This window comes from Bos grunniens, chromosome 5, assembly GCF_055505025.1.
Source record: "Bos grunniens cultivar Pamir isolate PY7600 chromosome 5, Bosgru_T2T1.0, whole genome shotgun sequence".
NCBI classification, from domain to species: Eukaryota; Metazoa; Chordata; class Mammalia; order Artiodactyla; family Bovidae; genus Bos; species Bos grunniens.
Window position 1 is genome coordinate 103,726,963 of NC_141169.1, and position 63,328 is coordinate 103,790,290.

At 42.3% G+C, this 63,328-nt stretch overlaps 1 protein-coding gene across 1 annotated transcript; it reads right to left on the reverse strand.

The window, feature by feature from the left end:
• Positions 1–1,778: 1,778 nt before the first annotated feature.
• Positions 1,779–52,178, reverse strand: LOC147372837 (antigen WC1.1-like). The gene is given in 20 exon segments (XM_086402119.1): positions 1,779–2,353; positions 3,805–3,948; positions 4,454–4,501; positions 4,771–4,863; positions 5,253–5,390; positions 5,947–5,979; positions 6,236–6,530; positions 6,532–6,551; positions 6,632–6,673; positions 7,018–7,332; positions 11,555–11,869; positions 11,968–12,060; positions 17,039–17,356; positions 17,448–17,685; positions 17,687–17,757; positions 21,319–21,633; positions 36,057–36,371; positions 37,859–38,173; positions 38,251–38,343; positions 52,056–52,178. Coding segments are annotated over 20 exon segments (3,420 nt in total). The 5' UTR covers positions 52,129–52,178; the 3' UTR covers positions 1,779–2,207.
• Positions 52,179–63,328: the final 11,150 nt, after the last annotated feature.

The following is a 63,328-nucleotide window of genomic DNA, read 5'->3' on the forward strand; positions in this document are numbered from 1 at the left end:
CTTTGCCAACAAAGGTCCGTCTAGTCAAGACTATGGTTTTTCCAGTAGACATGTATGGATGTGAGAGTTGGACTATAAAGAAAGCTGAGCGCCAATGTATTAATACTTTTGAAGTGTGGTGTTGGAGAAGACTCTTGAGAGTCCCACAGCAAGGAGATTCAACCAGTCCATCCTAAAGAAAATCAGTCCTGAATGTTCTTTGGAAGGACTGATGCTAAAGCTGAAATTCCAATACTTTGGCCACCTGATGGGAAGAACTGACTCGTTGGAAAAGACCCTGATGCTGGGAAAGATTGAAGGTGGGAGGAAAAGGGGACGACAGAGGATGAGGTGGTTGGATGGCATCACTGACTCAATGAACATGAGTTTGAGTAAGCTCTGGGAGTTGGTGATAAACAGGGAAACCCGGCATGCTGCAGTCCATGGGGTCACAAAGAGTCGGACACGACTGAGAGACTGAACTGAACTGAACTTCTTTTAAGAATTCAATCATATCAGATCGCTCCATCCACATCTTTGAAACATAAATAGACAAACGTACTTGATCTTCCCATCTATATCCCTTTTTCTAGATCCCCTCTGCCTAGGTCTCCACTTTCTTGCCCTCTTGTCCCACGTGAATACAGGGTGTGGGTGAGCGACAATTTGCCATCCATCAATTAGGGAGAGAGATGAGCTGATATAATTCACTCAGAAGGATAGATAATTGGACAGACAAGAAATGGTAATGTCCTGAAGAAAAAATACAAAGGTATGGAAAGAATGGATTCATAAGGATTTGATAACCGACTAGACACAGGAGAGAGCAAGGAGGAGTCTATATCTGCTTGAGAAATAAACAGATAAAGTAACCTAGGGAATGAGAGATGAAAAAGGAAGAGGTAGTTAGGTAGAGTTAGAGTTTTAATTGGCCCGTGAACACTTAGGCAGGTTAAGGAAAACTGTATCCCTTTTCTCCAAAGAGCAAACTCCAACTTTGAAACTCACATCCAAGTCTGGTGACCAAGAACAGGTTAAAACAGGTGATGTGACATCTCAAGGAGAACATACAGGAATGTTCAGGATTGGGTTTTTTTCATGAGTTTGTGAAATAAAAATATCTCCTGCCATATCAATAAACAAGAAATGTCACAGACATCAATGATTTCTGGTCTCCAGTTGTGAATGAGGGCTCCCAAAACTGATCCAGGGGATGCTGCCACCCCTCCATGGTGATTGCTGAGGAGCTGGGGAAAGCAAGAAGCAGCCATCTGCCACTCCTTAAGGGGAGCAAGGATTGGCCCCAGATAGCTGAGCTGCATATGGAAGGATTGAATCAAGTGAGTCCAGAGGCTTGCATCTTCCCAGAAACAGAACGCTAAATTCCTTAACTTGGTACCTGATCTTTGATGTTCAGACTGCCTCTCCCTTTGTTGCAAACTTGTATATAACCTGACTTCCCTTCCTGCCTGCTTGGAGCAGTTTTCTCAGAGCTACCGAGATGCTGTCTCCAGGGCTTAGACTCCTAAGCATTCCCACCAAATAAAATAACTCTATAAGGTTCTGACTACATTTTCTGGTTGGCAAATTCATCTTGCTAGGAAGGAGAGTGTGAATGTGGACCAAGTTTAGATGCTTTTTCTAGGTAAGAGTGACCTGGAACATTTGTGATCCCAGGCAAAGTCTCATTAGCCTTTGAAGAAGGTGAGAAAACATGGCAGTGCACTCATCGTGTATTTCCTTTGAGGAAAATGGTGTTTGAGGACCAACCATCTAAAAGCATTTGATATGGAACTTGGTAATTATTAACAAGCAAAAGAAAAAGTTACTTTAATCAGAATATTTCATTTTGAGCAATTTCCATATAACACCATCACAGGTCAGCCTCTATTGAAATACAGGCAATTAGAATATCTGACGGAGAAGGTAATGGCAGCCCACTCCAGTACTCTTGCCTGGAAAATCTCATGGATGGAGGAGCCCAGTAGGCTGCAGTCCATGGGGTCACAAAGAGTCGGACACGACTGAGTGACTCCCCTTTCACTTTTCACTTTCATGCATTGGAGAAGGAAATGGCAACCCACTCCAGTGTTCTTGCCTGGAGAATCCCAGGGACAGGGGAGCCTGGTGGACTGCCGTCTATGGGGTCACACAGAGTCGGACATGACTGAAGTGACTTAGAAGCAGCAGCAGAACATCTGAGGCATCATCTTGTATTTAATACAACATCACAGGAAAGCCACTGTGGATGTTCCCGGGACACTGAGTTCAACATCATCGTACCCAGGGTCCCCTTTCTCCCCCTGGAGTAGGCAGGGGCTCTGTTCTCCTTTCCCAGGATCAGCTTCCTTTCTAGAGACATTTAGAGAAGAACCTGAAAGAGCAAAGAGAAGCATAAATAGAACGGAGACAAAGGAACTGGACAGTGTGTTGGAAGCCTGTTAAACAAGTGATGATGACAAAGCATCCCTGGGACCTAGGTGTGGGCAGGAGGCTCAGACTATTTCACACCAGTTACAGTGCGGATGGATCCAGGCTGTCCTCTCAGATCCGGTCCATGTGGTCTCTGGGGCCTCATTTCGTATGGAAATTCTGCATCACAGGAGACCTGTGCTCACACAGGAGCTCTGGGAAGATCTGCTTCCAGGCTACACACTAGCAAGGAGATGCCCAGGAACAGTAAGAGCATAACAACAAATTTAAATGTTCTCCTCTCACAGCTGACAGATGTGAAATCACAGTGAGAGGGAGAGTGGACACAGGGAAAATCTGAGTTCCTCACTCATAAACCAACTCTGCTCTTAGTAGCCTTGATGCATGTTCCCAAATGTCCACAAAGAGAATCACGGGAGCATCCACAGATGGCCCCTCCCAGGGACCACACAGGCCCTCAGATGGATAAATACTCTTTTCCAGAGAAAGAGTGTTTTCTCTTGACAACTGAAATATCTGGAGGAAATTAGACCTTAGCTGACCATCAGCTCCGAGTCAATGATCCACCAACATGGCTTAATGTTAAGGCCACCATATACCATAGACTTTGTACATGTCATTGCAACCTTATACACAGACCTCATCTTAAATTATCAGATGACTCACAAATTTCAATACTGCAATACATTTTTAAAATTTCTGTCTTTCATGTTCAGGGCAGCACAGAGATGTTATCAAAACACTTGTCTATTTTTGGATTTGGTAAATATGCTCAATTAATCTGTAAGCTATCTATTTCTTTTGACTACTACACAATGTTTGTGGGATTTTAGTTCCTTGACCAGGGATTGAACCCAGGCCCTAGCAGTGAAAGTGCAGAGTCCTAACCACTGGATTACCAGAAAAGCCCCTAATCTATAAATTTTAATGTAGTTATATCACAAATAAAATGAAAATTTATGTTGCACTATGGGGACATAAATGCCAAAAGTAGAGTGATTTCTCACCCCCCCCCCCCCAAGGAGTCTGACAGCATTAAAGATGGCATATGGTTGAGAAGTGAAGTGCTAGTTACTCAGTTGTGTCTGACTCTTTGCAACGCTATGAACTTTAGCCCACCAGGCTCCTCTGTCCCTTGGATTCTCCAGGCAAGAATACTGGAGTGAGTAGACATTCCCTTCTTCAGGGGCTCTTCCTGACCCAGTGATCAAACCCAGGTCTCCTGCAATGCAGTTAGATTCTTTACCATCTGAGCCATCAGGGTGGCTCATCAAATGCATGAGATATCCATATTTTGAAACTGCAGAGAGGCTGGGCATTGAGGAGCTCAAATTCACCTTTTCCAGGACAAAGACCGAAGATTTCAGGGGATCAGATAATCTCCCCACTCACCTGTCTGAGACCTCATCCCATCTTCCTTCTCTGGGAGCACTTCCTCCTCACTCCCCTGAGAGTCACGAGGAGCCCCAGTCACTGATACCTCTCCACCATCATCGTAATCCTCACCAAGGGCAACAGTCCTCTGATCTGGCGCTTCTGAGGGCAGAGCAAGGGTCAGATGAAACCACAGTAAGGGGGTTGGTCTGAGAAATACCTAAGATCCTTCTGACCCAGAGTTTCTGAGCTGCTAGAGGCACCAGTCACTCCTTGTTTTAAAAGATTTTTTTCTCTAAGACCATGTTTCATTTTGATGTGTCCATAAACCAAAACATGATTTTACATATCTTAATATTTCCTGTTTGAAAAATATATATTCCAAAATAACTGTCTTACCATTGAGCATTACTCAATTATTTTAACAAATTGTGCTTTACAGAAATTACTTTTAAAATCAGTGTGTGCCTGTTGTGATTCTGGACACAGAGAGCCCCACCCCAATGTGAGACATCACAGAACAGTCAGAGAAAGGGAAGGACGGACCCCATCTGGACATAATGGATGCCTCTGGTCCATCAAATGAAGACTGCTCCCCTTGCATCTCGTCTCTATGAGGGAAACTCTCCTTCCCAAAGCCCAGCTGAGGTAGGTCTACCTCTATTACCTGGAGCAGATATGGAGTCATTGTTGTCCTCACCATCTGACAGGAGGCCTAAAGTGGAGACAAACATCACACAACACACAGAATGACCCTCCCCACACTCACGGGACCTGTGTTAAGACTGGGAAGGGGCAGACCTGGATCCTGCAGTGTAGATGGGGGCTGGGGCCTCATGAGGCTCTGAGAGGCCACCCTGCCACTTTGGAGAGCTGCCTCTATAAGCCTGAGGCACACGTGGGGTCTGTGGACACTGAGAAGATGTTCACAGCCAGTGGGAGGTGACAACCAGAGGTCCCAGGAAGGCAGGCAGAGACACCCACCTGAGCTGCCCAGAAGAACCTCCTTCTGAGTCACAATGTAATCAAGCTTCTCATACACAGCTTCAGCAAGAGCATCTTCATAGCTGGATAAGGCTGAGAGATCCCCTAGCAGGTCAGAGATGCCACCCCAGACACCCCGATCCAGCAGACCCACCTTCATCTCCCCTATGCTCACACAGAGGCTGCCTCGACCTCAGCATCATCTCTTACCCCATGCACCGTGTTGGCACCTTCTCTCCTCATCTGACCTGAATCCACAGCTCAGCCCTGACTCTTTCTGGTCTCACAGGAGAGGCCATGACATATGAGAGTTCACACCCCAGCCCTAAGAACCTCTGTATGTTCAGCCTTAGAGCTCAGCACAGAGCACGTGGAGCTCTACAGACTCAAAACAGAGACTGGCCCAGGTTCCCCTCCTCACACCTGCCACATCTTCTGCCTGCATACACTCTCTCTGGTCCCCAGTTCCCCCTGCAGCCCACCTCTGCACTCTGCTCTCCATCTGAGCAGCTGAGTCACCAGGATGATGAGGACCAGGAAGAGAAGAAAACCCAGGATGAGGCAGAGGACCACAGGCAGGGAGAAGATGCCAGGGAGAGGATTTGAGGTTGGTCTGGCCCCTAAGGAAAGCAAGGCAACAGAGTGTGAAGAAGGTCCTGGGCACAGAGAAACCCCCTGTACCAGTATTTCTGGGGGCTCTGGATGATGGTGTCCTAGCCTCAGACACAAATATACTAATAGTGACTGGGCTCCTCCAGGTCTCATCCAGAGACAAATCAACTCCACTCCAGCCAGTGTGGCCCTGAGGCAAAGCCGGGGATTGTCAGGGAGCTGCCCTGCCGAGACAGCCTGAGGACCCAGCTCATCCCTTCTCCTTGGGCATCAAACAGTCCTGAGACCCGCACCTCACTGATGAGGAGCAACACTCAGGGGCAGGTAGGAGAATGGGAGAACTTTAGAATTTGCAACACCAGAACTAGACTCTCTTGGATCCTGGGCCTGAGAAACATGTGGCCCTGGGAACCAAGGCAGGGGCGTTCCCCATCATAATGCCCCAGCTCCTTCCCAACAGCCAGGACTCCTCAGGCTCTTTCATCTCCTGAGTTGTCAGAGAGCCCATAGAACAGGTTACCAGAATCTTAGTATTCTCCCCTGCCCATGGATGGACCACAGTACCTGCTGTAGTAGGGGGCAATGCTGTCCTTGCACCTAAAGAGAAAAACAGGAGATTGGGTAAAGGGAATTGGCCAGATCACAGGGTAACCCATTTTTCCCTCCTGAGCCCTGAAATCACCACCTCAATCTCCATGACATCAGTGCCCAGTCCTCCCAGCTTCACTGCGCTAGATCAGAGCCCCAGCACCCAGACACTCTCTGAACACAAACTCCCCACCACCCCCAGTCCAGCCCACTGTCCCCGTGCTGCCCCAGCTCACCCAGGGTGGACCCTGAGCCCCTCACTCACCAGAGCACCTCACACCAGCATCCTCCTCGTGCTTGCGGTCGCTCTGCCCCCAGGGCTCTGCAGCACAGTCCCACAGGGAAGACTCCCGGCCCCCACACCGTACCTCATTCAGCCAGATGCTCCCATTTCCAGGGCCAACTGCTGCAGACCGCATGGCTTCCAGGGCCTGGCCACAGCCCAGCTGCTGACACACCACCTCAGCCTCTGCCAGGCTCCAGGAGTCATCGCACACGGTGCCCCAGGAGCTGCTGTGCCAGACCTCCACCCGCCCTGAGCACTTGCTGTCTCTCCCGCCCGAGCCGGAGCTTCTCTCTGTCTGAAAAGGCAGCAGCCCCTCCTGTGACTGCCCCGGTGGGAGGGAGCCCCTGGAAGCCACAGGGGAGGGGGCTGACATACCTTTGCAGGGGGCAGCAGTTGGACAGCTCTTGGGTCTTCTTCCTGCACACAATGGGGAAACAGTGGATCAGGGACAGCTGGGGGTGGTCCTGTCTCCACATAAGATTATCTAAGGTCTGACTCAGTGCAAATGACATGTGAAAACACAGGCTCATTATCTCCTGGTCTGAGACATTCAGTGCATGTGATCATCAGCTGAAATAAGTGTAACTGTTCATCATTTATTGGTCTCCACACCCCACAACAAATACAAACACATACACAGACACGGGCACATAGACATTTTGTAGACTCAACTTAAAATCATCACTTAGATTGGAAAGCATAAATCACTCTAACAACATCCTTCCAGGTTGAGACAGACACAGAAAGAGACAGTAAATCACCTGCACACGAGATATAGGCTTCCTCCTTTGGAGAGCAGGAACTGTATTTCCAAGGGTCAGAAGGACACTGCCAGAGAGAGGTGTCAGTTTTCTGACACTGGATTCCATCTACCCACCAGGGCCTAGAACCTTCTCTAAGAGCAACAAAAGTGTTGAGGGTTCCACTGTCCCCACAGCCAAGCTGTCTGCAGATCACGGACACGGTGATGTCATCTATGGGGTTACGGCAGACACCGCCCCAGGTCCCGTGGTAGAAAACATCCAGCCACCTAGCACACTGCTGGTCCTCGCTCACCATCCGGAGGGCCAGGAACTCTAAGACTGAAAGAGAGGAGACAGGACACAGTGAGCACTCCGCTTAGGGCTCTGGGTCTTCCTCTCTCCCAGAAACTGTGACCATACATCCCTGACCCAACTGCAGAGATGCCCACTAGTTGACAAGACTATTAAGAGAATAACAGGCAGGAAGGCTAGGGGTTTCCAAATGGAGGAAATAGCCTGCAAGTGTTAGACATTTTTATCTCTCTTAAGCAGCAGGAGGAAACAAACTAGTGATATTTTTTCCTTCTCTATACAAATTTAAATGGAGATTTCTCTTAAAATAATGTGTTGCCATAATGTCACCTGGTTTCGCCTGAAGGTAACTATTCGCAAACCTAGAGATAACCAATGCCTTTTTCTTATGGAAATGTTTGTCTTAAGCTTGCAGATGACACCACCCTTATGGCAGAAAGTGAAGAGGAACTAAAAAGCCTCTTGATGAAAGTGAAAGTGGAGAGTGAAAAAGTTGGCTTAAAGTTCAACATACAGAAAACGAAGATCATGGTATCCAGTCCCATTCACTTCAAGGGAAATAGATGGGGAAACAGTGGAAACAGTGTCAGACTTTATTTTTCTGGGCTCCAAAATCACTGCAGATGGTGACTGCAGCCATGAAATTAAAAGACGCTTACTCCTTGGAAGAAAAGTTATGACCAACCTAGATAGCATATTCAAAAGCAGAGACATTACTTTGCCAACACAGGTCCGTCTAGTCAAGGCTATGGTTTTTCCTGTGGTCATGTATGGATGTGAGAGTTGGACTGTGAAGAAGGCTGAGCACCGAAGAATTGGTGCTTTTGAACTGTGGTGTTGGAGAAGACTCTTGAGAGTCCCTTGGACTGCAAGGAGATCCAACCAGTCCATTCTGAAGGAGATCAGCCCTGGGATTTCTTTGGAAGGAATGATGCTACAGCTGAAACTCCAGTACTTTGGCCACCTCATGTGAAGAGTTGACTCATTGGAAAAGACTCTGATGCTGGGAGGGAATGGGGGCAGGAGGAGAAGGGGATGACAGAGGATGAGATGGCTGGATGGCATCACTGACTAGATGGACGTGAGTCTGAGTGAACTCTGGGAGTTGGTGATGGACAGGGAGGCTTGGCATGCTCCGATTCATGGGGTCACAAACAGTCAGACACGACTGAGTGACTGAACTGAACTGATGCTAATATACTATGCATTTACCCCAAGCTCCGTCTTCAAGGTTCCCAAGGTTCCCATTTACCCCAAGGTTCCGCCTCTTGGCTCAGAACCTACTTGACAAACCAGTATGTTATACTCAGATATTGTTCCCCTAATCTATGTAAATGAAACTATTTGTATGGTGGTCTGCCCTTCTTCAAGATTCAAGTTAATCATTTAATGGCCCAGGATAAACCATTTGGTGCCAAGATTATCCCAAAATGCATCTTATGGGTGACGGGCCTGGTGCCAATCTGAATTTTAAGCCATTCCTTTCTCTCATTAACAGACTGCTAGTCACTATATAACATCCAGCTGAAGACTAGCAGGGGGGTACTCTTTCTGCCCCCTTCAGATGCCTATGTCAGAAGCTTTCTCTATCTCCTTTATACTTTAATAAAACTTTATTATACAAAAGCTCTGAGCGATCAAGCCTCGTCTCTGGCCCCGGGTTGAATTCTTCTCCTCCAGGGGCCAAGAATCCCGACGTCTTTGCGTGATTCAACAACAACCTTTCACTATCATTGCCTCACTTCTACCTAATTATATCCATTTGTGTCTGTCTTTCTATTTCTACCACGATGGTGTAGTGGATACAAACAGAGAAAGACCTATCAGGCCACCTGCGGGATGGAGAACTGACTCCTGCTTCCTGAAAAAAATCCTAAAACGGTTTGTAGATGGAATGTGATGTGGGTATTTGGGGAGGGAAGCAAAATAACGGAGCCACAAATGTCCACATACAAATCCTTAGTACCTGTGAATATGTACCTGACGTGGCAAAAGGAACTTTACAGATGTAACAAACTTAAGGACCTTGGGATGTTTCAGATCAGATCAGTTAGCAACTGATGTCAAAGCCTCTTGATGAAAGTGAAAGTGGAGAGTGAAAAAGTTGGCTTAAAGTCAACATTCAGAAAATGAAGATCATGGCATCTGGTCCCATCACTTCATGGAAAATAGATGGGGAAACAGTGGAAACAGTGTCAGACTTTATTTTTCTGGGCTCCAAAACCACTGCAGATGGTGACTGCAGCCATGAAATTAAAAGACGCTTACTCCTTGGAAGGAAAGTTATGACCAACCTAGATAGCATATTGAAAAGCAGAGACATTACTTTGCCAACAAAGGTCCATCTAGTCAAGGCTATGGTTTTTCCTGTGGTCATGTATGGATGTGAGAGTTGGACTGTGAAGAAGGCTGAGCACCGAGGAATTGATGCTTTTGAACTGTGGTGTTGGAGAAGACTCTTGAGAGTCCCTTGGACTGCAAGGAGATCCAACCAGTCCATTCTGAAGGAGACCAGCCCTGGGATTTCTTTGGAAGGAATGATGCTACAGCTGAAACTCCAGTACTTTGGCCACATCATGCGAAGAGTTGACTCATTGGAAAAGACTCTGATGCTGGGAGGGAATGGAGGCAGAAGGAGAAGGGCATGACAGAGGATGAGATGGCTGGATAGCATCACTGACTCCATGGACGTGAGTCTCAGTGAACTCTGGGAGTTGGTGATGGACAGGAAGGCCTGTCGTGCTGCGATTCACGGGATCGCAAAGTGTTGGACACTACTGAGCAACTGATATGATCTGATCTGAGTTAAATTCACCCATTTCAGTCCATTTCAGTTCAGCTGATTCCTAGAATGTCGACATTCACTCTTGCCATCTCTTGTTTGACCACTTTCAATTTGCCTTGATTCATGGACTTGACATTTCAGGTTCCTATGCAATATTGCTCTTTACAGCATCGGACCTTGCTTCTATCACCAGTCACATCCACAGCTGGGTATTCTTTTTGCTTTGGCTCCATCCCTTCATTCTTTCTGGAGTTATTTCTCCACTGATCTCCAGTAGCATATTGGGCACTTACTGACCTGGGGAGTTTCTCTTTCAGTATCCTATCATTTTACCTTTTCATAGACCACAGTTTAAACACCTCCTTAGCCACACTATCCTTTGAAATGGACAACCTGGCCGGTTTGGAATTTTTGGCGTGAGCTGGGTCCGCGCGCGTTCACGGGCCGTTCCCCCTCGAGAGTCCCCCCGCCCGGGTGTGGGGAGCAGTGGGCCGAAGACCGCAGCCCGCCTGACCGCCCCGAGGTCTCCCGCGCCTTCCGCTGACCCGGAATCTGGGACTTTGCTGAGCTGCGCCCCGCCCACCCGCCTCAGGGTTTCCCCACGCCCACGGAGGTGAATCAGCTTCGGCCCTGCCCTGGAGGAACTCACAGTCTAGTGCGGTAGACGGTGGTCAGCAGATGGCATCCTACCCACTGAGAGGGTGCTCGAGGTGCCGCGGCCTCCATGCCTAAAGCGGAGTGTGTATGTGGTGTCAATGCGGCTGTCTTCTGCAGCCTCTTTGGGGCCACAGGACCAAGCGCCATTTGAGTGACTCACCATACTCTGCCTCCCGGGGTGCCTGTGCTGGACATGCTCATGCCCGCCGAGGGCACCCCGCCAAAAAAATTTAAAAAATTAAAAAAAAAAAATGAAATGGACAACCTTTCCCAGTTCCAGTCAGAGGGAAATGTAAATGAGGAAGAATGGGCAGAAGAGGCGCTGTTGCTGAAGAAGAAAGACTCAAGCCAAGGAATTAGACCACACAGAAACCAGGAAAGGCTGGGAAAGGGGTCCTCCAGGAAGAACACAGCCCTGTGGACACTGGGATGTTGGCCCACGGAGACCCTCAACAGACTCCTAGCATACAGAACTGAACAGAGTAAGTCTGTGCTTTCATTACATCATCCACAGGATCTCCAGACTGTACTACCACAGGGAACTGAAGAGAGAGCCCTGCTTTCACATGGAAACTGTCAGAAACGGCTCTGCCAGGAAACACTACTGAGAAAAAAGGACCACAGTCTCAGCTGCTGCAGGAGGAAGTGAAAGCACTTCATCTTCTCGTCTGCTGGAAAGACAGGCCCCATGGGAGGAAGCCTCCTTCTCTAGTCCTTTCAGCATCTCTCCTTCAGGGCTCCGATCCTCGTCCTCCAGAGCTCCACCCCTTCCCCAAACTGTGGACAGTGTGGAGTGCTGACCTGAGCAGATGAGTCCCGCGTCCTCCTTGTGTCTGCAGTCATGCTGCCCCCAGCCCCGGGAAGAACACCTTCACACGTGGGACTCCTTTCCTGTGCAGTTCAGGTCGTCCAGCCAGATGGGCCCTGATCCCGCCCCAAAGTGAGCAGAACTCGTGGCATTGAGGATTTGTCCACAGCCCAGCTGCCTGCACACCACGTGGGCATAATCCAGGTCCCAGCCATCATCACAGATGGTGCCCCAGGAGCCCTGGTCAAGGATCTCCACTCTCCCAGCACAGTGACCACCCCCGTCAACCAGGCGGAGCTGTCTGCTGTCTGAGGAGAGAGAAATGGGACAATGGAGTGGTGACGGGTGGTGAGGGGGGAGAGGGGACAATGGGTAAGAAGGGTCTTCTGTCCTGTGGGACCCTCACCTGAGCAGTAGGGGGCGCTCTCCTCTGAGGCTTCAGAGCCTGCTGGTTCGGACACACATTCATTGCACTGGGGAAGCACCTGGGTCTGGTTTCCTGCAGAAACACCAATGATCAGAGGGCTGGGAGGGTTAACGTAAAGAAAACTAAATTAAGGTTAAAAAATGACCTAGCAGTGGAGCCTGAAATGAAAGCTGTGGCATATTAGTAAAGGTATCATAACTTTAGTATCCACTTTCTCTATGGAGAATTCTGCTTCTGACAGTGCCATAATTTGGGTTTAAGCCAAGTGTTGCACTAAGAATGAGTTGAATAAGGTATGTTACTCCTAAATCTATCCCTAAGTAGAAGAAGCAAAACAAAATCCTTTCTGAAGAATTTCTACAATTTTTCATCTTCAGTGTCTATCATTTAAACAAACACTTATACAAAAGAGATTTCTTGGAAACTCAAGAGGCAAAAGGAAACATTGGAAAGAATATCCCAGGGTATCCAGCTATTAGAGTTACCAGACAGAGAATTTATTTGATTTTTTTAATTTATTATTTTTATTACTGGAAGATAATTGCTTTACAACGTTGTGTTAGTTTCTGCTGTACAACAATGTGAGTCAGACAAAAGTATACATATATACCCTCCCTCTCAAGCCTCCCTCCCTCCCCATCCACCATCTCACCCTTTTAGGTCATCACAGAGCATCTATCTGAGCTCCCTGTGCTATACAGCAGCTTCCTGTTACCATCTGTTTCACATGTGACAGTGTATACATGTCAGTGCTACTCTCTCAATTCATCCTGCCCTATCCTAACCACCGCAGTGTGTTCCCATCTGTTCTCTAGGTCTTCATCTCTATTTTTGCCCTGAAAATAGGTTCACCTGTACCCTTTTCCTAGATTCCATTGACAGAGAATTTAAACAGCCATGATTAAAATGCTCATAAAATTAACTCACAAGATATGTATCTTGGAAAGGAAATGATTACAAAAACTCTAGAGAAAAAAACTTAATAGCTGGAATTAAGAACTAGAGAACGAGTGTATCTCAGTGGTAGATCAGCATAAGGTAGAAAGAGTACAATGGAAGATCAGAGGACAAATATTCCTCTATTTAGAAATGCTGGTCACACGGTAAGTGTCCCAGTTATCATGCTGTAAAACAAATTCCCCCCAAAACTTAGCAACTAAAGCAAAACATATATACTTCAGTTTGCTTATGATTCCCTGGGTGTAATCTGAGAAAGACTCAACTTGGCAGTTCTGTCTTGGGGTTTTTCATGTGGTTGCACTTAGATGTCATCTGGAGCTGAAGTTTTCTGAGACTTGACTGAACTGTGGTTAATAACTGTGGAAATTCCCTGAAGTATTTTAGAGATAAAGGGACATCACGTCTGCAACCTAATTCAGAAAGAGTTTACATATTTAGGGACAAATGGAATAGGAGGGGGACAGACAGAAAAAGAGAGGGAGACAAACAGAGAGAGAAAGATTAAAGCAAAATAGGACTTCCAATTCAAGATGGCAGAGTAGAAAGAGTGAATATGAAATAGAAAAAGTGAAACATACTAGATAAAAGTAAAAGACCATGTTTCACTTTTTCTATTTCATATTCAGTGCTCCCATTTCATTTAGTTTATGTTCTCCAATTTCTCCATCTCTTCTTTTTTTTTTTTTTTGATGTTCTTTCTCAAGCCTTTATCAAGTGTAGTAGAAAAGCTTTTGTACACATATATAGTTATGTATAATATGTATATTTTAGAAAACATAAATTTTTGCCTAACTAAAAAGTTTATGACATTTTTATTCCACTTGTTTGACTTAGTATGAATAGAATGCTAGATTTCTGATTTAAAAATAGATATGCAACAAGTAACAGTGGTTTACTGTACAGCATAGGGAACTATAAGCAATATCTTTTAATAACCTATGATGGAAAATAATTTCAAAAATAATAATGTGTATTTGTGTAACTGAATCACTTTGCTGCGCACCTGAAACATTGTAAGTCAACTACACTTCAATAAAAAATATGTATTTAAAATATATGTATTTTTTAAAAAGATTAAAGCAAAATACGAACATTGGGAAATCAGGTAAAGGTCATCTGGGAATTTTTATATTATTTCTACAGCTTTTCTTTAAGTCTCAAAAAAAATATTAAAAGGTGAAACAAGTCCAAAAAATTCATTCTTAGGACACTTTTACACACAAAAAAATATGAATAGCATCAAAAACAAAATGCCTAAGAGGAAACCTAGTAGAAGATGGGCAAAACCTCTGAGAGAAATTCAAGACCTAACTGAATGGAGGAATATATGATGTCAATGAATTGGGAGACTCAAAATTGTTAATCATCCTCAAATTTATACATAGATTCAATCTAGTCACAATCAAAATACATTTAGGCTTTTTTTTTGGGGGGGGGTGGAGGTGAAAAGTGACAAGCTGATTCCAAAACTTATACAAAATCCAAAAGGCCTAGAAAGACCAACACAGTTGGCAAGAAAAGAAACAGCATTAGAGGAGTTAATAAAAAGTAACACTCATAAATTAAAATCATTCAGACAGTGTAAAGATACAATACTTAAGAAATACAGTATTGGTGCCAGGACAGACAAATAATACAATGGAACAGAGTAGACTGTCATAAAGGACAGACACATATGCCCTTCTGCTTATGACAAAGGTGACACTGCAATGGGGAAAGAGCCTGTTCAGTAAAGGATTCTGAGTCAGTTGGATGTCCATATGAATCCTGGAGAAGGAAATGGCAACCTGACCCTTGTCTTACACAGATATCAATCCCAGAAGAAATGTACAATTATATGCAAGAGAAAGTAATTAAATTGCTATAATATTTCACCATGAAATATCTACCTTTTGAGACACAGATGCAAGAACAGACATTTGGACTCACTGGGAGGAGTTGTTGTTGTTGTTCAGTCTCTCAGTCATGTCTGATTCTTTGCAACTTCACGGACTGCAGCACACCAGTCTTCCCTGTGGTTCACCATCTCCCAGAGCTTGTTCAAACTCATGTCCACTGAGTCAGGGATGCTATCCAATCATCTAAACCTCTATCGTCCCCTTCTCCTCCTGCTTTCAATCTTTCCCAGCATAAAGGTCTTTTCTTTTTTTTTTTTTCTCTAATTTTATTTTATTTTTAAACTTTACATAATTGTATTAGTTTTGCCAAATATCAAAATGAATCCGCCACAGGTATACATGTGTTCCCCATCCCGAACCCTCCTCCCTCCTCCCTCCCCATACCATCCCTCTGGGCCGTCCCAGTTCTAATGAGCCAGCTCTTTGAATCAGGTGGCCAAAGTATAGGAGCTTTAGCTTTAGCATCCGTCCTTCTAATGAATATTCAGGACTGATTTCCTTTAGGATTGATGGGTTTGATCTCCTTGCGGTCCAGGGGACTCTCAAGAGACTTCTCCAACACCAGAGCTCAAAAGCATCAATTCTTCAGCATTCAGCCTTCTTTATGGTTCAACTCTCACATCCATACATGACTACTGGAAAAACCATGGCTTTGACTATATGGACCTTCGTTGACAAAGTAATGTCTCTCTGCTTTATAATATGCTGTCTAGGTTGGTCGTAGCTTTTCCTTCAAGGAGCAAGTGTCCTTTAATTTCGTGGCTACAGTCATCATCTGCAGTGGTTTTGGAGCCCAAGAAAATAAAGTCTGCCGCGGGTTCCATTGTTTCCCCATCTATTTGCCATGAAGTGATGGGACCAGATGCCATAATCTTCATTTTTTGAATGTTGAGTTGTAAGCCAGCTTTTTCACTCTCCTCTGTCACCTTCATCAGGAGGCTCTTTAGTTCCTCTTCACATTCTGCCATAAATGTGGTGTCATCTGCACATCTGAGGTTATTGATATTTCTCCTGGAAACCTTGATTCCAGCTTGTGCTTCACCCAGCCTGTCATTTCTCATGCTGTACTCTGCATATAAGTTAAATAAGCAGGGTGACAATACATGGCCTTGGCGCACTCCTTTCCCAATTTGGAACCAGTCCATTTTTCCATATCCTGTGGTCACTGCTGAGTTTTCCATATTTTTTGGCATATTGAGTGCAGCATTTTCACAGCATCATGTTTTAGGATTTGAAATAGCTCAGCTAGAATTCCATCTAGCTCTGTTGGTAGTGATGCTTTCTAAAGCCCATTTGACTTTGTACTCCAAGATGTCTGGCTCAAGGTGAGTGATTATCTGAGTTATTAAGATTATCTGGGTCATTAAGATTTTTTGTGTAGCTCTTCTGTGTATTCTTGCCACCTCTTCTTAATATCCTCTGGTCTGTCAGGTCCATATTGTTTCTGTCCTATATTGTGCCCACCTTTGCATGAAATGTTCCCTTGGTATCTCTAATTTTCTAGAAGAGATCTCTAGTTTTCCCCATTCTATTGTTTTCCTCAATTTCTTTGCATTCTTCACTTAGGATGGCTTTCTTATCTCTCCTGGATATACCTTGGACCTCTGAGTTCATATGGGTATATCTTTCCTTTTCTCCTTTGCTTTTCACTTCTATTCTTTTCTCAGCTATTTGTAAGGCCTCCTCAGACAGCCATTTTGCCTTTTTGCATTTCTTTTTCTTGAGGATGGTTTTGATCACCACCTCCTGTACAACGTCATGAACCTCTGTCCATAGTCCTTCAGGCAGTCTATCAGATCTAATCTCTTGAATCTATTTGTTGATGGGGGGATGATTTGAGAGAATACCATTGAAACATATACATTACCATATGCAAAATAGATAGACAAGAGTTTGGTGTATAATGCAGGGCTCCCAAATCTGGTGATCTGTGACAATCTGGAGGGATGGGGTGGGGAGGAAGATGGGAGGAGGGGACAGGATGGAGGGGACAAATGGATGCCTATGGCCGATCCATACTGATGTATGGTGAAAACCATCACAATAATATAAAGTAGTTATCCTCCAATTAAAATAAATAAATTTTAAAAAGAGAAATTACCTTTTAAAGCCAGTTCTCCCTACTCTCTGCTCTTGGGGACATTTCATTCTAGGAGCATCCCAAGTACCAGTAGCCTTTCCCTCTCTCTTACCTGAGCAGATCACAGAGGCTGTGTTGGCACAGGAACAGTCAGGACCACCCAGAGCAGTCACAGGGCAACTCCACAGGAAGGACTCAGCCCCTGAGCAGTGAAATCGGGCTGTTGATATCCGATCACCTCCTTCCACCAAGTGTGGTCCTCCGGGGGTGGAGATGGCAACTCCACAGCCGAGCTGACGACAGACAACATTGGCATTGGCCAGACTTCAGTGGGAGGCACAGAGCGCTCTCCATCGTCCAGAAATCTTCACCTCCACCTGCCCCTCACACTGAGAGGAGCCGTTTGTCATGAGCTGGACTTCTGAGTATGCTGGATACGAGACAACAGAATTTCAGAAATATCTCATGATTTCTCACCTGAACAGAGTGTGCAGGAAGGTTAGTCCTGACCTGCATCTCACCTGAACAGACGAACTGAACAGCTCCACTGTGGTGACAAGTGCCCGCTGGACAGGGCACTCTGGGGCAGGACCAGAGCTTAGGCTCCTCCCCCTCACACCTGAACTCTTCAGCCCAGACCCGGCCATCTGACTCTCTGAAGAGCTCATGTCCCAGGACTGACACAGCTTTGCCACACCCCAGCTCTGCACAGATGACTTGGGCAGTGGGGAGTGTGAAGTTTCCATCAGACACTGGGATCCCAGTCTTCTCCAGAATAAACTTCTACTCGCCCTGAGCAGGGTCCATCCTCTCCAACCAAACACACAAATCCTGAGAGAAACAAATAAATAAACCCACTGCATGTTCATGATCCTGGCTTGGCAACTGGAAACATGTCACAGGCAATGGTGTGAAAGCTTTTATTTTCCAGGACTGAGGCATGAATAGAAAATTTGACAGTCTCAGAATTGCATTTTCATGGGCAAGTTTCAGAAAAGAAATCCAGAAGGATTTGCAGAGTCAGTTTGGAATGGCTGAATTCCGAAAACCTATATTTGATGTTGGTTAGGATGTGAATTCCTCATTTAAGGGTCTGGAAACTATAGGGCCCAAGGAAAGTGCACTGCAATGGGCATCAGACTTGGGTGCAGAACTGAACTAACCCAGAGTGAAATAGGTCCTTGGGATTCAACAGTTTAGAGAACTGAGATCCAGACAAGGTTAGAAGGCCATCCTGACATTTCTAGGGCTAGAAGTCCTGCCGGATTTTTCTCAGGAGTCAATACTCAAGTCACTGATACAAGGGAAATCAACTGAGAGATCTGAGTGCAGGTCAATCTATAAACAGACTTATGACTCATGGAAGGAAAGCTAGATATTATAACAAGTCTACTTCTTATGATTCCCATATGTTTCTCATAATCTCTGATGGTGAGAAATTCCAAGAATTTCTTATCCAACTTGAATTGTGAAAAGAAATTGTCCACAGATGAGTTTGAATATGAAGAAAGGTCAGATCGTAGGAGAAAGGGTTGGTCCTAGCCATCTTTCAAGAAAGCCTAGGATTTACCAATGAACCCAGGAGAGAATGAGTTCTCAGTGGGACTATCTATACAAGATGACTAACTGTGTTGATAGTTCATATTACTGGTTTTCTTCCAACACATGAGAATCTTAGCAAATGCTATGGAGTGAAGGTAATTTAATGTTTTTAAATTCTATCTATATGCTAAATGGTGCTTCCCAGGTGGCACTAGTGGTAAAGAACCCCCCTGCCAATGCACAAGTTCAATCCCTGGGAGGAGGGCATAGCACCAGTATTCTGTCCTGGAGAATCCCATGGATGAGGGAGCCTGAAGGGCTACAGTTCATAGTCACAAACAGTCAGACATGACTGAAGAGACCTAGCATGCACTCATATGCTAACTGCAAACTACTTTCCTATTTCTTGAGAAATAGTCATCATGCTGTAAAAAAAAAAAAAAAAAAGGAGAGGGAGAATAAGAGAAGACAGAGCAAACAGCCATATATAATTTACAGATTTCTACATTACAAAAGCCTCGATATGGATGAAAGAAAGATTTGGGGAAAATATTTGTCCAGCAAGTTTTTAACACACTTTACCCCTTCCATTTGCTCCTTCCATCTATGACTTAACCCTGTTTCCCTTTCCCATTTCTCCCACTGCAGACAAGAGAAAACAATCCTAAGAGCTACAAATGGATGGAAAAGAGACTCTGAAAGGGAAGAACTTCTGTAGGAGTGGAGTGTGGGTGGGATGAGGGGTAGGTTAAACTGGGAGTGGATGGAGTATGAAACTGAAAGAGGGAGACTAAGGGAAAGACTCACAACATGATTTGACCTTCAGGGACCACATTTTGGATAGAGGAAAGGTAACCTAATGAAAAAAATAAAACTTCTTATCATAAAGAACAATTTTTAAATACATTTGCCTGATTTCTGACTGTGCTTATAATTATTTATGTACACAGTGGAATTCTTTTTGGTAAAGGACTCTGATTTCATAAGTATGAGAACATTGAAGGTTCAGAAAGAATATTTCAACAGAATAAAAATCTACTATAGAGAACAGGAGAGAACAGAAAAGACACTATAGAAATTAATGAATCGAAGGACCAGCTTGACCACTTATCCAAGAGGCAATGGTGAGAGCCAGGATGATCTGTTAGCCTTTGTTACTTACCCACTTTCAACTCCCCAGCCCAGGTTAGGACATCTGGTGTGGTCTGGCTGGGAGTTTGGTCATAGGATACACATTCTAATTAAAACATTTTTACTTAACAGGTTGTTAGTTTCTATATCAATCCCATGAGATTACAAATTTTAAAAGAACAAGAAAGAAATATTTCTTGTATGCTATTTCATATACCAAGATACATGCTAAACACTCAAATATATGCTGAATAATCAATAAAGTCTTATACACATCACCACAGATACTTCTGAGACATATTATTATTTCTTTATTTTCTACTTGATTTTAAATTTTATATGAAAGGATATGTGTGTGAAAATTGTAAGAAAATTTGTGCAATAGGAGGCTGGTGTGAGTGGATAAAGGTATTAAATATAATAAAAATACATCCTTGTCTGGTCTCTTGTTGTACAGACCTCCTGTATCCTTAGGCACACGTAGCATCCTCCACACCACACCTGGACCCACAGTGATGCTCAGAGAAATCTATATGGCCTTTGACATCTCCCATTGCCCTTCTTTTTCCTCTTAGCTACTATAAGTCTCCTCCACCTTCTTCAAAAATTACAGGTGTCCTCTTACTCCTATTCCTATCAAACAAGCCCCCAAACACAATTCTCTTATATCATTGAAGACATCAGGTATAAAATATGATTTACTACCACAAAACATAGGAATTCATATTTTATTGCCTGTATCTTTGACTTGTCAGTGTGTGGCTAAGTGTTCCTCCAAAATTTTGGTTAATACAGAGGCTTTAAAGAAAAAAAAAAGAACAGACAATCCTTTCTAGTAACAATGAAAGGAGAACCCAGACTCAGAACATTTCATCCACAACTCTATTGTCCTACCAGTCAAAGAGCTATGAATATTCAAATCTAAAATTTCAAAGGGGACTTGCAATTTGGCACAAATCCATAAGTTCCTCTCCGATTTGTTTGATGATGTCCCCCGTGCCTCCACTCCTACTAACCTAGCACAAAAATGTGTCTCGCACTATATATATACAGAAAGGACTCCGTCCTGGAAGGTACAGCCTCATTCTAGCCCTTTCCTCCCATGGGCTCACTGTGCAAAGCAGGTGCATGTGGTGATTTGCAAATGTTTCACTCTTCCAAAAGTAAATTGTATAAAAACGAGTATCAATTTTCATTGGGATATAGATTAAGCTATATCAGGTAAGATCACTGGAGAAGAAATAGCAGAGACTTGTAAGAGGAAAGTAGCAATAAATGAAGCCCATCAAGAAATCAGTCCTGAATATTCATTGGAAGGACTGATGCTAAAGCTGAAACTCCAATACTTTGGCTACCTGATGGGAAGAACTGACTCCTTTGAAAAGACCCTGATTCTAGGCAAGATTAAAGATGGGAGAAGAAGGGGAAGACAGAGGATGAGATGGTTGGATGGCATCACCGACTCAATAGACATGAGTTTGAGTAAGCTTTGGCAGTTGGTGATGGATAGGGAAGCCTAGCATGCTGCAGTCCATGGGGTAGCAAAGAGTCGGACACCACTGAGTGACTGAGCTGAACTGATCACTCACAGATACTTTATGCATTCAAGGAGGATATCTCAGACGTCTCTAGCTTACACATCTATTGCCCTGGTGATTAGACACCAGCTTCCTTGGAGCTTTCTGTTCTTTCAGTCAGTGGGCAATTCACTGATCATACCTGAGCAGATAACTCCTGCATCCTCCTCATGACCACAGTTGTGCCGCCCCCGGCCCTGGGAAGGGCACTGCCACACGTGGGACTCCATTCTTTCACAATACACATGATCCAGCCAGATGGGTATTGATCCCGCCCCAAAGGGAGCAGACTCCACGGCACTGAGGACTTCTCCACAGCCCAGCTGCCTGCACACCACACGGGCATCATCCAGGTCCCAGCTGTCATCACAGATGGTGCCTCAGGAACTCTGGTGAAGGATCTCCACTCTCCTGGTGCAGGGCCCGCCCCCGTCCACCAGGCAGAGCTGTCTGCTGTCTGAGGAGACAGAAATGGGGCAATGGGGTGCTGACCAGGAGATGAGAAAGATCTTCTGTCCTGTGGGACCCTCACCCGAGCAGTTAGGGGCACTCTCTTCAGAAGCTGATGCTGTGGAGCCATTGCCCTGTGGAACATTTGGATCTGGTTTCTTATGGAAGTGATAAGAGTATAACAAGGATGAAAATGGACAAAAACAGGAAATATTACTACTAGGTAGTCTGAGACAGATGGTGTTACAAGGTCCTATCAGAGTTAACATTCTGATTTGTAGAGCTCTGCACAGAATCTGAGAAACATTTACAGGAAATGTTGGTCTCTCTACCCTGAGGGGTTAAATGAGTTCAGAGTCACAGGATTAGGCTGGTAGCTGTATGTATTCTTTATAAGCTACACACTCTTGGTCATTGACTTTAGAGTCAGGCAGTGGCCTCATCAGAAGCCTCGGGGAGCAGCCATCAATCCTCTATCATTAAAATCATTCTCCTTGGTATAGTCATGAGAACTGAAAAACAAATGGTCTGTGAGACACCATGGTTTACCCCAGAATAGTTCACTTATGATTCTAAGCTTCAAACTCCAGAGCTGGATACTTAGTTTCAAAAAAATATAATCTCTTTGAGTAGATTAAACAACCCTGCGTGAGAGATTATGTCAGAAGATATTGACTGACATTGGCCAGATTCCACTGGGAATCACAGAATGTAGCTTCTTCTCCCAAATGAATATAATCTCTCCTTGGACATTGTGTCAGGAATTGCTATTATCTAAAATTTGGAGTTATTTGTTTTCTAGGGTAAAATATGTATTTCTAACTCTCAGAGCAAAAATATGTTATATTCCTGCTTTGAAAGACTTTGAACAAACAATATTGACAGACACACTGCATTATTCTCTCCTTTGATACATAACCAGTCATGGAAAGAAAGGTTAAATGATGTCTATCACTGTCGTAGTTTAAGTAAGTGAAAAGTAGAGAATAAAACCTCAAATTCTCTACTTCCATGAAGAATGGAAGAGAAAGCAGGCCAATGGTCTTGTTAGACACAACTTTAAATGGTGGAAATTTTCTTTAAGTAAAGGTATCACTGGAAAAGACTCTGATGCTGGGAGGGATTGGGGGCAGGAGGAGAAGAGGATGAGAGGATGAGATGGCTGGATGGCATCACCAACCCGATGTACGTGAGTTTGAATGAACTCCAGGAGTTGGTGATGGACAGGGAGGCCTGGAGTGCTGCAATTCATGCAGTCGCAAAGAGTCAGACATGACTGAACGACTGAACTGAACTGAAAAGTATCAGAAATTTGTGGACACAACATGGACTAAATATGTTAAAATTCTCAAGAGTGGAGATCATGTAATACATTTCAATGTTAGCCAAGGATCTACAGCTTCTTTTTCTCTGGAGGAATTTCCCAACTTGGTGCCTGGATTAATGGCTCAGAATTTGGGCTCAGAGAAACACAGGACTCCTATTTGGACAGAGAAGCCAGCATAATTTGGGGTTACCTCGTGGTGAGACAGAATTGGAGACCTGAAAGCCTTTCTCACACAACAGATTTTTTTCCTTGAATACGTGCTCATTATACAAGTCATGAAGCTGGCAGGAAGCCAAAGATCTATGTCAAAAGTCTTGGAGAGCAGAGTAGATATTCCCTCACTCTCTTGGGTGCTGAGCTACCAAAATATCTCAACCAAAATCTTTGAAAGCCCATGCCACATGGACAGAGAGATAAGAGGTGGATTGAGTGCTACCAAAACCGCAACCTAGACTTGTTACAGCTCAGTTCTCAGTTGTATTTATATATTTGAGTGATCTTCAACCCTTCTCTTACTTGCTTAACAAAACAGAATATGAATCCTCTCAAGGGTTAGAAAATGTATCTGGAGGATCATTTTTTCAATGCCGAGGACATGGGATGACATGACATATTAACAAAGTGAAATAAAAGAAAATAAGAGAAGGCAGAGACTCACATGATAGAGGTGCTAGAGTTAGCAGATATAGATTTTAACTAAGATCAATATATCGAGGAAAAAAGAGGAAATGAGAGAATAAATAGTGAAAAGATGAAAAACATTAACAACTTATTATAACTATAAAAATCAAGGAACAGTTACCAACTGAAAATAAAATGTCTAGAGAGTTGAATTAGTAAGTTTAGAAGAATTTTAGATAGAAATCAACACAGAATTACTGACTTAGAGGAGTCCTAGAGATGAGAGATGAGAAGAAGGAGGAGTGGGATAGGAGGAGAAGAGAAGCTAAGACAGAGAGACAGAGCAGCAGAAGTTAATACTTGAAGATATAATAACTGAGAATTTTTTTTAAAATGGATGGATGGGCATGAAAACTCCCACACCTAGTAAAGCTGCTGAAAATCAAAGGAAAAAGGAAAATTTGGAATAATAACAGATCTGTTTAATACAAAAGAAGGGGGAAAAGAGAGGAAAAAAGAACATAATGCATGTGGGTCAATTAAAAGGAAATGACAGATACTAGCCCAACAATACCAATAACTGCACTTACAGTAAATTGATTACTGCTGTTGTTAAGTCACTTCAGTCGTGTCCAACTCTGTGTGACCCCATAGACAGCAGCCCACCAGGCTCCCCCATCCCTGGGATTTTCCAGGCAAGAGTACTGGAGTGGTAAATTGATTAGATACTTCAAATTAATGCCCATCTTGATAAAACCACAAAATCCATGTAAATGCTACCATGAAGATATTCAGCTTATATATGAGGGTAAAGAAAGGTTGAAAGTAAAATGATGGGGAAAATGTACATACTGTGTGAATCCTAACTGTAAGAAAACTGGAATAGCTATATAAATGTCACAGAAAGTAGACTTCAAAGCAAGATGTGCTAATTGAGTTAAAGAGGGTATTTTCATGATTATAACAGGATACACCCTTAATGAAGATATTATAGATATTAAAATCCAAGAAAATGTCAAAACATTGCTTTGAAATATAGAATAATACTTGACAGAATGAAGAACAGAAATGGACAAAATCATAATCAAAATGTGGGGACTTTAACATGCATTTTGCAATAGCATGCAGACCAAGTATACAAAACAGAATGAAGAACATAGCAGATGTAAACAACAGTTAGCTAAATAACATATATAGAGCAATACACCCAACAATGAAAGAATTTGTTATTTACATTATTGTAAATTCACTGGAAAATTTCATTCTTAAATGATCATCAGTTCAGCTCAGTTCAGTCGCTCAGTCGTGTCTGACTGCAACTCCATGGACTGCAGCACGCCAGGCCTCCCTGTCCATCACCAACTCCCAGAGTTTACTTAAACTCATGTCCATCGAGTCAGTGATGCCATCCAACCATTTCATCCTCTGTTGTCCCCTTCTCCTCCCACCTTCAACCTTTCCCAGCATCAGAGTCTTTTCAAATGAGTCACTTCTTCCCATCAGGTGGCCAAAGTATTGGAAATTCAGCTTCAGCATCAGTCCTTCCAATGAATATTCAGGACCGATTTCCTTTAGAATGGACTGGTTGGATCTCCTTGCTGTCCAAGGGACTCTCAAGAATGAAACGAGTCACCAGTCTAGGTTCGATGCATGGTACTGGATGCTTGGGGCTGGTGCACTGGGATGACCCAGAGGGATGGTATGGGGAGGGAGGAGGGAGGAGGGTTCAGGATGGGGAACACATGTATACCTGTGGCGGATTCATTTCAATATTTGGCAAAACCAATACAATATTGTAAAGTTTAAAAATAAAATAAAATTTAAAAAAATTAAAAAATTAAGAATTAAAAAAAAAGAGTCTTCTCCAACACTACAGTTCAAAAGCATCAATTCTTTGTTGCTCAGCTTTCTTTATAATCCAACTCTCACATCCATACATGACTACTGGCAAAACCATAGCCTTGACTAGATAGACCTTTGTTGACAAAGTAATGTCTCTGCTTTTTAATATGATGTCTTGGTTGTTCATAGCTTTTCTTCCAAGAAGTAAGCATCTTTTAATTTCAAGGCTACAGTCACCATCTGCAGTGATTTTGGAGCCCCCCAAAATAAAGTCTGTCGCTGTTTCCACTGTTTCCCTATCTATTTTCCATGAAGTGATGTGACCGGATGTCATGATCTTAGTTTTCTGAATGTTGAGCTTTTTCACTCTCCTCCTTCACTTTCATCAAGAAGCTCTTTAGTTCTTCACTTTCTGCCATAAGGGTGGTGTCATCTGCATATCTGAGGTTATTGCTATTTCTCCCAGCAATCTTGATTCCAGCTTGCGCTTCATCCAGCCCAGAATTTCTCATGATGTACTCTGCATAGAAGTTAAATAAGCAGGGTGACAATATACAGCCTTGACTTACTCCTTTCCCTATTTGGAACTAGTCTGTTGTTCCATGTCCAGTTCTAACTACTGCTTCCTGACCTGCATACAGATTTCTCAAGAAGTAGCTCAGGTGGCCTGGTATTCCCATCTCTTGAAGAATTTTCCAGTTTGTTGTGATCCACATAGTCAAAGACTTTGGCATAGTCAACAAAGCAGAAGTAGATGTTTTGATGATCACGTGATAGAACAAAAACCTTCAGAGAACTGAATTTATACAGAATATTTACTTTGACCAGAGTGAAATTAAGTTAAGTATTAATAAGAAAATATACTTAGCCATTCCTACTGAGAAAATTAAGAAATATTCTTCCAAAGAATTCCTGGGTCTGGAAATAACTTTCAAACTTGAAAATATTGTGAAATAATGGTAACAAAGATATGCTGTAACTAAATTCTTCCAATGCAACTAAAGTACTGTCTAAGGGAAATTTATACCCTAGATTTAGAAAAGAGGGGAGACAGAAAATGTAAAAATGTAAGCTTTCATTTAAGAAGCTAGGATATGAGAAATAAAGCCTAAAGAATGTATAAGATTGGAATTAATAAAGAAAAAAATAAAGTTAATCTAAAAAAGAAAGTAAGCGTAAGACAAAGACAACAGAGGAAAGCCGTTCAAACATGGCTCACTGAAAACTGATCAACACTGCGCAATACTAATCAAGAGCAGAGAGAAAAAACTTAATACCAGAATGAAAAGGCAAACCACTATAAATTATACAGATTTTTTGGTCATAGTTTTGAGGTGCAATATACACATTTAATGTGGATAAATATCCAGAAGAGTTCCAGTTTCTCCACAACCTTGTCAACATTTGTCTTTTTTTAAATTAGAGCGATTTTGACAGGTGTAAGATGACATCTCATTGTGGTTTTCATTTACATTTATCTGATGATTAGAGATGTCAGTATATTTTCATATACCTGTTAGCTATTCATATGTCTTCTTTGGAGAAATGGCTAGTCCCTGACTAATTTTTTTAATCAGTTTATTAGAGGTTTTGCTGCTGTTGCTTTTGTTTTGCTCTTGAGCTGTAGGGTTCTTATATATTTTGCAAATTAATCCCTTATATGATTTGCTATAAGGTGCCTTTTCACTCTACTGTTGTTTCTTTTACTGTCGTGCTGGTGTTCAGTCATTCAGTCATGTCCAACTCATTGTGACCTCACGGAGTATAGCCTGCCAGGCTCCTCTGTCCATAAGATTTCCCAGGCAAGAATACTGGAGTGAGTTGCCATTTCCTTCTCCAGGGGATCTTCCTGACCCAGGGGTTGAATCCATGTCTTGTGTGTCTCCTCCACTGGCAGGTGAACTCTTTACCACTGAGCCATCTGGGATAATCTCACTTGTCTATTTTTACCTATTCTTTTGGTGTCATACCCGTGAGATCATGAAATAATATATTTTTATTTTGAAATTATAAGTAAAAATACCACATATCTAAAGTGTAATTCCTAACTGGTGACAGTATTACACTCATACACAGCAAAATAAATTTATATGCAGTAAGGTTTTAAATATTATTTAGTGGAATTATAAAATCATTTGTAGAAAATAAACTTGATTAAAAGTTCTTTTGAGATGAAGAATGGCATTTGAAACATTGCAGTAAAGGCATAGTCAAAAAACTAAAACGTTACAAATTTGATCACATAACCTCCCATATACATATACAAACCTAAAATCATACACAAAAGATGGGGAAATATTTCCAAATAATGTAAGAAAAATGGTAAATTATGTTAGTTTATAGAGTTCCTAAAAATAAATAAGAAAATTTGTAAAATATTCTAGAGAAAAAATTAAAGATAGAGAAAGATATCTGAAACACCTATAAATATTTACTTATTAATCACCCTCCACATTCAATAACAAATATAAACACAGGCGTCTACAAAGGCACACACACACACTAACACACCCCTGAATGAAGGAAAGACCTTGCATACTTTAATTCCCCTGTGTTTATTCTATTAGGACAGTGCTTACACATTGTATGCACTCATTCAACAAGTATGGATGGAGAACATTTTCTAAATACCATGATAGTGAAGTGAAGTTGTGAAGTTGCTCAGTTGTGTCCGACTCTTTGCGACTCCGTGGACTGTAGTCTACTAGGCTCCTCTGTCCATGGGATTTCCAGCCAATAGTCCTGGAGTGGGTTGCCATTTCCTTCTCCAGGGGATCTTCCCAACCCAGGGCTCGAACCTGGGTCTCCCGCGTTGTAGACAGATGCTTTACCATCTGAACCACCAGGGAAGCTGGACAAATACCATGATAAGTGCTTGTTAAATATTTATTAAATAAATGAGCAGATGAATAAAATTCAGTGAAATATATTTTCTTTAAATCAATGCTAATCAACAAATAGTGAAGCAAATATAAATTAATGATAATGGTTTATGAAAATAAAGTGTATTAAAGAAAATTAGTCCATAAACAGAATAAATTTATATTTAAAATTTCACTTACATAATTTTTAATATAAATTTATTTATTTTAATTGGAGGCTAATTACTTTACAATATTGTTTTGGTTTTGCCATACATCAACATGAATCTGCCACGGGTTTCAGTGGAAAATTGTTAAATAGATTCTAAACTACTCTCATCTATTATTCAATATGACATACGCACAAGAGAATATTTCTGTAGTAAGAAGAAACTCTGTAAGGGAATATACAGATTTACCAAGTAGACTTCAGAAAAAGATAGACAAATAGCTACTGAGTAAAGCAAAACCCTCCTTGCTATTCTTTGGACCTCTGCATTCAAATGGGTATACCTTTCCTTTTCTCCTTTGCTTTTTGCTTCTCTTCACAACTATTTGTAAGGCCTCCTTGACAGTCATTTTGCTTTTTTGCATTTGTTTTTCTTGGGGATGGTCTTGCTCCCTGTCTCCTATACAATGTCATGAACCTCCGTCCATAGTCCATCCGGCACTCTCTCTATCAGATTTAGTCCCTTAAATCTTTTTGTCACTTCTGCTGTATAATCGTAAGGGAATTTATTTAGGTCATACCTGAATGGTCTAGTGGTTTTCCCTACTTTCTTCAACTTAAGTCTGAATTTGGCAATAATGAGTTCATGATCTGAGCCACAATCAGCTCCTGGTCTTGTTTTTGCTGATGGTATAGAGCTTCTCCATCTCTGGCTGCAAAGAATATATAATGAATCTGATTTTGGTGTTGACCATCTGGTGATGTCCATGTGTAGAGTCCTCTCTTGTGTTGCTGGAAGAGGGTGTTTGCTATGACCAGTGCATTCTCTTAGCAAAACTCTGTTAGCCTTTGCCCGGCCTTCATTCCTTACTCCAAGGCCAAATTTGCCTGTTACTCCAGGTGTTTCTTGACTTCCTACTTTTGCACTCCAGTCCCCTATAATGAAAGGGACATCTTTTGGGGGTGTTAGTGCTAGAAGGTCTTGTAGGGCTTCATAGAAGCTTTCATAGAAGCTTCATAGCTTCAACTTCAGCTTCTTCAGCATTACTGGTTCGGGCATGCTGCTACTTCTGCTAAGTTGCTTCAGTCGTGTCCGAGTCTGTGTGACCTCATAGACGGCAGCCCACCAGGCTCCCCTGTCCCTGGGATTCTCCAGGCAAGAATACTGGAGTGGGTTGCCATTTTCTTCTCCAATGCATGAAAGTGAAAACTGAAAGTGAAGTCACTCAGTCGTCTCCATCTCCCAGAGACCCCATGGACTGCAGCCTACCAGGCTCCTCCGTCCATGGGATTTTCCAGACAAGAGTACTGGAGTGGGTTGCCATTGCATAGACTTGGAATACTGTGATATTGAATGGTTTGCCTTGGAAATGAACAGAGATCATTCTGTCATTTTTGAGACTGCATCCAAGTACTGCATTTTGGACTCATTTGTTTGCTATGATGGCTACTTCATTTTTTCTAAGGGATTCTTGCCCACAGTAGTAGATACAATGGTCATTTGAGTTAAATTCACCCATTCCAGTCCATTTTAGTTCGCTGATCCCTAAATTGTCTATGTTCACTTTTGCCATCTCCTGTTTGACCACTTGCAATTTGCCTTGATTCATGGACCTAACATTCCAGGTTCCTATGCAATATTGTTCTTCATAGCTTTGGACTTTGCTTCTATCCCCAGTCACATCCACAGCTGAGTGTTGTCTTTGCTTTGACTCTGTCTCTTCATTCGTTCTGGAGTTATTGCTCCAATGATCTCTGGTAGCAATTTGAGCACCTATCAAATTGGGGAGTTCATCTTCCAGTGTCCTATCTTTTTGCCTTTTCATACTGTTCATGGGGTTCTCAAGGCAGGAATACTTAAGTGGTTTGCCATTCTCTTCTCCAGTGGGCCACATTTTGTCAAGACTTTGCACCATGACCCATCCATCTTGGGTGGCCATATTGGCATGGCTCATAGTTTCACTGAGTTAGGCAAAGCATGGTCCATATGATCAGATTGGTCAGTTTTCTGTAATTGTGGTTTTCAGTTTGTCTGCCCTCTGATGGAGGAGGATAAGAGGCTTATGGAAGTTCCCTGAAGGGAGAAAATAGCAAGGAAAGATAAGAAAGCCTTCCTCAGTGACCAGTGCAAAGAAATAGAGGAAACCAATAGAATGCAAAAGACTAGAGATCGCTTCAAGAAAATTAGAAATACCAAGGGAATATTTAATGCAAAGATGGGCTCAATAAAGGACAAAAATGGTATGGACCTAACAGAAGCAGAAGATATTAAGAAGAGGTGGCAAGAATACACAGAAGAAATATACAAAAAAAGATCTTCATGACCCAGATAATCATGATAGTATGATCACTCACCTAAAGCCAAACATCCTGGAATGTGAAGTCAAGTGGGCCTTAGGAAGCATCACTACGAACAAAGCTAGTGGAGGTGATGGAATTCCAGTTGAGCTATTCCAAATCCTAAAAGATGATGCTGTGAAAGTGCTACACTCAATATGCCAGCAAATTTGAAAACTCAGCAGTGGCCACAGGACTGGAAAGGGTCAGTTTTCATTCCAATCCCAAAGAAAGGCAATGTCTAAAAATGTTTAAACTACCACACAATTGCACTCATCTCACGCACTAGCAAAGTAATGCTGAAAATTCTCCAAGCTAAGCTTCGACAGTACATGAACCATGAACTTCCAGATGTTCAAGCGGGTTTTAGAAAAGGCAGAGGAACCAGAGATCAAATTGCCAACATACGTTGGATCATCGAAAAAGCAAGAGAGTTCCAGAAAAACATCTGTTTCTGTTTCATTAACTATGCCAAAGCCTTTGTATGGATCACAACAAACTGTGGAAAATACTGAAAGAGATGGGAATACAAGACCACCTGACCTGCCTCTTGAGAAACCTATATGCAGCTCAGGAAGCATCAGTTAGAACTGGACATGGAACAACAGACTGGTTCCTAATAGGGAAAGAAATACATCAAGGCTGTATACTGTCACCCTGCTTATTTAACTTCTATGCAGAGTACATCATGAGAAACACTGGGCTGGATGAAGCACAAGCTGAAATCAAGATTGCCAGGAGAAATAGCAATAACCTCAGATATGCAGATGACACCACACTTATGGCATAAAGTGAAGAAGAACTAAAAAGCCTCTTGATGAAAGTGAAAGAGGAGAGTGAAAAAGTTGGCTTAAAGCTCAACATTCAGAAAACGAAGATCATGGCATCTGGTCCCATCACTTCATGGCAAGTAAATGGAAAACAATGGAAACAGTGACAGACTTTATTTGGGGGGGAGGGCTCCAAAATCACTGCAGATGGTGACTGCAGCCATGAAATTAAAAGATGCTTACTCCTTGGAAGGAAAGTTATGACCAACCTAGACAGCATATTACAAAGCAGAGACAGTACTTTGCCAACAAAGGTCCGTCTAATCAAGGCTATGGTTTTTCCAGTAGTCATGTATGGATGTGAGAGTTGGACTATAAAGAAAGCTGAGCACCAAAGAATTGATGCTTTAGAACTGTAGTATTGGAGAAGGCTCTTGAGAGTCCCTTGGACTGCAAGGAGTTCAAACCAATCCATCCTAAAGGAAATCAGTCCTGAATATTCATTGGAAGGACTGATGCTGAAGCTCAAACTCCAATACTTTGGTTACCTGATGCGAAGAACTGACTCATTGGTAAAGACCCTGATGTTGGGAAAGATTGAAAGGGGGAGGATAAGGGGACGACAGAGGATGAGATGATTGAATGGCATCACTGACTCAAGGGACATGAGTTTGAGCAAACCCCAGGAGTTGGTGATGGACAGGGAGGCCTGGTGTGCTGCAGTCCATGGGGTTACAAGGAGTTGGACATGACTGAGCGACTAAACTGAACTGAAAGTAAAACTGTCTGCAATAGACTCAAATAGATATACTGAGAAAGCTAAGTAATCAGAGGAAACAGAAATTACAAACAAAACACCAAGAAAAAGGCACAAAAGCCTGAAACTGAAAGAAATATACATAAGTGTAAAATCTACCTGTTAAAAAATATCAGAATTAATGTATTCTTTCCACATCATCCTATCAAGCCTCCTACCCAATCTATACAGACATCCTCTGAGAAAGTGATGGCAGGATTTCTGCGAGGTGGTTACTCACTTTCAGGGTCAGAGACTTAACCACCTCCCACTTTCTGGTGCTTTACTGTAGGAAAAATATCATCAATAAAAGATTTAACAGTTTAATGCTTCTTTAGCCTTCAAGTGGAAAAGACAAAGAGATGAGGCAAGAGAGGCAAGGGGTGGTGAATGTATGTTTTTGAAATATCTATCACCACATTCTCTCAGGCAACACCCAGCATATCATTCAAGATATATCTGAATGGGTGTGTGTATTTGTGTATGTAGGAAAGAGAGAGAGAGAGAGAAGTTTTGCAGGGAATAAGCACTTTGGTTTGAATATCTGTCACCCCCCAACATTTATTTACTTCATTCAGCACTTGCTGTTGAAATCCCAATTCCCAGTGTAATGGTGTTAAGTGGTAGAACCTTCTCAGACTCTTCAAAAAGCAGAAGAAAAGAACACTGCCAAACTCATTTTATGAGGCCAACAAGGTTCTGATATCAAAACCAGACAAGAAATATCTCTGATAAACAGAGGGACAAAAATCCTCAACAAAGTATTAAAAAACATAATTCAGTCATGCATCCAAAGGATCATGCATGATGATCAAGTGAGATTTGTTCCAAAGGATGCAAGGATGGTTCAATATTCACAGATTAATCAATGTGATACACCAAGTAAACAAAATGAAAATGAAAATCATATCCTCTCGGTAGATGTAGAAAAAACATTTGAAAACATTAACATCCATTTCTGATTTTAAAAACCTCTATAAAGTAGATATAGAGGGATTATATCTCAATATAATAAAGACCATATGACAAACTCACAGCTAACCTCCTACTCAACAGCAAAAAGCTGAATATTTTTTTTCTGAGATCAGATGCAAGACAAAGATGCCTAATCACCACTTTTATTCAACATAGTTTTGGTATTCCTAGCCAAAACAATCCGGCAAGGAAAAAAAATAAGGACACACAAATCTGAAAGGAAAAGGCAAAACTGATGCTATTTGGAGATTTCATAATATTATATATAGAAAACCCTAAAGTCCCCACCAAAATCTGTTAGAACTAATACACTCAGTGAAGTCGCAAGATACAAACTTTATATACAAAAATCAGTTGCATTTTGACACAAATTGCCATAAGGAAAAGTTAAGAAAACGATTCTATTTACAGTTGAACAAAAAACTGATAAATTATTAGGAACAAATTTAACCAAAGAGGTGATAGTCCTGTACAATGAAACTCTAAGACACTGATGAAAGATAGTGGATTTTGTTATCAAAATTCCAAAGGAAATTTTCACAGACATGGAACAAACAATCTAAATTTTGTATGGAACCACAAAGGACCCTGAATAGCCAAAGCAATCTTGAGAAAGAAGAACAATATTGGAGGTGCCATGTTTCCTGATTTAAAACTATATTTCAAAGCTGTATTAAGCAAAACAGTATAGTGTTGGTATAAAAATGGGTGCAGAAATCAACAGAATAGAATAGAGAGCCCAGAAATAAACCCAAATACATACAGTTAATTAATTTTTGACAGAGGAACTAGGAATATGCAATGCCGAAAGGACATTCTCTTCAATAAATGGTGTTGGGAAAACTGGACAGCTACATGCAAAAAATAAAACTGGACCACTCTCTCGTAGTATTCACAGAAATTAATTCAAAATGGATAAAAGACTTAATCATAAGTCCTGCAGCCATAAAAATCCTGGAAGAAAAAGTTATAGACATCAGTTTTGGTGGTGGCTTTTTGGATTAGGCAACAAGAGCAAAACTAACTAAGTGGGATGACATACAACTAAAAAACTTCTGCACAACAAAGGATACCATCAGCAAAATGAGGAACTTAGAGGGCAGTCCAGTGGTCAGGACTCAGTGCTTTCACTGCCACGGCCCAGATGAAATCTCTGTTTGGGGAGCTAAGATCCAGTAGGGCATGCAGGTTGGTAAATATATAAATAAAGGGCAAAGATATCATGCTGAAAAATATTTTTTTAAAAAATGGAAAAACAATCTTTAGTATCAGAGAAAATATATGCAAAATGTATTTCTGATATGGGTTAATATGTGGAATACATAAGAACTCATATAACTCAATAGCAAAAGAATACAGTCTCATTTAAAAATGGGCAGAGGACCTGAATAGACATTTTTTCAAAGAAAACATACAGTTGTTCATGAAAAGGTACATGAAAAGATATACAACATTACTAATCATCAGGAAAATGCAAATCAAAACCACAATGAGATATCACCTCAGAGTTGTTTTTATCAAAAAGACAAGAAATAACGAGAATTTTTGAGACTGTGGCGAGAAGAGAAAGCTTGTGCACAGTTGGGGGGAAGATAAGTTGGTGCAGCCACCACGGAAAACAATATTAAGGTTCCTCAATAGAAACTCAGACCTAAAAATAAAACTGCCATGTGAGGTAGTAATTTCACTTTGGGGTATTTACCAGAAGAAAATAAAAACACTAACTTAAAAAGATATGTGCAACCCAATGTTCATTGCAGAATTATTTAAAATAGCCAAACAACATTAAGCCTTTTTTGATGGATGAATGGATAAATAAAATTTGCTATGTACATATATCCAGCCATAAAAAAGAAGAAAATCTTGCCATTTGCAACATGGGTGGAACTTGAGGGCCTTATACTAAATGAACTAAGTCAGATAGAGAAAGAAAAATACCATTTAATCTTATTTACATGTGCATTATTAAAAAAAAAAAAAAAACAGAAAAATGAGTTCAGAGATGCAAAGAACAGTTTGGTGGTTTCCAGAGGGTCAATGTGGTCAAAATGGGATGGGTGAAGGTAGCCAAAAGATACAAACTTCCAGGTCTAAAATTAACGTCATGAGGATGTAATGTACAGCATGGTGGCTACAGTTAACCCTGTATTTTATACTTGAGAGTAGGTAGGAAAATACATCTTAAAGTTTTCATCATAAGAAAAAAAATTGTAACTACATGTTGTGATGAATATTACTATACATGTGTTGATTATTTACCAATATGTACAAATACGTAAATACTATGTTGTACACTTAGGACTAGTACAATGTTACAAGAATTACATGTCAAAAATTTTAACAATCAAGGTTGGAATATGTGAATTAAACTAGTTCCATCCTTACCTGATTTAGGTTTCTCTGGTGGCTCAAACGGTAAAGAATCTGACTGCAATGTGGAAAACCGATTTTGATACCTCAGGTCAGGATGATCCCCTGGAGAAGGGAATGGCAACCCATTCCAGTATTCTTGCCTGGAGAATTCCATGGACAGAGGAACTTGGCAGGCTATACAGTCCACGGAGTCACAAAGGGTCAGACACAACTGAGTGACTAACATTTTTACTCAATGTCATCTTTGTGGACCTAAATTAAACTTAGATTACTAAAATATCACTTAGATTTTAAAATATCAAATCTCACTGCATCCTACAGGGATTGGGACAGACACACAGAAACATGTAGTGAGTCACCTGCACACGAAATATAGGCTTCCTCCTTTGGAGAGCATGAAGTGTAATTCCAAGGGTCAGAAGGACACTGCCAGAGAGAGGTGTCAGTTTTCTGACAGCGGATTCCATCCACCCATCGGGGTCTAGAACCTTCTCTGAGACCAACAGAAGAGTTGAGGGTTCCAGTGTCCCCACAGCCAAGCTGTCTGCAGATCATGGACACAGTGATGTCTTCCATGGGGCTGCAGCAGACACTGCCCCAGGTCCCGTTGTAGAAAACTTCCAGCCACCCAGCACACTGATGGTCCTCACTCACCATCCTGAGGCCTAGGAACTCTAAGGTTGAAAGGAGAGGAGACAGGACACAGTAAAAACTTTGCTGGATGTTCTAGGTTTTCCTTTCTTCTAGAAATAGTGAACATTCATCTCTGACCTTGTTCAAGAGATACCCACTAGATGACAAGACTAACATCGCCTCCCTTTTAACTGACTTTGTCCATTTGTGTCTGTCTTTCTATTTCTACCACAATGGTGTAGTGGAAATGAACTGAGAGGAAGACCAAACTTTGTGGGTGCTAGTGAGGGAAGGAAGCTAAATCCTGCTTCTTTACAAAATCTTTAGAGTATATCAAAGTGATGTGATGTAGATACTGGGGAGATAGGCAGAATAATTAACCCCAGAATGTCCACATCCCAACCTCTGCAACTTGTGAATCTGTTACCATATCTGACAAGAGGGATTTACAAATGTGATTAAGGTAAGGACCGTGGGATGGTGTGTTTAAGCTAGAATATTGTATTAACAATGTGAGCTGAGTCTAACCACATCCTTAGACCCACTGTCTTTAAAAGTAGAATACTTTTCTTAGCTCTGGTTAGAGAGAGGGATGTGACTCTGGATAATGGTTGAAGACAGGCAGCATTGCTGATCTGAAAATGGATGAAGGGGGCTATGAACCAAAGAATGTAGGCAGTTTCTAGAAGCTTGAAAAGACAAGAAACAGATTCATCCCTAAAGCCGCAAAAGTGATGCAGCACTGCTAAAGCCTTGATCCCAGCCCAGTGAGATCCATGCTGGACATCTAAGCTACAGATCAGATCAGATCAGTCTCTCAGTTGTGTCTGACTCTTTGCGACCCCATGAATGGCAGCACACCAGGCTTCCCTGTCCATCACCAACTCCCGGAGTTCACTCAGACTCACATCCATCGAGTCAGTGATGCCATCCAGCCATCTCATCCTCTGTCGTCCCCTTCTCCTCCTGCCCCCAATCCCTCCCAGCATCAGTCTTTTCCAATGAGTCAACTCTTCGCATGAGGTGGCCAAAGTACCGGAGTTTCAGCTTTAGCATCATTCCTTCCAAAGAAATCCCAGGGCTGATCTCCTTCAGAATGGACTGGTTGGATCTCCTTGCAGTCCAAGGGACTCTCAAGAGTCTTCTCCAACACCACAGTTCAAAAGCAGAAGTAAGGCAATAAACACATACTGTTTTAAACCACTAGTTGGTATGTTGTTACCTAAGCAAATGAAAACTAGTACTGTGGGTTTAAATTTTTTGTATGTAACTGGAGAGAGAGCCCTGCTTTCAAGAAAACCTGTGAGAAAAGGCTCTGCCAGGAAACACTGCTGAAAAGAAAGGACCAGAATCTCAGCTGCTGCAGAAGGAAGTGAAAGCACCTCATCTTCATATCTTCTGGAAAGACAGGCTCCATGGAAGGAAGCCTCCTTCTCTGGTCCTTTCAGCATCTCTCCCTCAGGACTCAGACCCCCTTCCTCCAGGGCCCCACCCCTCTCCCAGCCTGTGGACAGTGTGCAGCGCAGACCTGAGCAGATGACCCCGGCGTCCTGCTTGTGTCTGCAGTTGTGCTGCCCCCAGCCCCGGGAAGAGCACCTCCACACGTGGGACTCCTTTCCTATGCAGTTCAGGTCGTCCAGCCAGATGGGCCCTGATCCTGCCCCAGAGTGAGCAGACCCTGTGGCATTGAGGGTTTCTCCACAGCCCAGCTACCTGCACACCACGCGGGCATCGGCCAGGTCCCAGCCATCATCACAGATGGTGCCCCAGGAGCCCTGGTCAAGAATTTCCACTCTCCCGGCGCAGAGAACTCCTCCGTCCACCAGGCGGAGCTGTCTGCTGTCTGAGGAAGGAGAAATGGGACAATCGGGCGGTGACCCCAGGGGTTGAGAAGGGTCTTCTGTCCTGTGGGACCCTTACCTGGGCAGTAGGGGACGCTCTCCTCTGAGGCCGTAGAGCCTGCTGGTTCAGATACGGAGTCGTTGCACTTCGGCAGCACCTGGGTGTGATTTCCTGCAGAAACAGCAATGATCAGAAGTCTGGAAGGGTTGAATAATAAGAAACTGTTAAAGGAAATAATGACCTAGTGATGGAGCCTAAGATGAAAGTTGTGACCCAGTAATAAAGTTATCATAATCTTAGTGTTCACCTTCTCCAAGGAGAGTTCTGCTTCTGACAGTACCACAATTTCTGTTTTAACCCAAGTGTTGCTGTAAGAATGAGTTAAGTAAGATGTTTTGTCGCTAAATCTATCCCTGAGCTGTGCTTAGTCACTCAGTCTTGTCTGACTCTTTGCAACCCTATGGACTGTAGCCCTCCAGGCCCCTCTGTCCATGCTGATTCTCCAGGCAAGAATACTGGAGTGGGTTGCCACACCCTCCTCTAGGGGATCTTCCAAACCCAGGGATGTAACCCACGTCTCCAGCTTTGATGCTTTACCATCTAATCCACCAGGAAGCCCAAATCTACACCCAAGTAGAAGCAAAACAAAATTCTTTCTGAAGGAGTTCTACAATTTCTTCAATATCTATCTTTAAAACAAACACATATAAAATAGATCTCATGAAAAACAGAAAGGAAAAAGGAGATACTGGAAAGAATTTCCCAGGGTTTTCAGCTGCTAGAGTTATCTGACAGAGAATTTAAATAGCCATGATTAAAGTGCTTGTGGAATTAAGCACTTTTTGTGGAGAAACGCTGGGCTGGAAAATGCACAAGCTGGAATCAAGATTGCCAGGAGAAATGTCAATCACCTCAGATATGCAGATGACACCACCCTTATGGCAGAAAGTGAAGAGGAACTAAAAAGCCTCTTGATGAAAGTGAAAGAGGAGAGTGAAAAAGATGGCTTAAAGCTCAACATTCAGGAACTAAGATCATGGCATCTGGTCCCATCATTTCATGGGAAATAGATGGGGAAACAGTGGAAACAGTGTCAGACTTTATTTTGGGGGGCTCCAAAATCACTGCAGGTGGTGACTGCAGCCATGAAATTAAAAGACACTTACTCCTTGGAAGGAAAGTTATGACCAACCTAGATAGCATATTGAAAAGCAGAGACATTACTTTGTCAACAAAGGTCCATCTAGTCAAGGCTATGGTTTTTTCTGTGGTCATGTATGGATGTGAGAGTTGGACTGTGAAGAAAGCTGAGTGCCAAAGAATTGATGCTTTTGAACTGTGGTGTTGAAGAGGACTCTTGAGAGTTCCTTGGACTGCAAGGAGATCTAACCAGACCATTCTAAAGGAGATCAGCCCTGGGTGTTCTTTGGAAGGAATGATGCTAAAGCTGAAACTCCAGTACTTTGGCCACCTCATGCGAAGAGTTGACTCATTGGAAAAGACTCTGATTCTGGGAGTGATTGGGGGCAGGAAGAAAAGGGGATGACAGAGGATGAGATGGTTGGATGGCATCACCCACTTGATGGACGTGAGTTTGAGTGAACTCCGGGACATGGTGATGGACAGGGAGGCCTGGCGTGCTGTGATTCATGGGGTCACAAAGAGTTGGACACGACTGAGCAACTGAACTGAACTGACCTGAACCTAGCTTACTTTTACTAAAATGGACAATAACAGCAGAACACTGACAAATAGAAAAACACTGACAAATAGAAAAACACTGAGATAAAGATTAGATATATAAAATTGATAAACACCTATACTAACATCTAAATCCCCAAGAACAAAAAGAGATGCCAGGGTAGAGTAGATTGAAACTTTTAATTTATCGAAAGGAAAAAAAAAAATTGCCAATCTAAAATTCTACACTCAAAACCAGTCTCTCAAGGAATAAAGACCTCAAATGTGCCATTACCAAAATGCTGATGTAGGAAACAGCAGCCTCCATCCTCTTTTAAAAAAAGACCAAAAGGTAGACAGTGATCAGTAATAAAAACAGCTCCAGAAAGATCTGGAGTACTCTAAGAAGTTTGACCATGCCAAGACACTGTCATTTTGGTGGCATCATTCCATCCTTCAAACCAGCATCACTCAGAGTTTCTCTCACCAGGAGAGTAAGAGCAGACTGAGTAACCAGTGTCCCTAGCCTTTGGGGGCACCATATGAAAGTCCTGCTTCAGGTTCACTTCACGCAGACCTGCAAAGCTGAGCCAGTCTTATAGAGATGGCTAGGCATAAGAAAGAAGAGCAAAGGACCAATAGCAACCACATGGCAGGAGAAATCACAGTCCACAGTGACCTGCTCTGCAGACAGATGCAGCAGATTTTACCCCTGAAAGAATTAATAACAGCACAGATGATTGTTTCCAGTAGTCAGTTATGTATGGATGTGAGAGTTGGACCATAAATAAGGCTGAGCACCGAAGAATGGATGCTTTTGAACTGTGGTGCTAGAGAAGACTCTTGAGAGTTCTTTGGACAGCAAGGAGATCAAACCAGTCAATCCTAAAGGGAATCAACCCTGAATATTGATTGAAAGACGGATGCTGAGGCTGAAGGTCCAATACTTTGGCCACCTGGTGCAAAGAGCTGACTCGTTGGAAAAGACCCTGATGCTGGGGAAGACTGAAGGACAAGGAGAAGAGCAGCACAGGATCAGATGGTCAGATAGCATCACCAACTCAATGGACATGAGTTTGAGCAATAAACCATTGTTGGTCTCAGTCTTTGCTGCCTTCCTAGGCCTTCTCACAACCTGAGCACCTGCAACCATCATCTCCCCCCACAGAGGCACCTGCAACAGGCCCTTAAAGCCTAATGTGTGCACACCATTGGCTCTGGCCACCACCACTGCTGGTCATGATTTCTAGGCTTTGGAGCCAGAGGCACTATTGAGGATACCAACAACCATTCCAGTGATGGCAAGCCCCCTGCAACACTTGCAAAACACCACACAGTTGTCAATGCTGTGGACATCAGCAGCCTGAGCCAAACGGATCTCATGTCCTCTCAGACCCAGTGCCACCTTATGCCTCTGCTTTTGGCACCCTGCTGAACATTCCAGTGTTCCCCTACCCAGAGGTGAAAGGCTTTCCCTACTGAAATCATAATATAGACTCTGGTACAGATGACTGCTTTTTTAAATGTGCAGACATCTACAAGAGAATAAGACATCAAAAAGAATCAGAGAAGCAAAATCCCACCAAAGGAATACAGTAAACCTCCTGGGAAACTTATTCTGGGATGGTGGAGGAATAGGACAGGGACACCACTTTCTCCCCCACAAATTCATCAAAAGAACATTTAAACACCGAGTAAATTTCACAAAACAACTTCTGAATGCTGGCAGGGGACATCAGGCATTCAGAAAAGCAGCCTATTGTCTTCATAAGGAGATTTTGAATTTTTGCTTTTTGGTATTTATTATCAATTTTGTACCTATATTTAATAATTTTTGTGACTTTTTTTTTCTCTTTCTTTTTCTTCTTTTCTTTAACATTGTATTTTTGAAATTCCAAACTCTACTCTAGATTTTTAAATTTTGCTTTTTGGTATATTTTATCAATTTTGTACTTTTAATAACCCAATCTTCAGTACCCATTTTTACTTGGGAGAAAGATTACTGGCTTGACTGCTCTCTCCCCTTTGGACTCTCCTTTTTCTCCACCAGGTCGCCTGTGTCTCTTCCCCAACCCCTCTCTGCTCTGCCCAACTCTGTGAATTTCTGTGTGTTCCAGAAGGTGGAGAACACAGGGAACTGACTACTGGCTGGATCTGTCTCTCTCCTTTTCATTCCCCCCTTTTATCTTCCTGGACACCTCTGTCTCCTTCCTCCCTCTTCTCTTCTCTGTATAACTCCGTGAACGTCTCTGAGCAGTCCAGTTGTGGAGTGCACATAAGGAAGTGATTACTGGCTAGCCTGCTCTCTCCTCTATTGATTCCACCTCATCTCATTTGGGTCACCTCTAACTCCCTCCTCCCTCTTCTCTTCTCCATGTAACTCTCTGGGTGTCCCTCACTGTGGATAAACTTTTCATCTTTAACCTAGATGTTTTATCAGTGGTGTCGTATAGAAGGAGAAGTTTTGAGACTACTGGAAAAAAAGACTGAAAACCGGAAGCAGGAGGCTTAAGTCCAAATCCTGACTCCAGGGAACTCCTGACTCCAGGGAACATTAATTGATGGGAGCTCATCAAACACCTCCATACCTACACTGAAACCAAGCACCACACAAGGGCCAACAAGCTCCAGAGCAAGACATACCACGCAAATTCTCCAGCAACACAAAAACATAGCCCTGAGCTCCAATATACAGGCTGCCCAAAGATACTACAAAACCATAGACATCTCATAACTCATTACTGGACACTTCATTGCACTCCAGAGAGAAGAAATCCAGCTCCATCCACTAGAACACCGACACAAGCTTCCCTAACCAAGAAACCTTGACAAGCCACCTGTACAAACCCACACACAGCGAGGAAACTCCACAATAAAGAGAACTCCACAAACTGACTGAATACAGAAAAGACACCCCAAACTCAGCAATACAAACAAGATGAAGAGACAGAGGAATACCCAGCAGGTAAAGGAACAGGATAAATGCCTACCAAACCAAACAAAAGAGGAAGAGCTAGGGAATCTACCTGATAAAGAATTCCGAATAATGATAGTGAAAATGATCCAAAATCTCGAAAGCAAAATGAAATCACAGATAAATAGCCTGGAGACAAGGATTGAGAAGATGCAAGAAAGGTTTAATAGGACCTAGAAGAAATAAAAAAGAGTCAATATATAATGAATAATGCAATAAATGAGATCAAAAACACTCTGGAGGCAACAAATAGTAGAATAACAGAGGCAGAAGATAGAATTAGTGAATTAGAAGATAGAATGGTAGAAATAAATGAATCAGAGAGGAAAAAAGAAAAACGAATTAAAAGAAACGAGGACAATCTCAGACACTTCCAGGACAATATTAAATGCTACAACATTCGAATCATATGCGTCCCAGAAGAAGAAGACAAAAAGAAAGACCATGAGAAAATACTTGAGGAGATAATAGTTGAAAACTTCCCTAAAATGGGGAAGGAAATTATCACCCAAGTCCAAGAAACCCAGAGAGTCCCAAATAGGATAAACCCAAGGTGAAACACCCCAAGATACATATTAATCAAGTTAACAAAGATCAAATATTAAAAGCAGCAAGGGAAACACAACAAATAACACATAAGGGAATTTCCATAAGGATAACAGCTGATCTTTCAATAGAAACTCTTCAAGCCAGGAGGGAATGGCAAGACATACTTAAATCGATGAAAGAAAATAACCTACAGCCCAGATTACTGTACCCAGCAAGGATCTCATTCAAATATGAAGGAGAAATCAAAAGCTTTTCAGTCAAGCAAAAGCTGAGAGAATTCAGCACCACCAAACCAGCTCTCCAACAAATACTAAAGGATATTCTCTAGACAGGAAACACAAAGAGGGTGTATAAATTCGAACCCAAAACAATAAAGTAAATGGCAATGGGATCATACTTATCAATAATTACCTTAAACGTAAATGGGTTGAATGCCCCAAACAAAAGACAAAGACTGGTTGAATGGATACAAAAACAAGACCCCTATATTTGTTGTCTACAAGAGACCCACCTCAAAACGGGACACATACAGACTGAAAGTGAAGGGCTGGAAAAAGATTTTCCATGAAAATAGAGACCAAAAGAAAGCAGGAGTAGCAATACTCATATCAGATAAAATAGACTTTAAAACAAAGGCTGTGAAAAGAGACAAAGAGGGTCACTAAATAATGATCAAAGGATCAATCCAAGAAGAAGAAGATATAACAATTATAAATATATATGCACCCAACATAAGAGCACCGCAATATGTAAGACAAATACTAACAAGTATGAAAGGGGAAATTAACAATAACACAATAATAGTGGGAGACTTTAATACCCTACTCACACCTATGTATAGATCAACTAAACATAAAATTAACAAGGAAACACAAACTTTAAATGATACAATAGACCAGTTAGACCTAATTGATATCTATAGGACATTTCACCCCAAAACAATGAATTTCACTTTTTTCTCAAGCGCACATGGAACCTTCTCCAGGATAGATCACATCCTGGGCCATAAATCTAGCCTTGGTAAATTCAAAAAAAATTGAAAGCATTCCAAGCATCTTTTCTGAACACAATGCAGTAAGATTAGATCTCAATTACAGGAGAAAAACTATTAAAAATTCCAACATATGGAGGCTAAACAACAAACTGCTGAATAACCAACAAATCACAGAAGAAATCAAAAAAGAAATCAAAATTTGCATAGAAATGAATGAAAATGAAAACACAACAACCCAAAACCTGTGGGACACTGCCGGGAGCCGGTGAGGCATTACACTCGTGACAAAGGTCATGAGGAAGGAGGCTTGGCATAGGCAAAGGCGGGATCGAGCCTCAGGAGTCCCCCCGGATATTCTCGAGCATCTACCCCCCAAAAAACCAGAGTCTGCCTACTTTATTGCTTTGTGCTCTCACCTCTGACTTTACTGGGGGCTGTCCCCCACCACCATCTTGCTCTCTCTGTCAAAGAGTTAACTTACAGCTCCAATTAATAAAGTTCCTGGGCAATAAGGAGTGTTTAAATCCAAACCCCTCAGATGGCTCTCTAACTCGCCTGACAAGTTTACCTGGACTCCCACAGCTATGCATACGATTGTTTACAGTCTCCCAGCCTCGAGAGACACAGGAAGCTTAAGATATTCAAATAGCTTAGAGCCTCTTAGAGAGTTAGAAACTGTCAGAATAAAACTAGTAAAAGATTTCATTGATGAGCCAATGCTTGCTGCCAAGTTTTCACATCCCCTGAATTGTATCCTTGAGTATGTATTAATTAATAGTTGGTATATAGAAAAAATAAGTAGTGGCCTTGGTGTTAGTAACTTTAGACCCTTAAGGTAATAAATTCTTTCCTTTGTTGTAAACCTATTGCACATCCACCCTATAGGAATGCACTTTTATCTTCGGAAGATGGCACCAAACCTTAAAATAATTACTCTTAGAGAAAATAAGTCTTTGTTGATAAGTCCTTGTCAAGAGTCATAAAATGTTAATAGGTCTTCTGGCCAGAAGATGATGTAAATCACCTAAACCATTTGTATATGATAAATTTGCAGGAAAGAAACCCTGGTTTTTGATAAGGATCAAAAACTGCTGACTTTGCATCCCCTATTATCCTCTATGTGTAACTTAGGGTATAAAAACCCCTGTTGAAAATAAAGCTACAGGCCTTGCTCACTAACGCTTGGTCTCCCCATGTCATTCTTCCCTTTAACTTCTGGCTGAAGTCTCCATCTGGAGCGCGGAGGTCCTCTGCGGCCATTTATTTGCCTGGGCTTCTAAGACCCACTCGAGAAGGTGTCTAAGGTGGGGCACCTTCCACTATTCAAGAGGGCACCTGCGGCCTCCGTGGTCAGAGCTAACCTGGTGTCACGGGTTATAATGATTTTCTGCGTAAACCAAGCTACTCAGCCTCTTTTCTCCACTGAATTTTCCTACTGAGCTATCCTCATCCTATTACTCTTTACATCTCTAATTAGCATATAAATAGTTGCCTAGGCCGTCTCTCCTTCGAATACCCTGGATCAGCTGGGGCTGGACCCCGGCAGGACACTGTAAAAGCAGTCCTAAGGGGAAAGTTCATAGCAATACAGGCATACCTCAAGAAACAAGAAAAAAGTCAAATAAATAACCTAACTCTACACCTAAAGCAACTAGAAAAGGAAGAAATGAAGAAGCCCAGGGTTAGTAGAAGGAAAGAAATCTTAAAAATTAGAGCAGAAATAAATGCAAAAGAAACTAAAGAAACCATAGCAAAAATCAACAAAGCCAAAAGCTGGTTCTTTGAAAGGATAAATAAAATTGACAAACAATTAGCCAGACTCATAAGAAACAAAGGGAGAAAAATCAAATCAATAAAATTAGAAATGAAAATGGAGAGATCACAACAGACAACACAGAAATACAAAGGATCATAAGAGACTACCATCAGCAATTATATGCCAATAAAATGGACAATGTGGAAGAAATGGACAAATTCTTAGAAAAGTACAACTTTCCAAAACTGGACCAGGAAGAAATAGAAAATCTTAACAGACCCATCACAAGCACGGAAATTGAAACTGTGATCAGAAATCTTCCAGCAAATAAAAGCCCAGGTCCAGATGGCTTCACAGCTGAATTCTACCAAAAATTTAGAGAAGAGCTAACACTTATCCTACTCAAACTCTTCCAGAAAATTGCAGAGGAAGGTAAACTTCCAAACCCATTCTATGAAGCCACCATCACCCTGATCCCAAAACCTGACAAAGATGCCACAAAAAAAGAAAACTACAGGCCAATATCACTGATAAACACAGATACAAAAATCCTTAACAAAATTCTAGCAATCAGAATCCAACAACACATTAAAAAGATCATACACCATGACCAAGTAGGCTTTATCCCAGGGATGCAAGGATTCTTCAATATCTGCAAATCAATCGATGTAATACACCACAGTAACAAACTGAAAAATAAAAACCATATGATTATCTCAACAGATGCAGAGAAAGCCTTTGACAAAATTCAACACCCATTTATGATAAAAACTCTCCAGAAAGCAGGAATAGAAGGAACATACCTCAACATAATAAAAGCTATATATGACAAACCCACAGCAAACATTATCCTCAATGGTGAAAAACTGAAAGCATTTCCCCTAAAGTCAGGAACAAGACAAGGGTGCCCACTCTCACCACTACTATTTAACATAGTTTTGGAAGTTTTGGCCACAGCAATCAGAGCAGAAAAAGAAATAAAAGGAATCCAAATTGGAAAAGAAGAAGTAAAATTCTCACTGTCTGCAGATAACATGATCCTCTACATAGAAAATCCTAAAGACTCCACCAGAAAATTACTAGAACTAATCAATGAATATAGTAAAGTTGCAGGACATAAAATCAACACACAGAAATCCCTTGCATTCCTATACACTAATAATGACAAAATAGAAAGAGAAATTAAGGAAACAATTCCATTCACCATTGCAACGAAAAGAATAAAATACTTAGGAATATACCTACCTAAAGAAACTAAAGACCTATATATAGAAAACTATAAAACACTGGTGAAAGAAATCAAAGAGGACACTAGTAGATGGAGAAATATACCACGTTCGTGGATGGGAAGAATCAATATAGTGAAAATGAGTATACTACCCAAAGCAATCTATAGATTCAATGCAATCCCTATCAAGTTACCAACAGAATTCTTCACAGAATTAGAACAAATAATTTCACAATTTGTATGGAAATACAAAAAACCTCGAATAGCCAAAGTGATCTTGAGAAAGAAGAATGGAACTGGAGGAATCAACCTACCTGACTTCAGGCTCTACTACAAAGCCACAGTCATCAAGACAGTATGGTACTGGCACAAAGACAGAAATATAGATCAATGGAACAAAACAGAAAACCCAGAGATAAATCCACGCACCTATGGACACCTTATCTTTGACAAAGGAGGCAAGAATATACAATGGATTAAAGACAATCTCTTTAACAAGTGGTGCTGGGAAAACTGGTCAACCACTTGTAAAAGAATGAAACTAGAACACTTTCTAACACCATACACAAAAATAAACTCAAAATGGATTAAAGATCTCAACGTAAGACCAGAAACTATAAAACTCCTAGAGGAGAACATAGGCAAAACACTCTCCGACATACATCACAGCAGGATTCTCTATGACCCACCTCCCAGAAAACTGGATAAAAGCAAAAATAAACAAATGGGACCTAATTAAACTTAAAAGCTTCTGCACAACAAAGGAAACTGTAAGCAAGGTGAAAAGACAGCCTTCGGAATGGGAGAAAATAATAGCAAATGAAGCAACTGACAAACAACTAATCTCAAAAATATACAAGCAACCCCTACAGCTCAATTTCAGAAAAATAAATGACCCAATCAAAAAGTGGGCCAAAGAATTAAATAGACATTTCTCCAAAGAAGACATACAGATGGCTAACAAATGCATGAAAAGATGCTCAGCATCACTCATTATCAGAGAAATACAAATCAAAATCACTATGAGGTACCATTTCACGCCAGTCAGAATGGCTGCTATCCAAAAGACTACAAGCAATAAATGCTGGAGAGGGTGTGGGGAAAAGGGAACCCTCTTACACTGTTCTTGGGAATGCAAACTAGCACAGCTACTATGGAGAACAGTGTCAGATCAGATCAGATCCGCTGGATCATAGAAAAAGCAAGAGAGTTCCAGAAAAACATCTATTTCTGCTTTATTGACTATGCCAAAGCCTTTGACTGTGTGGATCACAATAAACTGTGGAAATTTCTGAAAGAGATGGGAATACCAGACCACCTGACCTGCCTCTTGAGAAATCTGTACGCAGGTCATAAAGCAACAGTTAGAACTGGACATGGAACAACAGACTGGTTCCAAATAGGAAAAGGAGTTCGTCAAGGCTGTATATTGTCACCCTGTTTATTTAACTTATATGCAGAGTACATCATGAGAAACGCTGGACTGGAAGAAACACAAGCTGGAATCAAGATTGCCAGGAGAAATATCAATAACCTCAGATATGCAGATGATACCACCCTTATGGCAGAAAGTGCAGAGGAGAACAGTGTGGAGATTCCTTAAAAAAATGAAAATAGAACTGCCTTATGATCCAGCAAGCCCACTGTTGGGCATACACACTGAGGAAACCAGAATTGAAAGAGACACATGTACCCCAATGTTCATCACAGCACTGTTTATAATAGCCAGGACATGGAAGCAACCTAGATGTCCATCAGCAGATGAATGGATAAGAAAGCTGTGGTACATATACACAATGGAGTATTACTCAGCCATTAAAAAGAATACATTTGAATCAGTTCTAATGAGGTGGATGAAACTGGAGCCTATTGTACAGAGTGAAGTAAGCCAGAAAGAAAAACACCAATACAGTATACTAATGCATATATGTGGAATTTAGAAAGATGGTAACAATAACCTTGTATACGAGACAGCAAAAGAGACACTGATGTATAGAACAGTCTTGTGGACTCTGTGGGAGAGGGAGAGGGTGGGATGATTTTGGAGAATGGCATTGAAACATGAATAATATCATATATGAAACGAGTTGCCAGTCCAGGTTCGATGAACGATATTGGATGCTTGAGGCTGGTGCACTGGGACGACTCAGAGGGATGGTACGGGGAGAGAGGAGGGAGGAGGGTTCAGGATAGGGAACACATATATACCTATGGAGGATTCATGTTGATATACGGCAAAACCAATACAATATTGTAAAGTTAAAAAATAAAAGAAAAAGAAAAAAAAATAACAGAACTATTAAAAAAAAAAAAAAAACCTCCTGTAACCAGCTCAAAGTAATGGAGATCCAGGAATTGCCTGATGAAGAATTCAAAATAATACTTCAAAAGATGATTAGAGTGTTACAAGATAACTCAAATATTTAATGATACCAATAAAACAATGCAAATAAAATAAGAACAATAAAGATATATAAAATATTTTTTTAAAAAAGAACTAACTAGATATTTTGAAACTGAATAATAAATGAATGGGCTTCCCAGTTGGCACTAGTGGTAAAGAAGCCACCTGCAAATGCAGGAGATGTAAGAGACTCGGGTTCAATCCCTGAGTCCAGAAGATCCCCTGGAGGAGGGCATGGCAACCCACTCCAGTGTTCTTCCCTGAAGAATCCCACGGACAGAAGAGTCTACAGTCCATAGGGTCACAAAGAGTCAGACATGACTGAGGTGACTTAGCATCCACACAATATAATGAGTAATCTTAAAAGTTCAATACAGAGATTCAACAACAGACTTGACCGAGGGAAAGAAAAAGAAAAAAGAATCAATGAGTTAGAAGAAAGATCAGTTGAAAGTATCCACGCAGAGAAGCAAAAAGAGAAAGAAAGGAATATAGAAAGCCAGTGGGAACTATGGACACCATAAAGAGGAACAATGTATGCAATGGAGTCAGGGCAGGAGAAGTGAGGGAGAAAAGAATTAAGGGCTGAGGACCTCCTGGTGGTGCAGTGGATAAGAGTCCACCTGCCAGTGCAGGGGACATCAGTTCAATCCCTGGCCCAGGAAGATTCCACATGCCGCAGGGCAACTAAGCCAGTGTGCCACAACTACTGAAACCTGTGCACCTAGACTGTGGTCTACAGCAAGAGAAGCCACTGCAGTGAGAAGTCTGTGCACTGCAGCAAAGAGTAGCCCCTGCTTACCACAACTAGAGAAATCCTGTATGCAAGGAAGGAGACCTAGCACAGCCAAAAATAAATAATTAAAACAGAAAGGAGAAAACACAGGCTGAGAATTTCCCAAACCTAGGGAACAGATCTGGACATCTAAGTTCAAGAAGCTAATAAGTCACCCCAAAATTTCAATCCAAAGCAACCTTTTATAAGACTCACAGAGTTAACTGTCCAAATGCAAAGACAAAGAATTCTAAAGGTCTAAAGAGAAGAAAAAATTCTGTGACCCAAGAGGACTCCCATAAGGAGATCAGCGGATTTGTCCAAGGAAACCCTGCAGACCATGAAGAAAGATTAACACACTCTACCCTCACTCAGTGGAAAGCAGATCCAGGGAGGGACAGGAGAGGGCACGAGAGAAAGTGCTCCCTACAGAGTCATAGCAGATCCTGGGAGGGGAAGGGACCATCCCATGCTGCAGCACATCAGGAAATATCACAGGGACCAGGGCAGGGACTTGGGAACTTATACACCTGAGGCTGTGCTTCAACTGATCTCTACAGACAAAAGGTCCCCTCTCCTGGCTGCAGGCTCCTCTTCTCCACAATGAACACCTGGTGGGAACAGGTGAGGCCAGCAAGCAGAGCCTCTCACAGAGCCCAGTGCTGGGCAGACAGGGCAACAAGCAGAGGGGAGCCCAGGGGATGGGGGAGAGGAGCCAGAGAGAGGCAGGCAGGTGCACCATTATCTCTGATCTGGTCACATGCAGCGGCATGACACCCAGCCCTGTGGACACCCTGTGTGCTTCACAGACCAATGGACTCAGTCCCTGCTCAGCAGCCCTGTTCCTGTCACACAGACAGGCTGTACCACCCCTTACACACACATGCGCGCGCACACACACACACACACACACATCACACACCCTCACACACTCCTCACACACTCCACAAACACACACACTCTTCACACCCTCACTCACACATTCTATTTACACACACACACACAGCTTCACATACACACACCCTCACACATTCCTCACATACTCACAGACATACTCCTCATACCCTTACAAACACACACCCTCACATACTCCTTACCTTCACACACACACACATACAGAGCCTACAGGAGCACAGACACAGAAAACACGGGGACCCAGCAGGAGTGCTCACACACCAGGCACATGGAGTGTGTGGGAATAGCTCAGAGTCCCAGCTGAGGTCAGTGGCTGGACCTTCCACACACTGGGAGCCATTGGGACTTCTAGAAGCTCCCTGAGAACAAGCGAGACAGTGGAGCGACTCAGGCTGACCCAGGTAGGTCCAGGCCAAACCTCACTGCTCTGTAAAATCTGCCACTATGACCAGTGGACCCCCCACAGGAGACGGACCAGTGTTCACAGTCAGCGTGGCTCCTTTTTGATCAAAAATACTGAGACCATGGCTCCACAGATCCAGACACCTTTCCTTTCACCACAATGTCCACTCCCTGCTGTGGACCCAGGACAGAGGGGTAGCCCTTACCTTGACCACCCACCATGGTGCCGAGGAGGAGGACACAGAGTCCCCGCAGGGAGAGGTGTGTGCCCAGAGCCATCCTGACCCCACGTCCTCAAGATCACAGTCCCAGCTGCAGGATAAGCCTGTGAGGAGCATCAGGATGCTGACTGGGTCTATATAGACCACCCCTTACACCCTCCCTCCTGAGAGCCAATAGCAACACCTTTCACCGTTTCAGCCACTATCAGAGGCTGCATCTGCCCCTTTCTGAACACCAATGAGCTTCTGAATCTTCCACATCTCCTTATATGAGCAGCACAGTCCTTTGACCTCCTGCTTCCGTGGTCCTGGGAGCCAGGTCCCATGACTGGGACTGGGATAGAAAAGGTGCATCAAAAACCATGAGTGCCTTTCTCTCTCCTAATCACCCTGGTCGGCATCTGCAGACTGTAAGATCTCACAGGGTCTGGGTGTGGGATCTGTTGACCCATGGAGAATATCTTTTGTACAATCAAGTAATGATTTTCCCCAGCACTGAGCTCAGGGTGGAAGCAGAGACCTACAAGAAGTTTTGAAATACAATATTTATCAGGTCAGCAGAAAATGAGGGCCAGGAGTACATGAATTCACAGGTGACTGTGGAGGCATGAAGTGAGACCCATCAAGTTGGGGGGATGAGATTGCAGGTCTTTTCCCCCTTCTCAGAATGATCTGGTGATTGGGTCCTGGAGCACGTGCCTGCGTGCTCAATCGTGTCTGACTCTTTGCAACCCCTGCACTGTAGCTCGCCAGCCTCCTCTGTCCAACAGATTTTCCAGGCAAGAGTACTGGAGTCGGTGGCTATTTCCTTCTAAAGGGATCTTTCTGACTCTAGGATCAAAACCATGTCACCTGTGTCTCCTGCATTGGCAGGTGGGTTCCCTATAGGGACGTTCAGACATGTTAAATCTCTGTCCCTTTATTGCATTTCATTTTATGTGAAGTATCTCTTTCAGCTATTCACCAAAAAATGTTTATGGAGAGAAAGAGATTGCTGTTAAAGGAAACAAAGAGAGGAGGAATCATCATTGAACTCTAGTCTTCCAAATTTGTAGCAGGGATCTCTAGAAGAAAGCACAGAGCTTCCCTGATGGCTCAGCAGTAAAGAATCCGCCCGCAAAGCAGGAGATGTGGGTTTGATCCCTGGGTCAGGAAGATCCCCTGGATAAGGAAATGGCAACCCACTCCAGTGTTCTTGCCTGGAGAATTCTGTGGACAGAAGGGTCTGGTGGTCCTTTCATGTCCAATGCAGTCCATCGAATTGAAGAGAGTCAGACACAACTAAGGAACTAAACAACAACAAGAAAATTATAGTTTATAAAGACTAAAGTTTTCTAAACTTCACATTTATCCCCCTCATAAGCTGAGAGTATGGTTTGATAAGATTCAGAATACATTTGTATTATAAACCATAACTACGACGATGCAAAATGTAATTTAAGGCAACAGCTCCAGACAGAAGGGGAAATAGAAAGTCTTCTTATACATGATAGCTGCATGTGATGGGGAAAGAAGGGGCGAGTGAAGCAGAGAATAGAAGGGGTTCATGCTTCCTGGAACCATCAGTTGACCCCACCTCCTCAGTTTTGCATTTAAGAAGAAACGTGGCAACAAGAATGGAATCCCAGGTGGGTTGATGGGACAGATACAAGCAGAAGGGACTGATGTCCAGTATAGCCACTGATGCCTTGTTTTGTTTCCACTGATCAGAGAAGCTCTCAGATGCTTCCCAGAAAGTAATCCTGGGATGAGTATAGAACAGAGAAGGACCATAAGAGATGCAAGAGAGAGCTCCCTCATCAAAATTCAAGGTCACTAATGTGCTGCCCCCTTTCCTCATGCCCCCTCAGGCTCAAGATTCCCATGATGCAGCCCTGTGGTCCAAACAACCCCAGACTGAGGCCCACTCATCCTGACTCTTCCTTTTCAGCACAGACGTGGAAGGAAGCATCTGTGACACACAGGCCCCAGGGTCCCCACCAGAGCTCAGAGACAGCTTCATGAGCCACACACACATGCCCACCTTAATGTCTCAGCCTGGCCAACACCCAGGGCAGCTGCTGGCCATTTAACAGCCCTGCCACATCCCACACCAGAAGGACCCTCATCCTGGTCCGCAGACACAGCTTCTCTGTTCTGTAATACCCATCCTTTCTTCTTGAGACTCAGGAGAAAAGATAATTAAACACAAGCTTTCCTCCCTCTAAGTATGTTAATATTTACCCATTATTTATACAAGATTCACTTCCTTGTCATCTGGTCCTCTCACTCTCAAGCCCAGTGACTGTACCTGAGCCCCATCTCCTATATCTGGACCTTTAACACATCAATGATAAAAACTGATTATAAATATCAAAACCAAAATTTAAAGTCAGGGGCTGGAGAAGGACCAAGACCTGCTCAGTTATTTAGAATTGATGCTCTACTCCCTCTGGGCCCAAAGTCATCATTCCTTACCCAGTTATGGACTCCACAGCATCACCAGAAACCACGGGACAGACACCTAGAACACAGGACGTGCTTTCTGGGGTTGAGTATCCCTCCCACAGGATGACACACAGATGCATTTAGTGAACAAGGTACACACGGTCTCACTCACCTTGGGATTGAGATCTCACAGGTAAGACACTGTTGAGGGTTCCAGACTCTGTTGTAGGGAAGGAGGGGCTGGAAAGGAGGGGCTAACTCAGGGCTGGCAGGCTGTTCCCAGGCAGCACCCTCTACCCCAGAGCTGGGGGTGCAGGGTCAACATGGACCAACTCACCCTTGGAAGAAGTTACTTCTTCTGTGACACATAAGAAAATCTCAGTGTCCAATCTCATTCTCATTTTGATATTTGGCAAAACTAATACAATTATGTAAAGTTTAAAAATAAAATTAAAAAAAAGATTTGAGAAGGAAAGTTTTAGAGAGGACACTAGCCCAGCTGTGTCCACAATGAACTTGAGAGAGTGGAAGGCAGGGGTCAGGAGAACAGACTGGGGAGCCAGACTGCCTGGTCTTGAATCACAGTTTAGCTGCATGCCATGTGTGGACCTTGAACAGGGTTCTTACACTCTCTGATTAGTAAAAGGAGGGTTGTGATCATGCCTAGATTACTGAGTTTTGGTGAGGATTAAGTGAGTTGGCATTAGCATGTGATATTACAACACTAGTTCACAGTAGTACATGCGCTGATGCTGATTTGCTCAATCATGGCCGACTCTGCAACCCCATGGACTGTAGCCCACCAGCTTCCTCTGTCCATGGAATTTTCCAGACAATAACAGTAGTACATAGTAGCAGTATTATGTACTACTGTTATCTTGCCTTCCTGATGACTCAGATGGTAAAGAATCTGCCTGCAATACAGATCTTAGTTCGATCCCTGGGTCAGGAAGATCCTCTGGAGAAGGAAATGGCAACCCACTTCAATATTCTTGCCTGGGAAATCCCATGGGCAGAGGAGCCTGGAAGGGCTACCGTCCGTTGAGTCGCAAAGAGTTAGTCATTACTGAGTGACTAACACACACACACACACACACACACACACACACAGTAGTCGTAAAGAAGCAGAGTTAGGGCATCTCCCACCATCTCGTCGCAGGAATCCCAGGACTCTAGAACAGGAATTCAATTCTGTTACCTGGAGCCTTGGCTGTGGCTCTTGGAATTCTCTCAGGAACTATAGGCTGTGATGGTGATTGGTGACAATCAGAATTGTGAGTCTTCCACAAATCACCCCTTCTCTCTGTGCCCCATGCAACTGGTCAAGAACCTCAATCTTACCATTGGTGAGCTTTTGTGAATTAAGTTGTTTACTTAATCATTTTACTTTATAAACTCGAATGTACTTGGCAAAACATTTTGCATCTAATTCCCCTTCATATCCCCAATGCCTGGCTAATTAAAAATCCTAAATGATGTCTTTTGTGTACCTGAATGAATGAATGTCAGCCTGATATTTTATACAAATCATTTCAATCAAAAAGAAATCTTTTGAGAAATAATTTAACTTGTGAGGATGTAACAGCACAATGCAAGCTGCATCATTTGTTTTAATGATATTTCAATACTGTTAAATGGTATGAGCTATATATGGTTCACTTCAACACCTTTCTGCAATGAATGCAGTAAATTACAATAACTAGAAACAACCTCGGAGAAGGCAATGGCACCCCACTCCAGTACTCTTGCCTGGAAAATTCCATGGACGGAGGAGCCTGGTAAGCTGCAGTCCATGGGGTCGCGAAGAGTCGGACACGACTGAGCGACTTCCCTTTCACTTTTCACTTTCATGCATTGGGGAAGGAAATGGCAACCCACTCCAGTGTTCTTGCCTGGAGAATCCCAGGGACGGGGGAGTCTGGTGGGCTTCCATCTATGGGGTCACACAGAGTCGGATATGACTAAATCGACTTAGCAGCAGCAGCAGCAGAAACAGCCTAGCCCCAGTACAAGAGCAGTGCTGAGACAGCCAGTTCTAAACACGTGTAAATGCTGCAAATTTCTTTGTATATCTGAAGATTAAAGAAGACAAACCACAGTGCACTGACAGGTGAAGACCATGAAGCCTCCTGTTCTGGTCTTAATCAGATATGGCCAAGTGGTCAGGATGTTTACGTATTTATGATTTGGCACTTTTTCGATTCAAACCACACACAACTGTAACAGGAAGCAATTTTGTTATAAAAAATGTGAACAGCTTCCGTGTTGAATTAGAAGTGTAGAAGCAAAGAGCAGAAAAAATCTTGTTCTTTGACTTAGGCTAACTATTTGTCCTTATGGATTGTAAAGAAATACAACATGTAGCATTATTATTCCCAAATCACCATGATAATATGGTGGTTTCAGAGGTTCAGTAATCTCTTTGCTAGGAAAGTTAATAATTAAACCTTCTTGCTTGAGGAAAATTTCCTCAGGACCAATCAGAGTGACTAAAATACAAAATATAAAGAGGCATACAACTCTAACGGAAAATTATTAACTGAGTTGTTATACCAAAGCGTTGGAGACCTGCCTCACCACCTGTGTTCTTTGCATGGATGGGACCAAGGTTCGTAAAGACTCCTTTACCAAAGACCACTTCATCACCAGGGCATGAAGGAAAGCGAGGTTATGAGCTGGTGATGTCCAGCCCATCACCTCTGTTCAGCCCTTTATAGTCTGTACCCATCAAACAAAGAGTGTGGCACTGAATTGGCCTCATTCACTCCTCCATAGAGCAACATCAGATACCCAGAGACAAGAGCAGATCAAAGCTAAGAAATCAAAGACAAGCAGATTCTAAGTGGAGAGCATGCAGACCAAGGACCCTTCCCCACTGCTGTTGGAAACAAAGAAGCCCTCCCACCCCAGACACCATCTGTGGGAGGAGAGACAAGAAGGTGCCTCCTTAAATATAGAAAAATCAGTCTGAGCAGGGAGCTTGAACTAGAAATGACAAAACAATTATACAATGAACCCGAGCTAAGTTGAGGGACAAATTTTAAATAGGAGAGTCTGTGCTAATGTTATGGAACTTTCAGTCCACACAGACATCCCTTGCTAGTGCACAAGATGAAATCAGTGATAAAAAGAGTATATTACATTTATGTATATTTGAATTCTAGGGGACACATTTTTAAGCCCACTACAGAAAGAAAACTCATAAATCTTCTCGTTTTTAAATGCACAGAGTTGTCGCCTCTGTGAACTCTTTTTAATTTCTCCAGCTCAAAATTACTACTGTGTCTATTTAATCTATAAAATCTTGCCCACTGTCTTAAAAGTGGGGGCTTCTTGAGAGCAAGTATTGTGTCTTACTCTTCAATATCTCTTTAAAGTCAAGTAAAGACACATAGAAAAAGCTTAACAAATAGTGGATAAATAAAGAAATGAATGCATGAACAAATGCTGAAAATCACCCAGAGTTAATGATACTGAGCGGGAAAGGGATAGGGGAGACACAAATCTGACTAATCCCACTCGGCACAGACTGAAGTGGAGTAAGGAGTCAGAGACACACCAGACAAAGGAACCAGATAGAAAATGCCTTCTTCAAATCTCACTCTGGGGAGGGTCCAATCACATGTAATTTCTGCACAAGGCTGTAGCTCAGAAACTTTACCAAGGGAAGAAAAAAACTGACAGCATTGCCATCAAGGATGTGGCATCGACAATAATACTCATCAAATAGCTGTTTTTCTAGCTCCCAGTGACTCATTCTAGCCACTGAAGCGTGGGTGGTGTCACATGTGTCTCTTCCAAGTGGAGACATGAAAACCCCATGTGACTCTCTAGTCTCTCTCTTTTCTGCCCCAGAAGTTGTGTGTTCCAAATGGTGCACATGCGAGCTGATGGTGCCTCACTGACCACAGTACATGTGTAGGCTGGTAATGAATGTGTGTATGCATGTATGTGTTGCCTCTGAGATTTGGGGATCAGTTGTTCCAGTAGCAGAACAGAGTCTATTCTGACAGATCCAAAGGGGAAGGAAGACTTGAAAAAAAGAATCTGTCACATGAATCAGGTACTTTCCTGGACCTCCTCTTCCTTCTATGTCTTCATCCCAAGCTACTCCCTCCAGTGGTCAGCTTGTATCCTCTGTTGGGCCTGGTTGGTTCTCAGTCACCATTTCTGATTGACCAACACCTAGATCTAAGTCCTGTTTAAGAGCACCCACCCCTGGTGCATCTCCTGTTCCCTTTACATCACTCTGTGCTGACAGTCAGACTCAGTTTCCCAAATTTGTCTCTTAGCATCTCGACCTTCATCCTTAAACAGCTCTCCTTTGCTCTGAGTTAGTCAGTTCATCATATTTTTACTTTCCACCAATCCTGTACTAATGAAAAGGCAGCATGTACTTTCTAAACTTCTTCAGTTTTATCTTGATTTCCTGAACAAATCTGATTCCTGGATGGAGTGCTCTATGTAGTTAATTAATTTCTTCACCTTTGGGTAAGAAATAATTTTGCTGAATTTTTTCCCCCTCAACTGAAGAAAATGGCACATTCAAAGCCTATCTCCTTGTGACCATGTTACCGAAAGGTATGTGTGTGAGGTCTGGCTGCTCACTGCTTAAAAGCCAGTATACAGGGCAGGTTGGTGGAAAAGAAAGTTTGCTTTATTTCATATGCCAGCAACTGGCAGGAGCAGCGGCAGCCATCTGTACAAAGGCCAACGTTCACCCCCATGACAAGCAGGTGGTGAGAGTTTTATAGACAAAGTGGGAGGGGGGTTACATGCAGAAATAGTACAGTCATCTTCAAATTGGTCATGAGTGGTCTGACTAGTGTCATCTTGGTTACTTTCAATTCAGTTCAGTCGCTCAGTCGTGTCCAACTCTTTGTACCCAGTGGACTACAACACACCAGGCTTCCCTGTCCATCACCAACTCCTGGAACTTGATCAAACTCATGTCCATTGAGTCGGTGATGCCATCCAAAGCATCCATTGGTTGTTTTAGGTACAGTTAACCTTTAGTGCCCGGGTGTACTTGTTCCCATGTCTTTGTGGTCAGTTCTCAGAATTGTGGATGCTCAAGTCCTGGGTACAGTGTGGTCATCATGTAGTTCACTGCTCCGCCTGGTGTTTTGTATCTATAAGACAGCTCACAGGACTGTGATATTCTGAGATGGCTCAGAATATCATCTATAACCCTTAAGAAAGAACTAAAGGTCCCTGACTGTGCTTAATGACTACATTATTATTATTTAGTCTCCTCTGACTGTTTTCCTTTGTTTCCAAGTTTCTCCCTTCTCCAATTAAACTTATTCTTTGACTAAAGTTTCCCACAGGCAAAAGGCAGGCAGAAGACACGGTGAGGGGGCAAGGATCATAGAGTCCTCTCTGCTTCAACCGCAGCCCTAGGGCCTCCCTCAGGACTTGGAAGGGGCTGGTGCAAGGAGAGGCTCTGAAGAACACACTTCATTAAATTCATGATTAACCCACCTCTGCTCAGAGCTGATGTAATTACCAACTGCAGAGCTATTGAGTTCTTGTGGGTGGTGATTCTTAAACCACTGCAACCTAAGGTTAGTGCCTCTGGGGTGGCATTCAGAGTTCAAAGCCTGAATTATTACTCAGATTCAAAGTCTATGAACTGAGGCTCTATTGCACATGGAGCTTTGGTGCAGCTGAGTCCTGCCCGCAGACCAGCCTCAGAACACTGGAAAATACAGCAATGTGTTCCTCCTTTAACATCAAAGACTCTGTGAACAGACCTCTTTTCCTTGTCATCGAATGCTTCCCAATCTGGGCATGCTAACCAAGGCTCCTGCAGTCTGCAGGCCTTGTCTGAGGCCTTACCAGGGCCCAGGATTGGAGTGAGGCCTGTGCCTGTGTATAAGCTCTATATTTCCCCTCTCTATAACTTCACAGATGCTCAGCTAATATTTATTGAATGGCTGAATGGCACTGTACTAAATATTGAAGATAAATTGTCTTAAGTATAAAGAAATGTTTCTGAGAACATCATTTAGCTAATATTTTTGTTTTAAAGGCAAATGTTTCTGGCAATTAGCAAGGCAAAATTTCATTTTCAAAAACAAGCTGCTATCACCAACAAATACGTCACAACGAACACTGCAAATCTCTCTCTCTAAGGATACACAAGGCAAACCACAAAGTACCTACATGTGGCTTCTTAATAAGTCTTAATCAAACCCAACTGAGGAGACAGGATATTCATATGATTTATCATTGGCAGTTATTTCATTAAAACCACACAGCAATATCACAGGAAGAAAATTTGCAATTAAAAAAGTACAGCTGCACCATCGATATGACATAAGGAAGCAGATGAGGTGCCCAATGATTTCTTTGATTAAAATAACAGACAACTTAATTAGTCTTTCACTTTTCGAAGGAGAGTCCTCTTTGGCTGATCTTAAAAGATGATGTGGAGACCAGGACAACTCAACTGTTCTGCACAACAGTTAGAACTGTGAACTGATAATTTTGGATAATGTTGCTCTTTGAGTCCCTTCTTGTTACTTTTTGTGAATCTACTGTAGGTTTTTACATTTTTGTTGCCACATGGCTCACATAAAACCTCTTAGAAGGACAACAGTAAATACTACACTGATAACAAATTAATTCCAATGACATGCAAAAGCTCTACCTTTTTATCCCCTTCTACACATTTTGTTTTGGATGTCACAATTTACCTCTCTATATATTGTATATCCACTAACAAAATATTTCTCTCTTTAGCTATTTTAATACTTTCTTTAGACTAAAGCTAACTGATTAGCACACTACCATATTACAGTGTCAGAGTATGCTGAATTGGATTCAGTATTTACATTTACAAGTCTGTTGCATATTTTCACTTCTTTTTTTTTATTTTATTTTATTTTTAAACTTTACACAATTGTATTAGTTTTGCCAAATATCACTTCTTTCATATAAAAATTAGCATCCTTCATTTAGTTTGAGGAACTCCCCTCAGCAATCTTGTAAGACAAGCCTAATGTTGGTGAATCCCCTCAAATGTTGTTCATTTGGGAAAGTCTTTATATCGTCTTCATTTATGAAAAACAACCTTCCTGAGAAAAGTATTCTTGGGTGGTAGGCTTTTTTTTTTTTTTCATAAGTTTGAATATATTATCTTCTCTCTCCTGGACAGTCAGGATTCTACTAAAAAAGTCCACTGATATTTTTAAGGGAATTTCTTTTTTGTGAGCATTTACTTTTCTCTTGCTGCCTATAAAATTCTCTCTTCTTCTTGATTACAAGCAATGTGTCTTGGGGATGATCATTTTGAATGAACTCTGAGGAGTGACCTATTAGCTACATGAACTTGGATGTCTAAATCTCATCAGATTTGGGACTTATCTGGTATTATTTCTTTAAGTACAGTCTGTGTCCCTCTCTCCCTCTCTTCTCCTTCTGGGACTCCAATAATGTGCAGGTTGTTTCTATGAATGTTACCCCATAGTTCACACAGGTTCTTTCACACTTTTTCATTCCTCTTTTTCTTTGTTCCCTGGCTGGGTAATCTCAATGGCCCTGCCTTCTGAGTTACAGAGTCTTTTGCTGTTGTTGATGCTCTAGGTAGCATTTTTCATTTTGTTGCATTCCATTCATTGTAGTCTTAAGCAACTGATCCAACCACTCCATCCTAAAGGAAATAAGTCCTGAATATTCATTGGAAGGACTGATGCTGAAGCTGAAACTCCAATATTTTGACAACCAGATGCAAAGAACTGACTCATTAGGAAAGACCCTAATGCTGGGAAAGATTGAGGGCAGGAGGAGAAGGGAACGACAGGGGATGAAACAATTGGATGATGGCATCACCGACTCAATGGACATGAGTTTGGGCAAGCTCTAGGAGTTGGTGATGGAGAGGGAAGCCTGGCGTGCCGCGGTCCATGGGGTCACAAAGAGTCGGACACAACTGAACCACTGAACTGAACTGAATCTTAAGCAACTGAATCTCTGTTTGGTTCATTTTTCTGTTTTGTTCCTTCTGTTATTCTCTTTGCCTCACTGCAAAGCTTGAGGGATCTCAGTTCCCCTACTGGGACTGAATCCAAACAACAGCAGTGAATGCATCGAATCCTAACCACTAAATCATCAGCAAACTCCCTGTTAACTTCCTTTTTTATGATTTCTATCTCTGTTAAAAAATCTGAATTTATTCTGTGAAGTAACACCCTAGCTCAACAATTACTGAGCCCTAGCTCAATAATTACTGAGCCTGAGCTCTAGGACCCACAAATCACAAAAGGAGGCGATGCTGCAACCCCTGTAGCCTGGGTGCCTAGAACCTGTTCACAATAAGAGAAGCCCGCACATCGAGAAATCTGCTGCCCACAAAGAAGAGTAGTGCCTTCCTGCTGCATTTGGAGAAAGCCCATGTGCAGCAACAAAGACTCATGCAACCAAAAATTTAAGACAATAATAATGATGATGAGAAATTTTTTTAAATCTTATTTTCTTCATATATAGTCTTCCTGAATTTCATTGTTTATATGTGTTTTCTTGGAGTTCACTGAGCTTCGTGTGTGTGCCTTATTTCATCATATGTCATCTATTTCATCACTTCCCAAGTAAATATCCATGTGAGCTGCTCTGGAAGAAGCCTTGGCATCTTCCCATCCCCAAGCACAGCCTAGAACTATGAAGACTGCAAGCATGAGTGTAGGTTGGAGCCCTAGAAACCATCCAGAGTCATCAACCAAGTAACTGGGTGGGTCCAGCTCACAAGCAGGCCAGCACTCTCGGTTTTATATTAGTTCAGCAGCTTCCCCACATGTCCACAATGGAATTGGCCGGGGGTGTGGGTGGGG